Here is a 57,500-nt window from a genome sequence, read left to right as displayed (position 1 = left end):
AGAATTTTTATTTGTTTCACCTTAAAAAGAGAATAAAGGGGAGGTATATTTAAAATATAAACTAAAGGGTTTTACAGGTAAACTGATATGTTGTCTGTATTTTGTGATATACCTGAAATAAAATTTTAATTGAAACTGAATTTTTAATGGTATTTTCTTTACTAAATATTCAACTTTGTAGTAGTACATTTTTGCTTCAAACAAATGCTATAGCATTCCTAATGTTCTTCCTATACATTCTTAATAAACCTGTAATAATTTTAACATGGTACAGTGGCTGTTTTGTGCACCACTACAGAGCTTTAAGTGAAATTGATTTTAAAAGTTCAGAAATTTCAGCCCAAACTATTTGTTTGCAACCACTTTTTGTAAATCCAATAAATATTTTTTTCAGTGTAGAAGCCTACTCACTTCATCTTGAATTCTCAAAAAAAACATTTGACACAATATATGGAGGTTGTGTTGTTTAATGCATGAGTAACTAAACATTACAATGTGGTGCAAGAAAAAAATAAAACAAACCACATTAAAACTATTTCAATAAAACAATGTTATAAAATTGTTCGAATGTTTCACTTATGGCCTGTATGAAAGGTTAACAATAATGCAATAGTTCACCCAAAAATGAAAATTGTCAATTTCCTCACTCTTGTTTTTTTCTTCTGTTGAATACAAAAGAAGATTGTTTGAAGAAAGCTGAAAACCTGTAACCACTGACTTTCAACTATCTTCTTTTGTATTCAACAGAAGAAATAAATCCATAGAGGCTTGTTTAACACTTGAGGAGTGAGTAAATAGTGAGTAAATTTTCATTTTTTAGTGAACTATCTCTTTAGAAATACATTTTAATCGTTAAGACGTTCATCTCAGGGTAGATGCAACTTGTACATTTAATTAAATAATTAAATGTAAACAGTTGTTTGTAACAATGAAGAAAACTTTCACTATTTAAGGGCAACATTCAGTGAACAATTAAAGCGATCGTTTTACTTTATGTACTTGTCAAATAATTGTACAGTGTGTACATGTATGAAAAATGAACCATTTGAACAGTTCCAAAACTATTTGACTGAACAGTTGAAATGAACAATTTGATGATTTAATGCAAACATTTGGTTGCACCAAAAAATGTATCAAATCTCAATCATCCAAAAAAAACGCAATCATCAAAAATAATAAAGGTTGGTCTGCATTCAATGTAACCAGCAATATTTAAGTGCAAAACTGTATACAGTGTGAATTAACTGTATGAAGTGTAATAAGAATGACTGAAAACAATAGCTTGCATAGGAGCTGGCCACAACTCAGACTAAATCCACTAAACTATGTCCATGACCCAGACGTTGCTTTCAAGGACTTTGTTCATTTCAGATCTGAAATCAGGATAGTTGTCATAGTGCACTGAAAGTCTCAGAAAACAGCCACATGTGTGCGCCACTGGTCTTCTCTCAAACCCTTTAAGGTCTGTGAAATCAACTGTTATAGCTTTGCCTATAAACAAATCTGATCCAGTACAGAATCGAAGAAACAGAGACTGCCGTTTTGCATCACACTCCCTCAAGTAAGTTGTCAAGTGCTTTGAAATGTCCTTTTGCTGTACATTCATAGTTTCAGGAAATTTGAGAGATCGCACAATTTTCATCACTGTTGGTTGTAATGCACAGTACACATCTTCAATTTCCTCAAGGTCCTTCCTCAGAGGTCCAAGTATGCCTGCCTACTGTTCAAGAACATAAGCTGGCTCTTAAATGAGAGTTTTGTGAGCCAGTTCTTCCAAAATTTCATTGAAGTTTTCATTTGTTGGAATTTTTCAACAACTGTAGTTGTCTAAGGTCTTAAGCAATTCCTCCTGGTCTGCACTACAGAAGTCTGTTCTGCAGCTTTCTAACACAGCACACTCGTTTTCTGAGACATACTTCAAAAAGTTATCAATCAGATCACTTTTCACAGACCCCTGTATTGCTTGCTGGAGGATGACAGGTGCAAGTTTTATTGGGAGATATTTTTCTTTCTTCCAGCCGAACAAAATTATTCGGGCCACACTTTCCCACTTTTCTTTGCCAAAGTCATGTCTAAGAAAGGGAACTTTAAAATTGTTCCCCAATGTGCACTGATCATAAAACTCCTGCCAAAACTCTGATAGGAAATCCCGAAACACTCCACCAACATCATGGCCCATCTCAAACTGTCCATTTGGGAGGAGCAGCTTCACTTCTACTTCACTCTGTGTATGAGTAAGGGTTTCATCACAGAAATGGGCAATGAGCTCAGAAAATATTTGTCCACGATGAACAACAAGGATTTTTGTCTGTGGAGCAATGGGTTCTGGGCTCAGCGGCAAAGTGTCATCTAAGTTTTGTTCATCTATTCCAATGATTTCACCAGTGAGTACTGTCACTACATTGCTTAAATCCAAGTAATCTGGCAAGGTCACTAAAGAACTTTGAAAAGATACATTCAGGTCATCATCTGCAACATGACCGTCTGTGGAATGAAAGGGAGATGCAGTGTCATTAACCTGACTATCTACATAAATAACATCCATTTCTGAAGGAAAGAAGTCATTCATCCCACTGGAAGTAGAGGGAAGGCTTTGATCCTGGTTATTACTATGAAAGTCCTCCATTTGATCTGACATTTCCTCTTCACTTTCTGTTTCCACTTCTTTCTCCACCTTTTTTGTTGTCAAGTAGAACCTCATCATTGTGAGTTTGGATGCATTATACATTTCCCCCACTGTAGATTCTGCATCTAGTGACACTTCATGATAATTTGTTAGATTTAATTCAAACTCAGAAATACTCCCATGAGAATTTTTTCCATTTGGAAAAAACAGACAAATTGCCTCCTCAATCAGCTCTTTCCTTTTCCATTCTTTTGGAACACTCAACTTCCTTGTTCCCCCTCCTTTTTTTGCTCTCATTTGAACAAAGCCCTGCCGTTATGGTGCATCCACCCCATCTTAATTTTTCTTACAAAATGCTCAGAATGTTTTTTTGTAGTATTTTGGGTTTTAGTTTGTGAATTGTCAGGTTTTTGTCTTTTGGTCAGTTTTGATTTGAGGCGCTCAAACAGCGTTGACTTCCTGCAAGTTGGTTCTCTTTCTTGCCTCCTACAAAATCCCATCACGGCCAGTCTGTCTCCATATGAAGGAAAATAGCTTTTCATTTGATCATCAGTCATTAACAGTAGGACACTGACATCAATCTGCAAAATAAATAAATAAATACATAAATAAATACAGACACACAATGTATAGGTGGATCACACACACACACACACACACACACACACACACACACACACGTGTGTGTGTGTGTGTGTGTGTGTGTGTGTGTGTTACACATAAACACACGCACGCACGCCCACACACACGCACACACACACATACACACACACACACACACACACACACGTGTGTGTGTGTGTGTGTGTGTGTGTGTGTGTGTGTGTGTGTGTGTGTGTGCGGGCGTGCGGGCGTGCGGGCGTGCGTGCGTGTGTTTATGTGTAATCCACCTATGCAGTTTCCGGAATTACAAATGCAAGTGTTAATGAACATCTGATGAGTCGAAGAATAAAATAGAGTTGTGCATAAAGTAAATCAGACTAAATTTTGGGTACCAAAACTAGATAACAACAAATCTTAGTTGGCTGAATATATTTAGCAGCTTGTACAGTTAAATACAATAACTAAATGTAGTTAGTAAAATAAGTTACTAATGTATTCAAGTAAATTACTCTTAAAGTCTGTTGGTGTATGGGTTTCATTATTTACATTTAAATTACTCTCTGACTTCTTGTACTTTGTACTTCCTTTACTATATACTGTAATACAGTAAAAGTGCTATATTTGATGTCTTTTCATAAGAAATCCAAAAGAAAGACATTGAAACATCTGCGGAGTTGATACAGTAACTGAGCTAAATAAGTTAACCTCTGCTACCATCTACTGGTTATAAATGGCAAGTCCAGGTTATTTAAAGGCATGTAAAATATGGTCATGCAAAATATGGCATTAATATATGTTTTTTAAGTACCAATAAACAGCCAATCTGCTAGTATTATGCATGTCAACAAGCAACTAGTTAATATTAAGATTCAGTCAGTAAACTGAAGTATAATCGAAAGTGTTTAGGTAAAACTGGAGCTTTGTCAAAGTGTTTAGCTTAAGTTATTTATTGTAAAATAAACAGTATATAATCCTAAACAGTATAATAAAACTGCAAGTGACTTAAACATGGATTAAAATGTCCACTTCTTCCAAATTATGACTTTTAAAGTGTGTGTTAAATTGTTTGTTTCAGTATTACCTTGTCTTCCTCCAGTCTTTTGATAGTTGTTTCAGGAATGTTTCTCTCCCTCAGTAAAATTATTAATTCGTCCATCAATGACAGTTTTAACAGGAAAACATAGTGAGGCTAGAGGCCAATATAAAGCCTAGACCGAGTATATAAGCCAGAAAACAAAATGCATGTACTTTTGTGGTTAGTACACTGTACAAAACAAAGCAAGCTTTGAATCTAAACCTAATTTTACTCCCTTTTGGTGCAATGATAGTAAACTACCCTACTTAATTGTCCATAAAAGCAACAGGACTACGGACTACCATTCGAGGAAACCGCATAAGCACGCGCCAACTTTTGGATTTTACACTCGCCAAAGGCTTCTATTATAACACGTCATTTACTGTAACACTTCATATCGTAAATAATTATTATACCAAAAAGTTAATTTCACCATACTTTGACGTCGCAGAAACGTTCACTTGCTGGCGACAGGAACTCCTGTAACGTAATATGAAATGTCGTGGGAAAGTGTCAAAATTGAAAAGAATTGCGACTTTACATCTCAGAATTCTGACTTAATAACTCAGAATTGCGACTTTATAACTCAGAATTCTGACTTAATAACTCAGAATTGCGACTTTATAACTCAGAATTCTGACTTAATAACTCAGAATTGCGACTTTATAACTCCGAATTCTGACTTTATAACTCAGAATTGCGACTTTATAACTCAGAATTCTGACTTTATAACTCAGAATTGCGACTTTATAACTCCGAATTCTGACTTTATAACTCAGAATTGCGACTTTATAACTCAGAATTCTGACTTAATAACTCAGAATTGTGACTTTATAACTCAGAATTCTGACTTTATAACTCAGAATTGCGACTTTATAACTCCAAATTCTGACTTAATAACTCAGAATTGTGACTTTATAACTTAGAATTCTGACTTTATAACTCAGAATTGCGACTTTATAACTCCAAATTCTGACTTAATAACTCAGAATTGCGACTTTATAACTCCGAATTCTGACTTTATAACTCAGAATTGCGACTTTATAACTCAGAATTCTGACTTAATAACTGACAGAACTCCTGTAACGTAATATGAAATGTCTTGAGAAAGTGTCAAAATTCAAAAGAAATAAAAGTTAGAAATCTGACTTAATAACTCAGAATTGTGACTTTATAACTCCGAATTCTGACTTTATAACTCAGAATTCTGACTTTATAACTCAGATTTGCGACTTAATAACTCAAAATTCTGACTTAATTTTTATTTTTTTTTTCCAATTAATTTATTTTTTTAATTCAGTTCATAGTGATAGAGCTTTACTTCCGGGGTTTCTGCTTAGCAGCAAATAAAACAAATCCTTCTTTATACCTATACTTTATACTTATATTTTATAAAAAAAATATATATAATATTGTAGTAGTTAAACAAATAAATAGAAAAGAATAATTTAATTTTTATATGGAACTTAGTTTCAATTAATTATTAAGATTTTTTTTTTTTTTCAGAAAGATGAGTGTCCACCTTTTCTTCAGACAGCACAGATTTGCTTGATTTGACTGTCACCTGAAATATCCACTACCGATTAAGATCTCTCATATGCACAGCTATAAATGTACCGATCGCCTCTGTGATTTGTTTTGCCCTGTTCGAATCTGTAGGAATTGCTGTCTGAATGCTGTTCCAGTTCCATTTACTGATTCCGTGATGTCAGTGTAAATATGCTCAAATATTACCGCTACAATAGATTACTGTCATAGCAGGTGTCATTGTTTTTTTCCACCACTCTTGGTGGCGGTGATTTTGCGCGACATATCTGAAGAGCGGTGGAGGTGTGCGCGTGTGATGTACCTGAGCGGCGGGGGTGAGTTGTGCCTAACGTATGGCGTCCGGAATGGGTCAATTATGGCGAGTGGATAGTGCCACTTCTCAGCCTCACATGAGTACGCACCGTCCTGATATGGGGAGCACCGCTTACATGATGCTACCTAGTATGGCATCTTGGTCCCGCCTCTGTTCATTCAACACGTGAAAGGCAGAAGCCAATCATTTGCGTTTAGAGCTGGAAAGAGATTTGATCCGTTCATTTATTGAGTCCTCGGTCTGAGTCGTTCATCACATGAAAGACAAAAGCCAATCATATGCATTTAGAGGCGGAAAGAGATTTGATCCGTTTATTTATCAAGTCCTCGGTCTGAGTCATTTCTCTTTACATTCTGTCATGTGATAAATGAACGACTAAAGAACCAGACGACTCGAAAGGTGAACTAATAATGGCTCCTTTCGCCTCAGACAGTGTACATTGTGGATTATATGTGGCTCAGTGGCGCCCCCAGAATTTTTTTTAGGGGTTGCCAGAAGAGGCCACACCAAATCTTGGGGTGGCACACAAAAAATAATGAATTCAGTGTAATGTTATATTTTTTTTCTGGTAAATGAAATAATATGGTTTTAATTAATTTAATTAATTACTCTTGAAATGTTGCAGAGCAACGCAGTGGTGCAGTAGGTAGTGCTGTCGCCCCACAACAAGAAGGTCACTGGTTCGCGCCTCAGCTGGGTCAGTTGGCGTTTCTGTATGGAGTTTGCATGTTCTCCCCATGTTGGCGTGGGTTTCCTCCGGGTGCTCCGGTTTCCCCCACAGTCCAAAGACATGTGGTACAGGTGAATTGGGTAGGCTAAATTGTCCCTAGTGAATGAGTGTGTATGGATGTTTCCCAGAGATGGGTTGCAGCTGGAAGGGCATCCGCTGTGTAAAACAAATGCTGGATAAGTTGGCGATTCATTCAGCTGTGGCGACCCCAGATTAATAAAGGAACTACGCCAAAAAGAAAATGAATGAATGAAATATTACAATTTTTCCTTGAAATGATTTAGCAAGCACATGTGCAAACCAAATAAAAATCAATATTTTGTTTAAAAACACTTTTCATATATATAAATAACTTTTCAGTTATTTTTCACATACTTTTGTTGTACAGCATACAGTATATGCCATGTCTAAAATTAATGAAGATTAAATTAATTAATAAAACAAACAATTGAACAAACTGAACAAAAGGCATTACTATATACACACACACACTCACTATACAGACCCTAATAATATCATTTATCCATATCCCTTTTTGAGCCACAAAATTATTAATGCAGCTTCTTCTATTTATGTATCTTCAGGTAAATTAAATTGCCATTGCTGTCTATTAAAGGTGTGTGCCTGCTGTTAACGACGATCGGGTAGGGCAGTGGCGGTTCTAGTTTAAATGACACCCTGGGCGAATTTATTTATTTATTTATTAATTCATTAAAATATTGGCAATTTACAAAAGTACATTTAAATTAATAATGTCAACAGCAAAGTCATATTGGGGTGGCCAGAGTTTTCCCGGCCACTCCTTGGGGCGCCCCCGATGTGGCTGTCAGTGTGACATGAACGAACCACTGAAATAGGTGAGGTGAGCTGAGCAAAGAGCCAAAAATACCTTCATAGACAAAAGAGCATTTTCTCCTTCTTATAGAATATTCTATTTATGACTTGTTTGTAGTGTGATCAATCTTTTGGGCTCGTTGTAGATATGTTTGGAAGCAATTCGTAACATTTTAAATATATTTTGGCAAATTGAACCAAATGAACGAAATGATTCGTTTATCTCGATGAACGAGACTCAAAGATCCGAGTCAGTAAAATGATCCGAACTTCCCATCACTAATAACCTCATTCACATCACTCTGCGCCCTCTTATCTTAACAATAAAATGAAAACATCATATATGCCTATTTTCATTTTGATATTACAACTTAACAGACACCAAAAATGTTAAGGCATCATGTAGCTACATGTTAGTCATCTTCACTGTATGCTTATTTATAACAAAACAGATACAATTAGGGTTTCTGCAAATATCCTAATGTCAAATTTAAGACTTTAAGACCCTTTTAAGACCATTAAGTATTAAATTTAAGACCTATATCACAATATCAAAAGACGCATACACATAAAGAGAAAATTCAAAAATCACAAACTTAGTGGTAAAATAAATTTATTCAAATTTAAAAGTACAGAAGACAGGTTAGATGCACCATTGAACTACAGGAGAAAAAAAAAACATCCTAAGGCACCTCACGAAACAGACGAGGCTTTTATACTTGATGCGTTTGTCATTGAGATATTCTTTTAAATGACAGGGGGTGGGTGGGTGGTCAAAAGAAACAGACAATAAAATCAGACGGATAACCAGAGAAGTAGAAAGTTTCCGGAACGAGGTAATATCAATAGGTGCGTTCGACTTCATGCAGCGCTGCGCAGATCGACCGAAATCTGTCTTAAAGCTGTGCATGCTGGTTAGAAATGTCCGGATTGACGCTGCGCCGACGCAATGTGACTGTCGCATGTGGCATCAAAGTACCGCGACAGTGCTCCGAGATCAGACGTTTGATTTAGCCGATGCAGCATCTGAAGAGCGACTGCTGGAACTGCTTTGACGACACCAATATTACACATTGGCCGAGTTCACCTCATGACAACAACCACGTGTGTTTCAGGTTTATTATTGGACAACTTCCGATTCAAAAGTTTCTAAACAAACAATTAACTTTTCATACCTTCTCTATCTTGTACACATCATGCTTATTAAAAGACTACAAATATTTTACTGCAGTAATCATTTTTTGTTAAATAATCATATTTTAAAGGCTGGATTGTTTGCACAGGTTAATTTTCTACCTTTTTTTAATACAGACTATTTACTGCATTCAGCTCCATGAACGATTTAAATTATATATTTTAGTGAATAACCTAAATATTATCTCAAATAAGTCTTACAGTCTTGAAATAAAATAATTTTCATCATTGATCCTGCCACCCAAAGCTTTTTTAACAAATTAAGTTAAAGAACTATTTTAATAATTAATTTTCAAATGATTTATATGATTATAAAATATACAAGTTTTAAAGTGACATTGTTATATCCTGCTTTTTCTGGGAAACGTCTACTTAAAGTGTAGCTCATTTATTTTAGGAATGCCTTTTTTGTTCCATCTTTTTGGATTAAAGTGCTTTTTTGAAAATGCTTTTATTATCCGAAAATAATCTTAATCATTGTTTAAAACTTAAAACACCTTGTTTTGGGTTTTACACTAATATTTATTGGAAAGTTTTATATCTATAAATGTAAAGCCCTTTTAGCATATTCAAACAAGAAATAAAGAGTGATGTATAAACTCTGTATTTAATAGGTCTATTATGTATGTAATGTAATGTATGTAATAGGTCTGTATGTTAATATTACCCTCTCGTTTCCCCTTATTCATAATTACTCATAATTCCCTTATTGTTAAAAAATGAACTATAGTTTGTAAAGACTGTATTCTGTTTTATTTGTACTGTAAATCTTTTGTTGTTATAAATAAAAAAATGATGAGGAATCAGTGTGATCGGTCATCATACTGCTGCAACTTTGAGCCCCGAAGTGATCAGCTGTCCGGCTTCTTATTCGACTCCGCCCCCGCCCGTGCTCGGCTAATCTTGTTGATCACCGGCTGCAGCTGTGCTTCATGTTGAACGCACCTATTAATATCACTGAAGATTTTTAAACTAATTTCTTTATTTAGTTTTAAAATTCATTAAAATGATTATAAAGATTTTTACAACTATTCAAGATTTTTTAAAAGTTTAACGCTTAACTTGCTTTTGTTCATATCTCGGACAGTTCTACCTATTAAAGTTAAATATTAAAAGGCAACAGAACATTGGTTGCTCTACACTTATATTTTTTATCATGGCAAGAATAAAAGCAAAATAAAGTACACTTACTAAAAATACTGACTTTTTTTGCCCACTTAACAATTCACTCATTACTGTCTGGCTGGTTTCTGTCCTCTACTTATAATCTAAAAAGGCAATAATGGTCCAACAATCCTGACCATTATCATGGTTCAAATATTCCTTTCCAGTTATCAAAGACATAATTTGTTTCTTAATTTTAGTTTGTAACTTGTAAATTGTTTCAAATTCAAAATTGTAATATATACATCAGTGTAAAACCTATGAATGGTGGAAAAACATTCTGCAATATTAAAACCACCTGGGTCTCCACTTTCGCATGGCCTCTTTTTTGTTTTAACAAACTTATCCCACAGGTTTTTCCAAACATTTACAAAAACTTTCCTCCTTTCCCATGGCTGTTGCAATTATTAGCCAATAATTATTGGTCATCTGGGGCCTTATGTACGAAGAATTGCGTTGAATTCATACTAAAACATTGCGTACGCACAAAGCTGTAAATGTGCATATGCAGTAAAAAATTCAGATGTACGAAACACTGCATACGTGGAATCCCACGCATATTCTCTTTGTACATCTGAATTAACGTGAAACTGATCAGACGTGCATGAGCGCAAAACCCCTGCCTGCCTCGTCTTAATAAATATGGTAATGACTCTACTTTGGCAAAACCAAATGAAAAAGCAACGGCAAAAGCAAGCAAAAAGAGAAACTTTGAACAGAATGTGAATTGGAGGTACACCTTTCGGAGATAGACCGAAAAAAAACTGTGTTATTTGCAAGTTTGTCCTCCAGAATTAATAACAAAAGAAAAAAAATAGAGTGGGAGAGTTTAGCTGACGCAGTTATTGCAGTGGGGTCTGAACATCGCACTGTGAAAAAGAAATGGTCCGATGTAAAGGTGTAAAATTTTGTAGTGTCTATAGGCTAAGTGCAAATAGCACACCTCGTTGGAATGAGCTAGTTGAGTGAATCCCGCCCATCACCATTTGATTCACAGAGACAACAGAACTAGAGAGTGGCGTAGCTCGTAAAGCGCATGGCAACATGTTTTGACACAATCGATCATGAACCCGGTTCGAATCCAGCGTCTGATGAACTCATTCTTCTTTTTTCCCACACTACATATACATACACATTTTGCCTACTCTTCATCATGAGGAAGACAAGTAGGAATCATTAATAAGTGTGTGTGTGTGTGTGTGTATTGTGTTAAGCGTATTTGAGCATCACATATTATTTGCACATTTATTGAATGGAAATGTTTCCAATTCTCGTATACAAATTCATCTTCAGATGGCACCTTTATAGCAATGTGCGTGCAAATCACTCTGACTACAGTGGGAAAACCGGCAATCGCTGCAAATTGCAGTTTAATGTTTGGCTGGTCAACTGCATGGTATGCAAACCTTATATGCCTGCTAGACATGCGGATGATCCCGTCACATACAGCTGCCATTGCACGGTTCAAAGATATTTTGTAGTGTGCAATTTAACACAATTCCCTTTAGGAGTCGGCAATGGAAATAAAACAAACACACACAAGAAATGCACGTACGCCAGACATGAAGTTGGCATGGACCAACGCACATTCTCACGTTCATTTCATCATTAGTAAATCCAAACTTGAGCGTGAAATGTGGCGTATGCAAAGTTTTTGTGCGTACGCAGCGTTAATACATGAGGCCTCTGGTTCTCCCTATGATCACGCATGGACAGATCATAAAGATGTCTGTACAGTCGTATTGGTTTCAGAAAAAATCTCTTCAAAGTGTTTCATATTTAACTCAAATCAAAAGCAGCGCCCTGCGAACTGTTCACCCGAGTCTCAAAAAATTATGTGAGCTCCACCAGCTGAAATCATGTCGCACGCACTCAAAGCGAACCTCCGCAAACACATGGATGAAGTCACATGCGCGCACTGAGTTCAGTAACAGAAAGCTGATTGCTAATGCATGTTGGTCTAATTTGTAGTTGTAATACCACAAATTCCAACTGGACTAGTGAAATAAAGAACTACAACACTACAAAAACCTAGCAACAACAACAAAAAAGAATTTAAATGAACATTAGATTCGATTTGATTTTTAAATTTTAGACTTTTTTAGACACAGCTATAGTGAGATTAGATAAAGCAGTAGATTTTTGATGAACTGGCTGATGTGCACTGCTATCACCTGGGACCTCATGTACGAAGACTTGTATTGAAACCAAACTAAAACACTGCGTATATGCACAAAGCTGTAAATGTGCGTACACAGTAAAAAATTCAGATGCTTGAAACGCTGCGTATACAGAATCGCACGCATATTCTTTTTGTACATCAGAATAGAGTGGGGGAACTATGATGTCACCTTGTAGGCTAATCGGCTGCTAGCATAAAACTGGTTCCCTCAATAAAATCCCCATAGGATTTTCCCATAGGGTTTTCGAAGATTGCAAATAATAAGCTCTTTGTTCAAACACTGTTTATTACACTTACATGTTTTGTCCAGCCGGATAATCCTCACACGAAAATACAACTTTTAGCACTTTTGTATCTTAAATGCAAACGCAAGAACTGAAAACTAACATTAGGCTATAAACGGACTACATTGCTTACGGGGCGCTCGCCTGTGACGAAAGCACCACTGCTACGGACAACTTTTCTATCTTATTTTTTTAGAAATAATGTCCATGACAGAGTTAATCTTTATGTTTATTATATTATAATCCACGCTATATATTATCAACAAATAAATACGCAAATACACATAGACCCACGTGCCTTTTGGATCGTTTATACATGGGAAATACATCTGGTTTGCTTTACGGTTGTTGTAAAAGTTTTAAAACTGTATGTATAAATGTGCCTACATAGTATTATCATAAGACACATTTAAATAAGTGTATTGCTCGCGTGCACACAGCCCGCTTACCTTAACAGACGACAGAAATGAGACGTGAGGAGCAAGTCTATCAAATGCCTGCAAGTTCCATCATGGAACATTCCAACATTCAATTTTTTTTTGTCATGAAGTACAGCGAAAAGTTGCCCATACAGTCACATATGCTATACATTTTAAGGAGGACTGTAAATATTGCAGTTATGACAGAGTTAAATGTGTTCAGATGAAAAAAAAAAATTACGAAAAATCACTTGATCACGTTAAAATGACAGTTAATATGTATGTATTTTTGGCTGCACTGGTAAGCTGTATCCCCATATCTTTAGTTAAAATAAATGATCAACAAATTAATCTGTCTAGACAGTCTTTACAATGAATGCATTTTCTACACACAATATGAATTCCCCATTAGAAAAATACTACAAACTATAATATACTATTTAAGAAAATACTTAAATAACAAAGAAATCCAAATGCCCGAAACACAAGTGAGCTGCGCTCCAGACGAGTTTAGCTCGATGACGTATAATGCCTCTGACACCGCCTGTAGTCCCATTTAGCAACTTGATAGCAACAGTCTTTTTAAAGAAGCCTAACCGATTTAAAAACTCAAGAGTATGACATAACTGATGTGTTTTATGTCATAGAATAAATTGTGAAAGTATATTGAAGTTGTGTTTGCCACAAACCTTATTTAAGCGATTTAACTGAAATCCCATTGAAAAAACCCATTGACTTTGGGACGAGGGAACTGGAACTGCTAAAATACTAACTCGCTTCCGGGTTTTTGCATACAAATTGACATCATAGTTCTTTCACTCTATTAACGTGAAATTGAGTGCACGTGCACGAGCGCAAAACCCCTCCCTGCCTCCTCCCCCGTATGAATATGCTAATGACTTTACTTTGGCAAAACCAAATGAAAAAGCAATGGCAAAAGCAAGAAAACAGAGAAACTTTGAACAGAATGTGAATTGGAGGTGATCCTATCAGAGGTAGACCGGAGAAAAACGGTGTTATTTGCAAGTTTGTCGTCCGGAATTAATAACAAAAGAAAAAAAATAGAGTGGGAGAGTTGGGTCTGATCATCGCAGTTGTGTCTAATCATTGCACTATGAGTGAATCAAAAAAGATGGTCTGATGTAAAGGTGTAAAATTTTGTAGTGTCAATAGCAGCATGAGTGGCGTAGCTCATAAAGCGCATGGCAACATGTTTTGACACGTTCGATCATGGACTCGGTTCGAACCCAGCATCTGATGAACTCACTTTTTTCCCCACTACATATCAAATTTTGCCCACTCTTTATCATGAGGAAGACAAGTGAAAATCATTAATAAAATCATTAATAATTGTGTGTATTATGTTAAGTGCATTTGAGCGTCACATATTATTTGGACTTTTATTGAATGGAAATGTTTCTGATTCATCCAAATTCGTCTTCAGATGGCGCCTTTATTCCAATGTGCGTGCAGTCGATCGCTCAGATTACATTGGGAAAACCCGGTGATCGCTGCAAATTGCGGTTTAATGTTTGGCTGGTCAACTGCATGGTATGGAAACCTGATATACCTGCTAGACATGAGGATGATCCCGTCCCATACAGCTGCCATTGGGGTTTTGTGCTCAATGCACCTGCTGACTGCCTGGTTGCAGCGCATGACAGAGTGTGTGTGTGTGTGTGTGTGTTCACGTGTGGACGGAGAACTTTTTAGAAACGCTAGATGAAATTCCAGTGTTTCCCTCAATTTCTCTGACTCTCGACTATTTTGACAAATAAAGACTGATGTGTACGCTCACGAGCCCAAAATTGGAGTTTGTGATTGGGTCAGCCCAAATGTCCAATGGGCTGCAGATTATGTCACATAGACCAGTCTGTTCGAGGAAAAAAAAAAACTAATTTTCAGAGCATCACAGATCACATTATCATCAATTAATTAGGCAGAAAAAAAGATAGGGTGCAAAGCGTTTTATAGGCTGATCAGATCATAGGAAGATAATCAGCCCGGGTCAAAAAGTATGTCAGCCCAGCATGAAACTGCCCACTCTGCCAGATGGCCAGTCCGCCCTGAGCATGAACATAAAACAAAATGCATCACTTCCAAATCCTCTAAAGCAGGGATGTCAAACTCAATTCATGGAGGGCCGCAGCCCTGCACAGTTTAGTTCCACTCCTGCTTCAACACACTTACCTGTAGGTTTCAAACAAGACTGAAAGACTTAATTAGTTTGATCAGCTGTGTTTAATTAGAGTTGGAACTAAACTGTGCAGGGCTGCGGTCCTCCAGGAATTGAGTTTGACATCCCTGCTCTAAAGAATTGTTAGGCTGCATTAATTAGTGCAACCAGAGCTGGGAACACTTCCCAACAAAAAGACATTCTAATCTGAATAGCATCTACACTTATGTTAGTCTGTTTTTCCTTATCATGAAGTCTTTATAATCCTGGATCCGTCCCATATCCTGTGCAGATGCTGTGGTGGTCATGGATGAGTGGAGATTATAAGACTGACCTGCAGCCTCTCTATGACTGATGTCTGTCATTCTCAAGCATCCGACGCCCAGATTGCAGCTCAGCACAAGACGTTTGGCCAGACAAAAACTGGTTGAACCCAGCTGAGTCTGTTTTTTTCTTAAGGTTTTTTCCTTCACTTTTGTCAATTGATCAAGTTTGTTCCTTCACACCTGTCACCACTAGCTTGCTTGGTTTGGGACTTTTGGTTGGGTGGAGCTGTGCATCGTTGGATTTGCTCTTTACTGTTTTGGCTTATGGCAGTGATATTCAAGTTACACTGAACTGAACTAAACTGAACTTCAACTGTGAAAACTGAACTGAAGCAGTTTTAATTTACTAATATGTCATTATATTAAGCGGCTTTTATATATTGTAAAAGCACTATAGAAATAACAAAGAATTTAATTGAATTCCTTTGCTGGTTATACAAAAAAAGAACCCAGGATAATACATAGTAAAGTGCACTAAAAATAAGTCTCCTGAATAGGTTTCAGTAATTTTAGCATGTCTTGATTTTTACAACCTTAATAAAAAATCCACACAATGTGCATGTTAATGTCTGAAAGTCAGTACATGACAATTTACAGTGTAGGCAAAATAGCAGCAGAACAAAAGAAACACTGAGCCGCTGCAACTTCAATGTCAAACAGTTCCTTCTGTAAAACAGTGTTGGGATTATTTTATAGAATAATTACATTATTACAATTGATAAATTACACGATCACATTATTTTCTAGCAATAGCCAAATTGCTCCATAGCCAAACAATTTCTTCATTTGTAATTCTGAGGTACCACACGTGATAGAATTGTCTGATACTTTAATGCCAGTGCCACTACAGCACATTTTGAGTCTTCAATTTTTCAGTTCAAGCCAACTTCTGCCCTGATTTTGGAGTAGAAAAAAAAGTTAGATCAGTAAAGACTAACATGCTCACAAATGTTGAAGGTAGCAATACACTAGAAGAGACGAGATGGAGATTACAGATAAAGTGAAAAAACAAAAGCAAAAACTAATTAGCAGTGAAAGAGAAGGAGATTCTTAAAACTCTCACCAAGTTGAGAACCCTCACTTTTAAAGCTACCTGTAACAGCTTTACAAATGATCAAAACTGTGAAAGGTTTTGATTTTTTTTTTTTTTATAACAAATGAACAGGACCTGTTCTATTATTTCATCCTTACAGAACCACATGAAATGATATGCTAGACTATGCCATTCATTAACTAAATTATTTTAAAATAGAGGACTTGGGTGTGGTGCATTACTCATTTTCATAACTCTTTTAGGCAGATGATCTTTAAACAGATTACGTTAAAAAAAACATGCATCTATCTCTTTCACCATCTCTCAATTATTCTCCCTTCACACACACACACACTCACAAACTAACCTGCAATGTACTTTGCTCCAATTAACATAAACATGCTACCCAGAATGTAAAAGCCCAAGGGTACACTACTGAAGATATTAGTGTCCTCTGTTGGTTGTCCAGAACACAGGTCCATGTTACACAAGAGTGGAAAGAGAGAGAAAACAAGCGGAATAATTGAGTAACTACTGATTTTGTTTAAAAAAAAAACAAGTCCTGGAAGTTTACCCTGAATTAGGTAATAAATAACAGAAAAATACATCTACAGGAGGACTTTGTACCCCTGTCAAAAATAAAAATGCTGTGTTCTTGCAAAAATCTGGTTATTGATTACTACAAACCATACATTAATCCTTGACTGCTGGTGTTCAGTTAGTTGGAATTTTGGTTCTTTTGTAAATAACATTGCTGAGCAAATGATAAGATTATTCACCAGAATTTCAAAAAATTGTCATGCAGGTAATTTTTGTTCATTTAAATCCAAACCATCTTGCATTTTACTGTTTTTATATTCCATGTTTGTCATTTACTTAATCTGTATATGGTGTTTCACAGCTAAGTTTGTTGATTAGTCAAACAAGTTCATACCATTTCCATTGTTGACTGGTTCTATCGTTTCCCAGTTCATGGCCCTTTGAACAGCTTTCTTCCAACGAGCATATCGCAGTTCACTTTCTGCTGGAAGAAAAAAAACAAAAAACTGCATTTCATATGATAACAAGAGTGCTAAGCAATGAATATGATGTGCCAGGATACAAAATGTGGGATATACAAATTCTAAATTTATTCAACTCCACCCCGAGGAGGAATTTTGTGAAAATTGTGAAATTTGCTGCGTATGTTTTTAATGAATCAATAAACATATAGACTGCTGAATATAAGTGTATGCTTAGTATAAATTGCGTGTTTAATAATGGTGTAATATAACAGCATTTAATGTCTTTTTTTAGGTGATAGAACAGCAAAACATATTATTAACTTCATCTGTTTATGCAGAGGTTGTTATTAATTCCTGGCTGTGTTCTCATTTATATTATTGCATCAAAATAAAACACATCTCTGTCAGTCTCTTTTGTCGAGTTTCTTTATAATTTAGCCTATCCACAACACAACTCAGAAAAATATGTGACTGATGGGTTATGATTAGATACCTCACTCACACCAGGTAGGAAAAATAAAATAAACCTCCATTACTTAAATTAAAAAGCTAAAAAAATTGTTACTATATTTGTTCAAATATTTTATTGAGAAATGAAGTATTAGTATTTTACATATGCTTATTTCAGAGTACATCTTGCTGTGTAAGTGAGATAAAGGGAGAGAGAGCACTGAGAGTTCTAAATATGTTCAATACAGAGCTTCTGATAATATGGGCAGTTTATGAAGTAATAAATAAGCATAAAAAGAGTTCAGATGCAAAACCCTCTAAATCCATCAGACCTCTTTTTTTGTAAATGAGCATTTTCTATCAGTAAATAAAATAACTTTTTTCAAAAATCTCACTTTAGACAATTTTCAGGTTTTTAACAGGGTAGATGTTCTTTCGCCTCAAAACCAGCTAAAACCACTTGTGCTTTTTTTGCAAAAACCTCTACCACCTACTGGGATGATACATTGTAATTAGCTGAAAAATCACTAAAGATGCAATTTTAAACAATTTTACCAAACAAAAATCACATTACACAAACCACCTAAAATTAAAAATGCATAAATCGAGTAACTCAAGTCAAGTAAATTCTGCAGTTCATTCTGCTGTGGTGACCCCTGATAAACCAGGGACAAAGCAAAAGGAAATTGAATGAATGAAATCTGTCAAGTAAGTACATTAATAATAACATTAAAATTGACATTAATTAAATATTAACAATCTGTTGTCATTTCTGATATTTGGGATTTAGATTTAATGTAAATAGAACAATGTATACATTGTAAACTAAGCTTGTTAGATTCAAATAATGTAGTGTAAAAACATTGTGAAACATCAATTTCTGTGTATTATCCATTTATATAAAAAGCTTGTCAGATGTATAGGTACATTAGCAAATAAAACAAGGTAAGGACTGGGCAAAAAGGGGATGCCTCTCAGACAAATTTAGAAGCTGTCATTCATTCATTCTCACCATACTCACAGTCTTTGTCTCTTTTTTTGTCTCTTGTTTATCCTCATAGCCTCCATGTGGGATAAGAGTACGGCATCTTAAATTCTTCCTTTTAAAGACTATCGTGAAATGGAGTTGCCGTTTAATGTATAGTAAATCGGACTCATTCACAGTAGCGTCACTGCGCAAAAAAAACCGTTATGAATGCATGTTACACTTCTGACTGTACAGTGTGTTCTTATAACGCACAGAGTTTTGACGCAAGGGACGTTTTCATTTGCCATCCACTGACAGTGGACAGGCTCATCCATCTTATAAAATCTAAATCGGAAGCGGAATAACACAGTCTCCTCAAAAAAGCCGGCATATCAGCGCACCGTTACATTGAAAACATAATTCAATTTGTGCCTTCTGATTGGTTCTCGGGACACTTCGGCTTTTGCTGTTTTAAAAGTAACTGGCGTTTAGAGGCTTTTGCGAACAAACTGTTAGTTCTGAATGCACTGATGCTGGGATTTGGATGATTTGAATAAAAAATATTTGTTGAACGTACTACGTGCTTAAAGCATTGGCTCAGTGTCATTAGCTAATTTTTGGTGGAAGTGGTGTTTAGCGGCTTTTGCATCTGAACTCTTCATATACTTTAAAACCGCTGGAGATTTTTTAAACTTACTTAAAAGTGCAGTAAGTGTAGTCTTCAGAAACATTTTTTGTTGTGCTGGTTTTTTCACATTCCAATAGTAATGATTAAAGTAAATGATCTAAATGCATTTATATGTATTTTTATATTCTGGGTAAGGCATGTAACAAATGGAGGAAGATCAAACAGACACATTTCATTATTACATAAACATTTTAGCAGGCCTCAGAAACTCACCCCACCGGGAGGTCACATCACATACCTAAGCACGAGTTACCATGGTAACAATCTTGATAGGCAAGCTTTAAAGACTTTTTCACTTACACGTGAAAAGAACTGGGCATTTCTTTTAAATAGCTATTTCTATATTCTAGAATGTATGTAATGTTGTCATGTATGTTCATGTTATTGTTCACAGGTAGACTGCTATGTCTGTACTAAATAGTGTTTATCAATGATTTACTGGTGGTATATCTTTGTACTAAAACCCTTAGAAGTATTGCTTAATTGCTTAACACTCAAAGAACATCACAGAGGTGTTTGGTATGTACTAATGTGGTTTAGAGAACAACTGCATGCATTGTATTTTGGTACTTGTAACACATGTTGAGATTCTAAAATCTTTAACACTTCTCTATTAAAACTACTCACCAAGCATATGTAAATCACAAGTCTTAGACAAAGAGCCTTAAAACAGGCTAGAAGTCAACATCCCATTGGCTAACTCAACCCCTAAGTTCATGACATTATCAATTCTATTTAGGGACCTGAACAATAAGTTCACATCCTCTTACGTACCCTCTCTCTTGCCTCTCTTAGCCCTAACACCCATCTCTTTAAGCTCTGATCCTTACTCTTCTTCAACTCTTCAGTTGTCACCAGCCAAAATGTAACCTAGGGCTTTAGGCCTCACCCAAGTTGAGGCCTGGCTTCAGCCTTCTTACTCTTCAGAGACTTTCAGCATCAAGCCAAATCTCTATTCTGGACAATTTCAACTCATAACTTCGCTGGAATGCTGATCAGCCAATCAGAATGGAGAAGGACCAGCAACCACTCTTTAGAAAGTTCCAGGCCAGCACACTGCTTAAGCCACAATCAAAGAACTATGCAAGTTTGATTTAGTTATCAGATATGCTAGTTTATTGTGTCTTTTGTTTAAACAAAGTGATTCAGTTTTCTTTGAAGATTGGTTGTAGGTTATTGATGTTGAATTTGCATCTCTCTCTCTCTCTCTCTCTCTCTCTCTCTCTCTCTCTCTCTCTCTCCCTCCCTCCTCATGGGGCCTTGTCTTCATTGTCTCACCCACGCGCTCCCTCTCTCTTTCTCTCGAATACATGTCTGTAAATAGATGTGTTGTCTATACCTTTTTGTTACCATTATTAAACGTTTCATGCAGATCGCTCGCTACACACAGAACAAGTTACTTGGATTCAAAGATAAAGCAACAGGTTGTACTAATCCGGTAATGTAGTAAGATTAACTATTCTTCCAGACCAGAAAATTCATTCATTTTCTTTTCGGCTCAGTCCCTTTATTAATCTGGGGTCGCCACAGTGGATTGAACCGCCAACTTATTCAGCACATGTTTTACGCGGCAGATGCCCTTTCAGCTGCAACCCATCACTGGGAACACCCACACACTCTCATTCACACACATACACTACAGACAATTTAGCTTACCTAAGTCACCTGTACCGCATGTTTTTGGCCTGTGGGGGAAACCAGAGCACCTGAAGGAAACCCACGCGAATGCGGTGAGAACATGCAAACTCCACACAGAAACACCAACTGACCCAGCCGAGGTTCAAACCAGCTACCATCTTCTCGCACTACCTACTGCGCACCGCATTACCACAAGCAGTAATTTTAGTTCAGCTACTATTAACAATTAAGTCAACCTAAATACTCATAATCAAATAATAACTTATTATTAATATTGATAACTTAATTAGCTTACTTAGCTACAGGCATAAGACTAAAAAATGTTCATTTAATTTAAAATTTTTTTAGGTCGGCAATTACCATAATTCTGATAAGTAGTCCAAACTGTCTGTTAACAAATGTAGATTTGTAGCCGTTCATGCAGATTTGCTGTTTGTGCATTCATGTGCACACGAGAGAGAGTGGCCGGTCAAAACAAATGCTCAACTTTAAAATCCTGAATGAATATTAGAGATACTTTTGCATGCTGAAGAAAAGATGACACCAGGGCTGAAGTATTTCTTTTAGACAGGTAATGTTATGTTTTAAAACGTTTTTTAGTCATGCAAAGCTTATGTAGATTTTGTTGTATTATAAATGGGCTGCACAGAAGTGTTGTTTAGCCACTGAAATGTTCCGGCAAAAGATTGATGTGACTATTTTCAGTTTCATAAGGTACCTTTTACAGAATCGATAATGTAGATTTTTATTTAGTTTAACAACAAAACATAAGTAAATGGCGCTATTCTGCCTAGCCTGCTTTACTGAGCTGAAGGTTTTATATTCACAGTGGTTCATTTTTAAACAATGACAACCTGTGACGTGCTCCCTATAGTGTTTACCATGCTACTTTGAATATTTGGTCTAAAAATAGCATGCAAGTATGGCTTATGTAAGTGTAATTCCTGCATGCCGCCAGCCAACCACTAAGCATAGTAGTCGCTTTAGCACAGCGTGTAAGACTTAGTCCAGCGATCTTTGCATGCATGATATATTGCACATTATGACAAGTTTTGCTTGCTAACTACATAACTGAATACGTACAAGATATAATACAGTTTTTCGTTCAGAATTGTAGTATTATAAAGTGCTGTAAAATTTTCTGACTGGCAAATGACATGATTTAGTGGGTCTCTGTCATCTTTAATGTGTGCATTCGCGATTTCAAAAGGCATGGCTTTGGACGGAAGGGGAGGAATTGTATTTTAAATATATTGTTACCAGTTAGCATTTAGGCAGATCACCTACTGCACCTTTAAGAAATAATACTTTTCACTTAATAACTTAAATGCAAACACACTTTCATTAAGTTTATAAGATCATCTGTTAAAGTGGTGTAAAGTAACAAATAGTAGTTTTAAAAGCATGTACTTTTACTTTCCCTTGAGTAGATTTTAGTGGTGTATCGGTACTTTTACTCCACTACTATCCTTCAACCTGCAGTCACTACTTAATTTTCTTTCATGTCTAAGGGGATTAGAAAAATCAGTCCTGTGATTCCTGTCCAATCAGATCGCACACAGAAGGTAAGTCGCATCATAATGAACTACCTCAAGACATGGGCTATTTATAAATGCAGCAAACAGTTTGGAAACATTAAAAGTGTCCAAGAAGATGCCCAAAATCTTTACACGCCAATGACTGAAATAGCCTTAAACACCCAGCAGGCACAAGAAGTCAATATGACGTCAGATTTACATTGTACCCCAACGTTGTTGCAGTTTGTTTGGAAATGAAAATCCGGTTGAAGTTAGAACCCAACGTCAGGCTGACATCAATGTCCAACGTTCAACCTAAAATCAAGCAAATATCAACATCTAATGATGTTACAGCTTGACGTTGTGTGGACGTTACCACTATGACGTCGATCAGATGTTTACTTTCCAACACAACCTAAAATCAACCAAATATAAATGTCATTTGACGTTGTTATTGAACATCAAAATAACACTGTCTGTAAATGCTGGCTAGTCAATACATTTTTGTCACCTGAGATCACAACCTAAATGTAACCTAATATTACCGTCTTAAGACATTGTTTGCCTGCTGGGCAATAACTAAATGCACTACAGAATGTTATGTTAAACACATACACAAATTACTTGTACATGCATCAGAATTTGGCCAAAAGCTGTCTTTTACATAGTAGATTTTTGCTATATCTCATCCTGATAAGATTTAGAGTTTTTGAATAAAAAACTGTAAACATTACATTTTAATATTAAAATATTTTTTATTAGCATATATAAAAAATATACAATCCCCAATTTGGCCAAAAGATGTGTTGCAGATTATTACTATATTTATTTAGAGTAATCATAAATAACTTTAGTTATATAAATAACTATAAATAGCTATAGTTTTTATAAAAATATATATTTTTTATATTAAATATGGCTCTGGAAAGTGATATAAAGTATGAGTGTCCAAGAGAGGACAGTATAGGAACACAAATGAAGCAAGCTATCCATGTTAGGTTTTGGTTTTAGTGGAGGAGGAGCCGTGTACTCTTAAGAGCTGTTTTACTTTCACACGCTTTGTCGAGATAAAAAAAAAATTCTAGCGACTTTAAAACATTGCAGTTAGTGATAAGATGTGAAAACTAATTTTTATGAATGAGGTGCACTTTTTGTCTGAATTAAAATACAGCCAGTGTCAGTGACTGACGACATCAGAGTCTGCCAGCTGATAAAGAGACGATAAACGAGCTCAATATATAACACAAATGAGTGTTTGCAAATTTCATGGAGTGTTACACTGTACCGCGTCTGACAGTCAACTAACGTCGTGTTATACATGTTGTTCCCCTTCGGGAGAGAAACTTCAATGCTATGTGGAAACTTCCACAATGGGGATTTCGTCAGAATCCAATCATCTGAAAGAGTATTTAAATGGGCCGATTAAAAATGCCAATGAGTTGACCACGTCAGCATGCACAGCTGGCGCTATTTACAATCAATTTGGAATATAAGTGCAGCGCGTGCCAAACGAAGGGATCCTTTTCGCTTCAGATCCTTTCACGAAGCTTCTAAGAGATTTGATGAGGGTTTTCTCCGACTGTTACGACAGAGAGAGAGAGAGAACGAGAAAGCGGACTGCTTCTCCCGGTCCAGAGTGTGTGATACGTGGCGGCAGACAGTCGAGCTGGGTTTCTCCCTTGCCTGGCATTCTTTGGTTGGTGACTGCATTTCTGGATGTCGTGTTTTCCTGTACTCAGATGATGGGCACGAGCACTGTATTTCATGTCTGGGGGTCCAGCATGTTGATGCGGTGCTCGCGGGCAGTGCTAGCCATAACTGCTGTGACATGTCTCTTGCAAAAGATCCACCCACCCCAGTTGTCCCCTGCTCTGCGGTTGGCACTCGAGTAGATCTGAGGGTTACAGTGGGAGTAAATCCGCTGACCTCTCGCTCCTCCATGCGCTCCATCCAAGCTCCGTCCTCGGATGATCGACCCTCTCCCTTGATGACACAGAGGTTCAGATGTCCATTGCTGCATCGGAGGATGGGCTGTCATTGTCTGATGAGGATTCGAACCCGCTCCCTCCCTCCAGGGTAGCGAGCGCAGCGTCGGATCTTGAATCAGACATGATAACAGTGCTTTCGCGGGCTGCTTCGGCCGTGGGCCTGGAGATTTATCCCCCAGCCCCGCAGCCGGACCAACTAGATGGGTGTTATGTGGAAGATGTAAAGGCAAGACCTTCTAAGCCTCCTGTCCCCTTTCTACCCAGAAGTGCACAGATGGCTTGCGAGGTGTGGGAGGATGGTCTAACTTCTCTCACACTTCCAGCCCCTCCTCTGGAGCCTGGGTGCGAGGTGAGAGTGAGCCTCCTCCTCCTCCGTGGGACTCTAGTGCTTGCTGGATCAGCCCTTCCACTCCGCGCTGCCCCACCGCTAGTATGTCAGCAATTGTGCTGATGAAGCCATTAGCGAGGGCTCTGCCTGCCTGGTTAGCGTGGCCAGCCCGTCGCGGTGGCTGATTTAGCGCTCACGGGATCAATTGATTACGCACAGAGACAGGGTGCTTCGGCACCGCAACTAATTGGGGCTTCAGGTCAACCGAGAAAAGCTTGCCCCCGTGCAGAGCATCTCTTTTTTCGGGTTGGAGCTGGATCACCATTACGGCGCATCTCCCCCATGAGCACACCCAGCTGATACTGACCTGTCTGAGACAGTTCGACAGATAGACTGTTGTCCCACTGATACTATTTCAGAGGCTCCAGGAGCATATGGCATCTGCAGCCACTGTCTTGCCGCTCAGGTGCTTCATATGAGACCGCTTCAGCATTGGTTTCATGATCGGGCCCCAAGATAGGTCCCCCACATGGCACGCGAGCACCTTGCGTGCACCTTGTAACTGTCATTCCACTGTGTCGCCACGCCCTCAGCCTCTGGACAGAGTCTGCATTTCTACAGGCCTGTGTGCCTCTAGAACAAATGTCCGGTCATGTCATCATTTCAATGGATGCTTCCTGTTGTGCTGGGGGGCCGTGTGGTGCGGGCATGCAGCTGTGGGTCCCTAGTAGGAACCTGGTTGCATTGGCATTTTAACCGCCTGGAGCTGTTGGCAGTGTATCTTGCGCGCTGCCGTTTTTACCGGTGCTAGAGGGGAAACACGTGCTGGTCAGGACGGACAGCGCGGCGACGTTGGCATATATCAACCGCACGCGAGGTTTCCGCTTTCTCTTTTTGTCTCAGCTCGCTCGCCATTTGCTCCCCCAGAGTCATACGCCGGGGAATTGCTGCATCCCATTCATCCCTGCCAAGCTCAACCGTGCAGATGCGCTCTCACTGCAGTTTCGCCTGGGAGAATGGAGACTCCACCCCCGACTGTCCAGCTGTTATGGGCAGCGCCCTTCTCTCTAACAGAGATACATGCACTTTCTCGCTTTGTCAGTTGAGTTCCCCACTAGGCGAACCCTGCAGAGCTTCACTGGCTACACAGCTGGCCCCGGGGCATGCATAATACGCATTTCTCCAGTGAGCTTACTCATACAGATACAGTCAGGGAGGACGAGGAACAGGTCTGTTATTGCCCCTCTTTTTTTATTTCAACTCTCCTCATAATGACCCCTCCCTGGCACATACACTGGAAGAAGCTTCTTCTCTGGGACAGGCACCGTTTGGAACCCGCACCCAGATCTATGATATGGTCCATAGATGGACACGAAGGACTCTACTGGCTACTGGTTAGGTGGTTATCGCTGTTAAGGGCATGCCTATGCCCTTAAGTGGAGTCTATTCGATGTGTGGTATACTTTTCCCCGAGAAGGACCCCGAACATGCCAGATCAGTGTGATGCTATCGTCCTTCAGTTGGCTGAAGCTAAGGCTGTCCCCTCCGCACTGCAGGGTGGGCATTATGATCATTGCCGCTCTGAGGATGCATCGCCTCATCATCCAGTTCCTAGAGGTGCGAGATATGGATATTAATTCTATCCTGTTCCCCTCTCATACCCACTTGGAGATCTCTCTTAGGTGAGCAAGCGCTGCCCATGGAGGAGGCAGACCCAACTCCTTTATTGCCGTGTCCTGTTCGCGCTTTGCTTATTATACGGACTGTACTCAGAGCTACATACCCTCTGAGCAGCTCTTTATCGGTGATCGCAGAAGAGAAGTGCCATATCCAAACAGAGGTTGGAACAAACCCAGTGGATGGGATTAGTGGATGCCATCTCCCTCGCTTATCAGTGTCGGGGCGAGCTGTGTCCCCCTGGAGTGAGAGCGCGCTCCACTCGGAGCGTGCATCCTCTTGGGCGTTAGCACGCGGCGCCTCTCTAACAGACATTGTAGAGCTGCGGGCTGGGCGACACCTAATACATTTGTGAGATTTTTTTAATCTTTGCGGGGAGCCGATTTCCTCACATGTGCTGGGAAACCTCGCTGAATGAGGAAATTCAGTTAGGAATTGCAAAACGCTTGCTGCGTCTTTCTCTCTAGCGCTTTCCCGCTTTGTCAGTTGAGTTCACCACTTGGCAAACCCTGCAGAGTTCCTCTGAGGCCCCCAGCATCTGACTCAGTGGAGGAGTCAGGTGTTGGCCAGTTACATTATTGGCATGCCCGCTGGTCAGCCCGCGTTCTGGGTAAAGGTGCCTGCTATGTGCGATCCCCACTGGTGATCCCATATGCTCACTCAGCCATGATGTAGTCACCCCTCTTAGGCGGGCTTGCGTCTTCCCTCCCCGCTAACCATCTCTTTCTCATATGAAGTTCTCTCCCTTCTCAGGGCTAGTCCATATGTCTTTTCGCCACCATTGATGCAGGTGCGCTCACGCTCTCGGCTTGGCATAACCTCTCATCAGGGGTGAAGTAAGGTTCAATCATTGTGGCATTTTCCATAGATTTTCTCATAGTGGAAGTTTACACATATCATTAAAGTTCCCCTCTCGAAGAGGAACGCTCCGGTTACTAAGGTAACCCTCGTTCCCCGAGGGGGGGAGGGTGCTTGGTGGGCGTTAGGGGTACAAAAATGCTATGTTCCTTCTCCACAATGATTGCCTCTTAGCTGTTGGGCATGAAAGGCTCTTCAGCTAGAAAAGGATGCCTCAGCTTGGCACGCACTGTGCTTACAGTATATTTCAAATTGATTGTAAGTAGCGCCAGCTGTGCATGCTCATGCTGCCAACTCATTGGCATTTCATTGGCCTCTTGATATCCTCTTTCAGATGATTGGATTCTGACGAAATCCCCATAGTGGAAGTTTCCACATAGCATTTCCATTGCCCCCTCCAGGAACGAGGGTTACCTTTGTAACTGGATCGTTTTCTATGCAATAACCAAATCAATCCATGTGAATGCAACAATTTAATCTAAACAGACAGTTCATAACAGACAGCTTGCAGCTCAATCTTTCATGATTTCTGAAGAGATACAGAGATTTTATAGCGGCTCGTGCATCAGTGTAACCTATGCTGCCACCAGATTTCTATTTCCACCTCAAACACTGGACAAAACTAAAATGTAATTGTATATTAATAATATATTTTGACTAAATTGGGTTCCTGTAAATAGAATGTATTTGTATGAAGCAGATGAAAGAGAAGAGTCAGGATCGAGACTACATTCCAGTTAAGTAGCTTTAGTTAGAATTAGACTATTTAGGTATATTTAACTTATACAATTAAAAATGTATGCATAAAATAATAAAGAATTGTATGCATTATATATACATTTCGACCTGTTTAAATTTTTGCTATTTAATACCTTTGGAATAAAACACACATATAAAATATGTTTAGGAAAAAAATGACTTTTCCTAAATATGATTATTCTTTCTAACAAATGCATGCTTCCATTGTAAAAAACAACAAACATGCTAATTCAACACCTCAGATATCCCAAGCAACACCTTAGCAACCATTCAGAACCCCCCAGTAACACCTTAGCAACTGTCTAGCAACCACTTAGAACACCCTAGCAATTGCTTAGCAACACTTTAGCAACCTCTCAAAAAAACCCTAGCAACAACTCAGAACACCCAAGCAACCACCTAGCACCCACTCAGAACACCATAGCAACGCCTTAGCAACCACTCAGAACATCCAAGCAACTACCTAGCAACACCTTAACAACCACCAAGAACACCCTAGCAATGCCTTAGCAACCCCACAGAACACCCTAGCAACTGCTAAGCAAGAAGCATGCCAATACATACTAGAAACATGCTAACATGTGTGGTTATCCATCTATGCCAACTGTTTCAAACTTAGAAAGTACTTCTATTATTTGAACTTTAAAACTACTTCAACCTTTCAGACTAGGCTTTCTCAAGCCACCATTTGTTTACAAACTTACATTTGTTTACAAACTTTACTTTTTTAGTTTTAAAGTGCCACAGATACCTTGGGGACTAATTTCAACAATGCTATGTCAAATCAATAAACTGAAAATAAAATCTGCAGTTTGCTGTACTTTAGATTCCTTTACCCTCTGGATTGATCTGAGGTTCAAATTTCTCTGAAGTGACCTCTGTGAGATCTTCTGGGTTCAGGCTCCACACACTAACCCCTTCAGCTGCTCCTGCTGCCATGGCAGCACCCAGAGCCGTGGTCTCAGGCATGGACGGCTTTACTGTAGACAAATACAAATTTACATTCCATATACATTTTTAATACAAATATACCAGTAAATTGAAAATCCAATAAATCAAAAACTCAAGAACTTCATCCTTCAAATGACTTTTGGTAAAAATGTGTAATTTACCAACTGGGATACACAGTATGTCAGCTTGCAGCTGCATCAGTAATCGGTTGGATGTCATGCCTCCATCAACCTGGAGCTGAGAGAGATTAATTCCACTGTCCTGGTTCATTGCATCAAGAATCTGAAATAAATATTAGTATCTATAAGCTGTTTATATGTGATATGGTACAAAAAATCCCATTTATCCCTAAAACTCTAAAAATAGGCAAAGGGTACATTAAAACAGACCATACAAATTAATGGACGGATACCTCTCGTGTCTGGAAGCAGACAGCTTCAAGGGCTGCAAAAGCCAAATGACTCCTATTGGTGAACTGTGTTAGACCACAAATTATTCTGTAGAAACAGTATAAAGAGGTTCAATAATACAAAAGATTGCAAATAGATTTAAAGCTTTATTATACTGCAATGCTTATTCTCCTCATGTTGCAGTGTTTTATATCAATACATTTAAAATAAGCCCAAAAGGAAATTTTAAATAAATGGATCAGTTACTAACCCTCTGGCACTTGGTTCCCAGTATGGAGCATATAACCCAGAAAATGCAGGAACAAAATAACAACCATATGATGTGCCAACATCAGCAGCTAGTTTCTCTGAGTTAAAAAGAGAAAAGTTTAAAATAAAATACTAATAACGGTGTAAAATATTTTACTAGAGATCTCTTTTATCTCTTTTATTCAGACATACCCAATTCTGTAGAGGTCTGGATAATCCCAAGGTTATCCTTTAGCCAACGCACAACTGCTCCTGCAATGGCAACAGAACCCTAGAAAAGAGCAAAATGACTAAGTAAGGAATAACTGACAGTGTGCCATCAAATTATTAGAAATGTGCTGCATACATGATGTGGAAATGTGGCCACAACAAGAAGTGGAGTGGCTTTTACACCTTGGGTGTACTTTTTTTTTCTTCTAATTATTCAAACAAACTGGACTCAATTATTTAGCTTTCACTATGGTCTCAAATAACTTCTGTGTACAGTACTACTTTTTTATGCATCATTCAAAGACTTCTGTTTTGTTTTGATTTGATTTTTGACAGTTGACTGTGAAATAAATAAAAAAATTTAAGCGTAGTGAGACAGAACTATAATACAGTCGAGACATGAACCCCTTTAGATATGCAAGTCCTTAAAAATGGTCATGAGCCAAATAGAATCAAGCACTCAAGAGCCTCAAGGTATAAGAGTGAATAATTAAGTATATCATCAAAATGTGATTATGAGAAATATAATGAATTTAATAAAAAATTTGAGACAAAATAACTGTCATAGAAACAATACAGGATTTTCATTTGGTAAGACATAGACAAGGAGCATAGTATGAAATGTAAAACAATGCCAACATTTAACAACACTACCTCTAGCGCATAGCAGGCTGGCTTGTCACGCCCTAGTTTATATGCGACCGTGGTCAGAAGTCCATGGTCTGACATAACAGGCTTCAGAAAATAAAACAAAACAAAAGCAGATTAAATAAATACAGAAACAATATACATTAGATATATGCATGTTCAATACCTTTGTTCCTACATTCTTAAGCAAGAAACAACCAGTCCCATAACTGCAAAAAAAAAAAAAAAAAAGATAAGCAAAAAGATAAGCAAAAATAAAATAATTCAAATTCAAATAAAAAAATAACATCAGTCTTAAAGGGACAGTTCACCAAAAAATGAAAATTCTGACATTTACTCACCCTTATGACTTTGCAAACCCCTGAGACCTTTAATCATCTTAAATTAATAATTTACTGAACCTCTGTATAATTACATAAAAAAAAACAGCATTCAAAGTCTCCAAAAATGTTATCAACAACAGAAAAATAAGCAAAAACATACATTTTAGGACTTATTTTTTTAGAAACAATATTTATACAATAGTACAAACCTCTCGCCAGTATGTTTATTTTTCAGTAGCACCCATTGCTTCTCATTAAAAGTAATTTCATCATTCTAAGTTCATATAATAGTCCAAAAGTCAATGATAATAAAAAAAATCTGATGCATATGGCACACTTTTTTGGAAACATTTTAGCAGATCTGATTGGTTACAGAATAGTATACAGAATTTCCAGGAGTCGCTTGTGCAGCCATGCTAATCAGCCCTTTTTAAAAACATCTGAGCTGATTAAAAAATAAACTGCTATATTTATATTGATAAACATTAGTTTATCCATAAGCCAGAAGTCTGACTATACTCAAAGCAGTCACTTTTGGCACCATTCTGTTGTGCAAGGTATTCTATGGAAAGGGTGGCAAAAAGTGGTATGATATAGTTAGCTGTTTTGGTACCTTTGACAGTGGAAATGGACATAAATTCATACTGTACCAAACTGTGAAAATGGGCCATAAAATGTGCCATTTATGTTGGACAATGTAACTGACGGTTTTACACCACAATAATCCATTAGTATGGTATAATTCCTCCTTTTGCAGCCAATACAGTATCAATTAGTCTTGAAAATACAAGTACTGCACAGAGGCCAGAGGGATTTTGAACCATTCTTCATGCAGAATAGTGGTCAGGTTATGCAGTAGTCTTGTGGTACATTTCTTTAGGGCTTCTCCACAATGTAACTTCGCCAGATGTGGGAGGCAGTGAAGGTGCTCTCCTCAAAGTACAATACATTTTTTACATTGTCCACAGCCCTAGATTTTCACTGCTGGCACCATTAAAAAATGTTTAGCATTGGCATGAGTGACCAAAGGTTTGGCTTTAGCAGCCTGACCTTGTATATTTACCCTGTGACGCTCGCAATGAACAGTTTTGGTGAAAATAGGAGAGTTCAGGTGAACATTTAATTCTATAGTGAGTTGGGCAGCTGTGGTTTTAATGTTTTTTCCAAACAATCTGGTTTAGCACCCGGACACCCTTTCAGACAGCTTACTCTTGCATCCACAGTTACTCCTGTTGGATGTTGATCATTCTTCTTGGCGGGATGGTGACATTACCCTGAAAACTAGGGCTCTTGATACATCACAAAGACTTGCTGTTTTGGTCACACGCACCAAGAGTTTGTCCTCTTTTCATTCATTCATTCATTTATTCATTTTCTTTTTGGCTAAGTCCCTTTATTAATCTGGGGTCGCCACAGCGGAATGAACCGCCAACTTATCCAACATTTGTTTTACGCAGCGGATGCCCTTCCAGCCGCAACCCATCTCTGGGAAACATCCACACACACACTCATTCACACATACACTCCGGACAATTTAGCCTACCCAATTCACCTGTACCGCATGTCTTTGGACTGTGGGGGAACCCGGAGCACCCAGAGGAAACCCATGTAAACGCAGGGACAACATGCAAACACAGAAACGCCAACTGACCTTCTTGCTGTGAGGCGACAGCACTACCTACTGCGTCACTGCGTTGCCTTGTCCTCTTTTGAACAATTTAAATTATTGAATCAATGCAGTATATGGCAACTTTAAGACTTTCAAAGTCAGGCAAGGAACCAAAAACACAGTCAAAACCCAAACAAATTCTCTTTAATGATAGAATTTTCTTTTTTAGGTGAACCATCCGTTTAATACCTGCATGTTGACACAATTAGGTTTTTAAAGACAACAACAGATTGTTTTCAGTAATACTGTTGCATTTTAAATACAGATTAACAAAACTAAATCATACGTATTTTTAGCTTGTCCATCTTTAAAGCACATCTGTCCAACCAGAGCAGCAGATTGGTCACCAAGACACTGGAAATAGAAAATAAGGTCTGTAAAGGACTACAGAAAGTATTTCATTTCTGTGCTATATCTTAAGGATCTGACTATTCAAATAACATAATAACAATGCAATAGTCAATCACTGAAAAAAATGGGAGTGTTAAATTAAAAATAATTATTTAATAAACTTACCCCTGATATGGGGACACCAGTTAAAGGGCCAGATTTCTGAAAAAAAAAAAAAAAAAAACTGAATATTAAACACCAAAACAAAGTAAATAATTAAATGATAAACTCTTTATTTTGCATTGTTCTTGTCACACATAAAAGTGTAGACAATAAAAACTGTCCATTGGTAATAAAATAATGTTATTCAGGGCAGTTAACAAATTTGTTATAGGTCAAACTGGCCACTGCTGAATCAACATAAGTTTATTATTTGCCTTTTATTTACCTTAACTCTATACCAATTGCAAGCTGTTTATTAGTGGCACTCACTGATTTAATATATAAGTACACTGAAACATGGACACGGTAAAATAAAGTGTAACTAATTATATAATACATATTTGTAATAATTTACATGCATTCTACCGCCCCTCTGCTTAAAAGGATAGTTCATCCAAAATTAAAATAACCTCATCATTAGCCTGATGTGGTTATAAACCTCTGTGAGTTTCTTTCTTCAGTTGAACACACACACAAAAAAAAGATATTTTGAAGATGGTGCTTACTGGGATCCACTGACTTCCAAACAAGCCAAAAATATAACGGAAGTCAATGGGTCCAAGCACCCAGCATTTTCCAAATATCATCTTTTGAGTTCAACATAAGAAAGAAACTTTACAAGAGATAAAGTAGTGTGATTAAATAATGACAGAATTAACATTTTGGGGTAAACTATTTATTTTATGCTTAATTCATAGCTTTCTGGTTGATATAAGCATCTTTTGTAAGTCTAAATCACCAACTGTGTGCTGTAAAGTACCTGAACTAAACAGAAGCCAAAAAGAGAAATAAGTAAGAGAATGACAGAGACAGAATGTGTGTTTAAAAACAGTAAACTAGCAACTTCCTTTTCAAGTATCATATGTACAATAAATTGAAAAGAATTATTGGAAAAGACAGGTATAATGCATCAATCATTAATAAAGTCAAAACGAAATTACCACCATTCAGTCCAAAATTTCCAAAAAGACTCAACATAGAAAAATACAGCATGCACTTAAAAGCACAACATGTATTATTATTTTTTCTTTAAAATATCAACAAACCCCTAGAACATGTCATATTATTCGTTGACTTAGGCACAACATGTTTCAATAATGTTTAAATGTTATTTTCAATTTTCACCAGTGACACTCTTGCATCATCTCAGTTATGTCATAACCAGTTTCATTGGGATGTCTGTTTTTTACTTGGAATCATTATGTAACAGGTAAATCGATGAATCATATTAGGGGGTCTTGCCTCACCATTACAACTAGTGTGCAGCACCAGGGGTCGGTTTCAGTAGGGAGGTTTAACCAGTCTTACTGAGAGATTGAAAACTCAGAATTTTTCGATTTCAGGACAGCTGATCTGAGTTAGGTTAATCAAGTCTAAGAAGACTAATTCAGTGTTAATCGCGCACACTGAGACTATAAAAAGACATTATCAATGGAGTGCAGATATTATAAGTCACCATGGCAACATCTGAAAAAAATAGATTAGCATTTTTTTCTCCAAGTTACAGCAAATATGACCATATATATATATATATATATATATATATATATATATATATATATATATATATATATATATATATATATATATATATATATATATATATATATATATATATATATATATATATATAAATAAAAAGCAGCACCACTGCATCTGTGAAACAGATACAGTTAACATGGGAAAACTTGCTCAAGTTAATGCGCATTAAAGTATTTAAATATAATAAAAAACAAGTAATGTAATGTGTGAGATTTATTGATTTTTTTACTTGAAAAAGTGAGGAATTGGTCATAATTTTGAAGTTATTTAAGATGTAATTGCATTAAACTACATAAAATAGGCTACTGCATAGTTTCTACAACATATCTGACAAAACAAGAATCCATATAACTTTAACTTAATGTTCAGTGGAAATGTTTAAGATAAAATTTGTAAATTTGAGTTTTTAGAAGTTTTAAAAGTGTGTCTGCCTTTTTTATTGATCAAGTGGTAGAGGTTGATATGACATTTAGAATGTAAGTAGTACTAAAAAAAAAATAAAATAAAAATAGTAACAATTTCATGAATTTAGTTATAGTACATGTCCCTGTCGAAGGTCAGTGAATTTAAAGGGGTGGTCCACTATGATATCATATTTTAAACTTTAGTTCATGTGTAATGTAGCTGTGTGAACATAAACAACATCTCAGAATGTAATATGCTCAAAGTTCAATGCAAAGGGAGACATTGGCTTTTACAGTTAGCTTAGCAAAGCCTACAGTGAACTAATTTGGGGACTACAAAAAAATTCATCCAGGCTATTGAGATCACAAGGGTTTCTGGTTACACACATTTACCACATGCACACATTCTTCTTTGATTTTGGAGGTAATTATTAATATAATAACACTAATACTGAGATGGGTACGGAGTTTTAGAATGACCAAAACAACATTTCAGATGTTTTACAGTGTGCTCACCCTGCTGGTTTATCCATTGACACACACTTTCATCATCATATGAGGTCTTATAACAAAATCACATGACCTTTTTTAATGCACATTCTGGAATTTGTTCGGTAAAAATGTTTCCATCGTAGTTCATGCGCATCTTTTCTTATCAAATAAAACATTTATCCTACTCAGTTATGCGCATTTTCAAAAGTTATGTGCATCTTGGCGTTTCCATCAATTTTTATGCCTATCTAAAAAATGTGAATAAAAATAGGTGGATTGAAACGAAAGCCTAAAGCATGAAATACCACTTAGTCTTTAAAAAAGGGGAGGAGACTGACAAACTTTAGAGAATTAAACCTGCTCCTGACCAGGTTAGGTTCACAGAGTAAGTTACCACGGTAACTGACTAAGTAAAAGTTACCTCTCTTTCAGACTTGACTTACCCTGCTTTGAGTTGACTAACCTGCAATTTTGTAACAAAAATCCAGTTTCTCTCATTTTAGGGTTAACCACACTGTGAGTTTTCACTTAACCTCCTTTCTAAAACCGGGTCCAGAAGAAAATTGGGCAAGGACATGGGTTGATTTGAATGTTGATTCTAATAAATAGGAGCAGTTTTCATATATTTTTTTTTATTTTGGTTATGTATGCATTGTGTATTTACAATGGTATGTGGTTTTCTGTAATTTCAATACTTTCACTTTCTACCACACTTTTCAAATAGTACATGTTGGTAAAGTAGGACATTACTTGCGTGTGTGTGTGTGTGTGTCAATATACAAAAAAAAAATACATGTTGGCTATATATATATATATATATATATATATATATATATATATATATATATATATATATATATATATATATATATATATATATATATTAAAAAATACTGGTCACATTAGCAATGTTGCAAATTAAATGGGCCAAGATGAGAGCAATGAGTCATAAAATATTCTAATATCAATCAAGCTAAATTTAATGTCGTTGTTGTCTCATGCCAGCCAGCACATAGAAAAAGTGCTTTTATGTTTTATGTTTGTAGAAATATAACAATAATACAAGTTTAAATGATTACTGATAAATTAAACAAATTGCATAGTTTATAAAATTCATTCTCATCCGTGAATACGATTTGTGCCTTAGTCAAGTTTGCTTTATGTCCATGTGTATATGAATACAAGAACTCCCATGATTCCACACTCATTGACGGCATCAAATGCATTTTTGTTATGGTTGGAAATATGTGCCAAAATGTACATATTGTGCCTTTAAACCAAAATAGTAAAAAAAAAATTGTTCTACGTTGAAAAAGCACCTATTACACTGACAATGTTGCAAAGTTTTTTTTCCAGACATGTCAGTGTGTGAACATCTCCAGAATACTCACCAGCTTAGAGCTGATTTTCTATCAGTCAGCCCAAAGAGATCAAAGAATACAAAATATAACCATGAAGAACAACAAAACAAATTCTACAAAGAGTGAAATGACTGCACCACAGATTCAAGCTAAATTGAATGAGAAAAACAACAACAATCATGGGGCTTGTGGTTCCTCTATATGTACAAAGTACAAATAAACAGTTACTGTTTGACAGACACTGCTCTTGAGCAAAGAACATTTCTCTCTTGCTCTGCATTCAAAAATGGTGCTGTGATTTACAGTGGTGTGACAGTGTTTGTCCCCTTACTGAAGTTTATGTTTTTGCATTTTCAGATCATCTAACTAACTTAAATATTAGTCAAATATAACAAGTAAACGCATCATGCAGTTTGGAAATGAAGGTTTATATTATTAAGCAAAACAAAATCCAAAACTGCATTGCCCTGTGTGGAAAAAGTGTTTGCCCCTAAACCTGATGACTCATTGGACCACCCTTAGACCAGCAAAAAAAATAGAATCAAGGGTTTTTGATAAATTTAGTCTTTTACAGTGCTGTGGAGGAATTGTGGCCAACTCATCTTTGCAGCAGAATTGTTGTAATTCGGTCATATTGAAGGGTTTTTTCAGGCATTACTGCCTTTTCAAGGTCATGTCACATTCAGCCATTCAGAAGTGAACTTGCTGGTGTGCTTTGGATCATTGTCCAGCTAAAGAAGTTTGCTTCAGCTTAAGGTACCCAACAGATGGCTGGACATTGTTGGTACACAGTAGAATTCATGATTCCCTTCATCACAGCAAGTCTTCCAGGGGTACATTCTTCATACCTTGCTTAAATGATCTAAGATGATTTGGCAAATTCTGCATCTTTTATTCCTGATAACAGATCTCTGGCTAATTTTGTTCTTCAAACAAGTGTGTCAATCAGATTAAAATGTCTGGATGAACTGATTTGAGATCACTGTGTGTTCTGAAGGACAGATCTATCGATCCTTGAAATCAAGTTCAGCAATGCAACGATCAGCTGATGGCACAGCAGCGTAATGACATCATTTGATTAATATTCAATTATCCATGTGAGCAAAATTACACAAAATTCTTAGTCAATGGTTTATTAAATATGATACCCAATAAATTTCCAGATTTGTTGTTGGCTGCAGAGTGTTTAGCAATTTATTTAGTTTTATTTAGTTTTTAGAGCGTTTTTTTTTTTTTCATAGTAGGCCAATTCAAGTTTCTTAATCATGTGGCATAATGCAAAACCAGCTGTTTAATTTAATTTTGCATCAAAAAAATCATTTTGATTTTTCCTATATTTTTCACTCTTTGTTATATTGCAGCCAATTGCTAAAATCATTTAAGTTTATTTTTTCCTCAATGTACACACAACAACCCATTATGACAGAAAAATACATAACTGTTGATACTTTTGCAGATTTGTTAAAAAAAAACTGAACACACATGGTTTTAAGTATTCAGACCTTTTGCTCAATATTTAGTAGAAGCACACATTTATTCTAATATAACCATGAGTCTTTTTGGGAAAGATGCAACAAGTTTTTCACACTTTGATTTGGGGATCCTCTAGCATTCCTCATTGCAGATCCTCTCCAGGGGTTCATTCTTCGTACAAGGATTACTCAATAAGCTGGATTTGGTTATTGATGATTTGATACCATCCAGGATTGTTTTATTCTTCAAAACTTATCCGAGAGTTGTTGTCATAATTGAATAACAGTTCTGGGAGCTCAAACCTGCTCGGGAGCAGGCTTATTTCATGTAAACAGGATTAGATCGGGTCATTCAAGCTAAAATAATACTGAAAGATAGTACAGAATTCTGATATTTTCTTACAGTATAAAGTTGTATACACTTTTGAAAATAGTAAAACTTATGCAATCTGCACTTCAATATAAAAGTACAAGACTGTCACGGGGTGGTTCTCCCCAAGGGGTTCAAAGAGAACATTTATTAATATGGACGTTTTAGATACAAACAACAACTATTTTAAAAGTACCAGCTTTAGTACAATCTGTGTATGATAATAGACATGCACAATATTCGATCTATTTATTTTTTAAAGGAATAATAACTTATGCAGTTATGCACATGTTTTGACAGCTATGACGGTGATAGCCGTTTTAAATTAATTTAAACAGCCAGTTATTGGTATTGGGCCGTAGACTAAATTGTTAATTATTTCAGTTTTATTTATTATCTGAGTCTGAATGATTTTTTATTTTGAAAAGTTTTTTTTTTTTTAAATGACCGTATTCTCTCGGTTACATTTCGGGCACTTGAGCACCCAAATTTAACCCACAAACAGCAAAATGAGTAAGAAACAGACGTCTTTGGAAAGTTTTTTTGCTAAGGGGAAAAGACCTAGTGAAGGACCCACAAACTACCAAGGAATGGCATTTGAAAACAATCAGGTGAATCCACATGGCTGTGCAAGAAGATCAACTGCTGGAGATCAAAAATGACAGTGGCCTTATTTCCAATGGAGGTGCGTGGCTTGTGCGCACAAGCGGCGTGACAAGCGTCAAGAATTGACCGATCAGCTTCAGCTTATATGGAATATACACATTTCAGTAGAACACCCAAACACTGCAGTGCTTTGTAATTTTTCCATAAATACAATCAGAGTGACAGCAATGTTTTGTCAGCTTGTCATCCTCTGAAAAAAATTCTAAATTTCTATATAAACGTTAGTAAAATGTGGCACAACAAACCCATGCAATTTAAACTTGCCAAGAAGCTGTTAAAATTCATCTTTTTAAAAGTAATTACTTGGACTCTTGATTAGTATCCCACTGAATTGTGTTGTACTGTGATTGTTTTATGATTTATAATTTCTCTGCATTGAACCTCAGTATTTTATTTTTTGTTTCATTTTTGGTTTTGTTGTAGTGCTTTCGGGTTTAGAAAAGGGCATTAAAAATAAAATGTATTAAAAAGACATCTCTCTAAACATTTATGGAACATCTGACAGAAGATGTCTAATATTGTCTTAAATATTTAAAAAAATCTTAGCAAAAAATGTATTTAGTAATATTTCATTCTGTACAAATAATCAAATTCATCCAGAATCATCAGGTAACACATCAAATAAATGACCTCAGCAATGTACGTCGGGTACAAGCTGCACTGTAAAAAAGGGCCATGATTTCAACTGTAAAAAAAAAAAACTGTAAAAATGCTACGGTAAAAATTCGTAACCTGCTATGGTAAAAATCCGTAACCTGGTTAACAGTAATATATAATTCCTTAATATATATGATACAAACAAATCTACTTTCAAACGTTCTGTCTCTCGAGCATCTGCCTGTTGTTTGTAGCTTTAGCCTGCTAGCACCGCTGGTCAGCTTAAGCTACCGCCTCTTTCATTCACTTATTTTCTCACTTACTGGCTTTGCTCTTCACCTTGTACAATGTCGCTTGTGTGTCTGTCCTTGAGTGCAGGAGAAGCATCGATGGAGGCGGTGGACCTGGAAGCAGTGGAGTCCGAGATTCGCTCCCTCGAGACTAAGCAAGCACGGCTCCAGGAACAACGGGCTTTGCTTGAACTTCCTGCTACTCGCTCATCTGAGGTAAGTGTACAATACAATCACAATATTCCGTCTTCCTTAACCCCGCGTGTTTCTCTGTCCAGGCCCAGCGCACCGAGGGCGCGGCTCTCCCAGGCGTCGTTCACGCCGACACCCAGCTACCACGGCCCTTAAGTGCAGCCGCGTAAGGTGCTTGCCGGGTCCCGGGGCAGAACGTCTCCTCCTCCGGTGTTCGAGATCCCCACGGAGAACCGCTTCGCCTCTCTCCGCGAGATGGGTTACGATGTGGCTATCATCGGTGACTCCATCGTGCACCACGTCCGCTCCGCTTCCTCCAAAGGTAACAAAGTACGCACTTTCTGCTTCCTTGGTGCCCGAGTTAAGGATATTTCTGCACAGATACCTACTATCCTGAGCGCTGCCGAGAGCCTCGGTGCCGTCGTCCTCCACATGGGGACGAACGACACCGGGCTCTGGCAGACGGAGATCCTGAAGAAGGACTTCAGGAGCCTGATCGAGACTGTTCGACCTCACCTCGCCCGCCACGCAGATCATCGTTTCTGGACCGCTGCCTACCTACCGCCGAGGAAATGAAAGGTTCAGTAGACTTTTTGCTCTGAATGAATAGCTATTAACATGGTGTAAAGAACAGAAATTGCTCTTTGCCAATAACTGGAATCTTTTCTGGGAGCGTACTAGGCTTTTCCACGCTGACGGGCTGCACCCCAGTCGAGCTGGAGCTGAACTCCTGTCGGACAACATCTCCAGAATACTTCGCTCTATCTGACTAGTAAGTAAAAATTCAGAAATAATCTATTAAGAATTAAACCAGAAAAACCACTAAAAAGTGAAAATACAAATTTCATAAAGCTTGGTCTCCTAAACATCAGGTCACTAGCACCTAAAGCACTTATCATAAATAAAATAATAACAGATAACAATCTTAATGCACTCTGTCTCACTGAAACCTGGCTGAAACAAAATGCCTATATTAGTTTCAATGAAGCAACTCCTCCAGGATTCTTATATAAACATGAGACACGACAAACTGGTCGTGGTGGTGGAGTTGCATCAATCTTTAGTGATACTCTTAATGTTAATCAGAAAAACAGACTTATGTTTACCTCCTTTGAAGTATTAGCACTTAATGTTATGCTTCCGAACACTATGCAAAAACCTATGTTATCTCTCGCTCTAATCACCATATATAGACCCCCAGGACCCTATGTCAATTTTCTAAAAGAGTTTTCTGATTTTATCTCTGACTTACTAGTTAAAACTGATAAAATACTAATTGTAGGAGACTTTACCATCCACAAAGATGACACTAACGACACATTAGGGCTTGCGTTTATGGATTTACTACATTCACTAGGGATAAAGCAAAACGTTATTGGCCCAACCCATCGCTTAAAGCATACACTAGATCCAATTCTGTTTTATGGAATTGAGGTCATTAATGTAGACATTATACCACAAACTTACTATATAAGTTGTGTTTATCTGAAATTAGCAGATCCGCCCTGATATATCACCCTAGTAGAACTATTGTTCCATCCAAAGATGAATTTATAAATAACTTACCTGATCTTTCTCTATTTCGAAATGCAAACGCAAATGACCTTGATGTAGTAACCAGCAGTATGGATGCCATCTTTACTAGCACTCTAAATACTGTTGCACCCATCAAACTAAAAAAGGCAAGAGAGAATAAAACTACTCCATGGTTTAACAGTCATACCGCGCTCTCAAAACAGCAACCTGTGCCCTGGAACGTAAATGGAAAAAAACTAATTTAGAAGTTTTTAGAATTGCGTACAAAGACAGTATGTCCAGCTATAGGAGGGCTCTAAAATCTGCCAGGGTCGAGCACCTCCGCAAACTGATAGAAAATAATCATAACAATCCTAGATTCTTATTTAACACCATTGCTAAATTAACAAATAATCGACCATCTTTGGAACAAAATGTTCCACCGCAAATTAGTAGTGATGACTTCATGAATTTTTCAGTGATAAAATAGAAGGCTTTAAACAGAAAATAGGAGACATTAAACTTTCTGCACCGTCTTATACTTCAGATCCAGTAAACATCCCACCGATTCAAAATAACCTACAGTGCTTCAAAATCATAGAACAGGAAGAGCTAGATAAAATTATAAATAGTTCTAAACCAGCTACGTGTATGTTGGATCCAATTCCAACAAAATTACTGAAAGAATTGCTACCTGTTATAGGAGAACCTCTTCTTAACGTTATCAACTCTTCTTTATCTTTAGGCCATGTTCCAAATCCTACAAGTTAGCTGTTATTAAGCCTATTATTAAGAAACCACAACTGGACCCCAGCAACTTAGCTAATTATAGGCCTATTTCAAATCTTCCATTTGTGTCTAAAACGCTAGAAAAAGTTGTTTCTGCTCAATTATGCTCCTTTCTGCAGACGAACAATGTTTTTGAAGTGTTTCAGTCAGGTTTCAGAGCTCATCACAGTACAGAAACTGCATTAGTAAAAATAACCAACGATTTACTCTTAGCTGCTGACCAAGGGTGCATCTCGCGATTAGTTTTACTCGATCTTAGTGCAGCATTTGACACCATTGACCACAGTATCCTCATAAATCGCTTAAATTCTACAGTTGTCCACGGACAGGCTCTACAATGGCTTAAGTCATTCTTACCTGACCGTTACCAGTTTGTGAAAATTAATGGACAGCCTTCACAAGTCAGCCCAGTAAAGTATGGGGTGCCTCAAGGATCAGTTTTAGGCCCTTTGCTGTTTACAATATACATGCTACCCCTGGGAGACATTATTAGAAGACATGGCATCAGCTTTCACTAAAACTGACGAGAAGTCTGAACTGTCTAAGCTAACTGAGTGTATTAAAGATGTTTAAGACTGGATGACCAACAATTATCTTCTCTTAAACAAAACAGAATTGTCACTTATTAGGCCTAAATTCTGTACACAGCAGATCTCACAACTCGATCTACTATTAGAGGGATAAAAAGTTAGCGTTAGCTCTACTATAAAAGATCTGGGTGTCATACTAGACAGCAATTCAACTTTTAAAAATCATATATACCATGTCACAAAAACTGCTTTCTTTCAGCTGAGAAATATTGCTAAGTTACGAAGTATGCTATCCATCTCAGATGCTGAAAAGCTAGTCCATGCTTTTATGACTTCTAGGCTGGACTACTGTAATGCTCTGTTTGCTGGCTGCCCAGCATCCTCTATTAACAAATTTCAATTAGTACAAAATGCAGCTGCCAGAGTTCTTACCAGGTCTAGAAAATTTGATCACATCTCCCCAATTTTATCCTTCCAACACTGGCTGCCTGTTAAGTTTTATATTAAATTTAAAATATTGCTTCTTACCTACAAAGCTTTAAATAATCTAGCTCCTGTTTATCTAACCAACATTCTGTCTCGCTACAATCCAACTCACTGTTTAAGATCTCAAAACTCACGGCTTCTGGTAGTACCTAGAATAGCAAAGTCGAGTAAAGGAGGTCGAGCCTTCACATTTATAGCTCCTAAACTCTGCAATAGCCTTCCTGATAACGTCCGAGGCTCAGACACACTCTCCCAATTCAAAACTAGATTAAAGACCTATCTGTTTAGTAAAGCATACACTCAGTGCACCACTTAGTGAGTTTCCACACAGGTTTCTGCATCTTGTTTATATACACTATGAACAGCAACTACGCTAATTATTCTCTTTATTCTCCATTTCCACCTGGGGATACTCTCCCCGAGGCCCTCAGACTATGCAAAGTCACTGATTCGATCCAAGACCAACGATGAGATGATCCCAAGGTTTCCATATCCTGGACCAGGCCGTATCCTGAGCAGCTACTGTGGTGGTCATGGAGGAGTGGAGAACATGAGACTGATTCCTGTGACGCTCCAGGGACAGACGAGTCTTAGCTGAGGCCAGCTTCCAGTCTCCGCCGACTGCAGCTCTGCACAAGACGTTTTGGCCAGCGGAGAATTAAAATGGTCATGCCCAACTGAGTCTTGTTTCTCTCAAGGATTTTTTTTCTTCACTTTCGCCAATTAGTGAAGTTTTTTCCCTCTCCGCTGTTGCCACTGGCTTGCATGGTTCAGGATCTGTAGAGCTGCGCATTGTTGGATTTGCTCTTCAGTGTTTGGACTTTCAGTAGGGATTTTTAAACCACACTAAACTGAGCTAAACTGAACTGAACTTAAACACTAAAAACTGAACTACACTGTTCCAATTTACTATGACCTTTTATGTGAAGCTGCTTTGACACAATCTACATTTTTAAAGCGCTATACAAATAAAGGTGAATTGAATTGAATTGAATATACGGCGAATAACAGTAAATTGACTTTCCCAAAATTCCCTGCATGGCACATCACTTTTTATGCTTTTTGTTGACATTACCATAGATCAGGGCTATTCAATTGGTGGCCCACGGGCCACATGTGGCCCAGAGTCAACCTCCAAGCGTCCCAGCCAGTGGTTCCGCCCATAGATAATAAATTAATATATATTATTCATAAATTCTTATTTAATATAATTTAATATATTATATTAATGTAAATATAAAGTATTTATTATGTCTATGGTCCTGCCAAAAACGCAAATTCCTACGTAAATTACGTAGCCTGCAACACGCAAACAATGCAGAGCGTGCCCGAGGTGTGCCTGAGCACGGTTCACTTGGGCTCAGGCACGGTACGCTTGTAGGGTGCAAAGCATGCCTGAGCCCAAAACTGAAGACGAGACATGACTTTTAAGGGTCTGTTTCATATGAATTTATCAATCACTCTTACTGTTTAATGAACATAAACTGTCGTAGAATATTAAAGACGCAAACTCCTCACTGCACCACAGCTGCACCTTTAGCAAACCTCCTTATTCCAGCAGTATGAGGATTTTATGATAGTTTATGAGCGTCAAAAGTGGCTGATCTGTTCAACGAAATATTCGACTGCGTGTCACTGCATGTCAAACCACTAAAACAATTTAAAGAAATCTCGACTGTCCTGAGCGAGAGCGCTGTCTCCGAACAGCGCATCAGATGACGTAAGCGTGCTCAGGCCTGAATGCAATGTGAGTGAGGGCCATCCGGGGAGACAGGAGGGAGGACAAGCGTGCTTCAGCCCGGTTCAAGGCAACTGTAGTGTGCTACGCCCTCAGATTCTGTTAATTCAGCTCTTTTTGTATGTACATTTTGCTCTGCAAACTGACCAATGTTAAAAGAGAAACAATGAATAAACCTTATGTTTTTCAATAAATTTGTTTGTGTTGGTTTTAAAATTTCTCATTACGAGCTGCTTTGCCGCAAAAATTACTGGCCCAGCTAACCTTCTTGGTTTGACAATCTGGCCCAACTGAATTTGTAACGGAGTAGCCCTGCCATAGATCTTTTTAGTTGTTTCCTCATCAGTTATGTACATTAGAGATTTATGTTACATCTAATCTTGATAAGCAATGTTTATTTCATGACTTTAATTTTATGTGTGTTACCATACTGGTGTTTAGTAGCTGTGTGAATGACACTGAGCACCTTATATACACTGATATGCTTTTCTGCTTGTGGGAAAACTTGTATGTCTGCATATATCTGTGCTAACGTGTCTATCTGTGTAACAAAAGATGTGTAGATGTTGTTAATTCAAAATACAGACATATTACATCTATAAATTATTGAAATACAGTAGTTTACTGTAAAAATGAGGAATTACTTTTACGGTTTTACCATATTTTTAACGGTAAATACAGGCAACCACAACTGCCGTTTTTTTACCATAAATCTTAAGGATTTATTTTTTACAGTGTGGAGCATCTCTCAGAGATAAAAAAAAAAAAGATAAATAAAAAGAAATAGATATAAATAAATAAAATTAATAGTATGATTACTCAAACGGTTTCGCATAAATTTTATCATGCAAGTGAAATATTTCCAGGAGAGAAAGGACATAGCAGTAACCACAGAGTCTCTGTGTGCACTTGGCCTATCTGTAACAGACCCAGCAATGCCTACTTTTAAAGTGTAAGTGTACTGCATGAGGAAAAAATTATTTCATTGCGTAGTAATAGTAGTGCATTAAACTACAGTATACAGTCAGGTCCATAAGTATTGGGACATCGACACAATTCAACACAATGGATTTGACTAGATGGGTTTCAACTGCAGACTGTCAGCTTTAATTTAAGGGGATTTACATCCAAAACAGGTGAACTGTGTAGGAATTACAACAGTTTGCATTTGTGCCACCCACAAAAACATCAGGTGTGGCCAAAACAACTGTTTGGAAATTCTTAAAAAGAAAGAAAACACCAGTGAGCTCAGCAACACCATAAGACCCAGAAGACAGTGGAAATAACTGTGGTTGATGACCAAAGATTTCTTTCTCTGGTGAAGAAAAAACCCTTTACAACAGTTAGTCACAACACTCTCTTGGAGGTAGGCGTATGTGTGTCAAAGTCAACAATTGAGAGAAGACTTCACCAGAGTGAATACAGAGGGTTCACCACAAGACGTGAACCATTGGTGAGACTAAGGCCCAGTTTACATTAATGCATGAATGGCCAAAAACTGAGCTTTTTGAAAACGCTTAAGATGCCGTTTTAATTTGTAAAGTGCTGTTGCTCCGTGTCAGTGTGGATGGGGGGAAACAAAAGACATCTGAAAACAGGCGGGGCTGATTGGGGCTTTTTCCTCAATATTAAGTAGTCTACAAAAAGTTCAGTCCTGCATCCTCTTCTTATAAATTAAGACTTCACAAGTTTGATATGGAAAACAAACTCCTGAGGACACGTCAGGTAAATCTTCAAAGGAAACAGTGTACTTTATAACCTCATTCACATCACCCTGGCTGCGTTGTTTCACTTAATAAAATGAACACATGATTTAAGGAACTGCTTATTTTCAGTTTGCAATTTAACAGACACCAAAAATGTTAAGGCGTCGTGTAGCTACATATTTATATGACGTCATCTTCACTGCTTGCATAACAAAACGGAGCCTATAACATAACAGCCTCCTTTCATTTTCATTGAAAATACGAAACATACCCTCTCTTTTGCTGAATATAAGTTTTAATAATCAATAATGGTCATTATAACAGTATAACGTGCAATACGTTTACACATTATAGGAAATAAATGCAAGCAATCAGTCAAATGTGCACAAGAACGGTGACGAGTCTGCATACAGACAGGAAGTGGAGCGGCTGGCGTTATGGTGCAGAACAACCTGGAGCTGAACACGCTCAAAACAGTGGAGATGATAGTGGACTTCAGGGGAAACCACCCTGCACTCCCCCCAATCACCATCATGAACAGCACTGTGGCTGTAGTAGAGTCATTCAGGTTCCTGGGCACCCACCATCTCACAGTTCTACTCAGCTGTCATCCAATCCATCCTCTGCACTTCAATTACCGTCTGGTTCGGCTCAGCTGCCAAAACCGACCTCCGTAGACTACAGCGAATAGTCCGGACTGCTGAACGTATCACTGGCACAACCCTTCCTACACTTCAAGAACTGTACTCTTCCAGAGTGAGTAAAAGGGCTCGCAAAATCACTCTGGACCCCTCACACCCAGCACACTACCTGTTCGAACTGTTACCGTCTGGTCGGCGCTTCAGAGCACCAAGCACAAAAACAGCCAGACACAGGAAAAGTCTTTCCTCAGGCTGTCTACCTTATGAACAGTTAAATATTCCCCTACTGTGCAATAAATATGTGTAATACTTTCTCATACGCACTTGTACACAGCACCTTATATCAATATACAATGCAATACCTTCTACATTCACACTTGTACACTTATAACCTGTATATTTATAACAATCTGTACATACAACTCAACATCCAGGTTTCTTGACTAACCGCATCTGTTTAATGTTTATCTTTTTTATTTTTCATATTTATTTTTTGTTGTCACTTGTCACTTTATGTACACTGGAAGCTTCTGTAGCCAAAACAAATTCCTTGTGTGTGTGAAGCACACTTGGCAATAAAACTGATTCTGATTCTGATCAGTGTACGCGATTACATTAATTAATATATTAACTTCTTTGCACTCAGCTAAAATACATTATCTCAGAACAAGTAATAGATTCAGAAGAGTGAAGTCGGGAATATGTCATTAGATATAGAAAACAAGATAATTAAATATTACATTTAACAACTATAGTGAGATTAGATCGGTAGATCTTTGATGAAAAGTCCAGCATGCTCATTTGGGTAGTTATGCTGCAGTGGATTCCAGTTTGTGTGTGTGTGTGTGGTCACGTGATGTGTGTTTTCAGAGGTGTAGTGTGGACGGAGAGTTGTTCAGAACCGCTAGGTAAAACACCAGTGTGAATGCGCATCGTTTTCATTCAAAAACGCTGTTTTAAAACTAAAATGTATTAGTGTAAATGGGGCCTAAAAAAACTGAAAGGCCAGATTACAGTTCTAAAAAAAACTCCTATAGACAGATGAGACCAAGATCAACGTGTACCAGAGTGATGGGAAGCGAAGAGTATGGAGAAGGAAAGGAACTGCTCATGATCCTAAGCAGTGGTGGTGGTAGTGCCATAGCGTGAGTATGTATGGCTGCCAATGGAACTGGTTCTCTTGTACTGATTGATAATGTGACTGCTGACAGAAGCAGCAGGATGAATTTTGAAGTGTTTCGGGGAATATTATCTGCTCATATTCAGCCAAATGCTTTGGACCTCATTGGACGGCACTTCATAGAGCAGATGGACAATGACTAAAAGCATACCAAAGAGTTTTTGGGAAAGAAGTGGAATGTTATGCAATGGCCAAGTCAATCCCCTAACCTGAATCCAATTGAGCATACATTCCACTTGTTGAAGACAAAACTGATGGAAAAATCCCCCAAGAACAAGCAGGAACTAAAAGCAGTTGAAGTAGAGGCCTGGCAGAGCACCACGAGTAATAAAACCCACTTTTTGGTGATGTCTATGCCTTTCAGACTTCAGGTTGTAATTGACTGCAAAGGATTTGCAACCAGTTTGAAAGTTTGATTTATGATTACTATTCTGTCCAATTACTTTTGGTCCCTTTACAAGTGGGAGGTGCATATGCAAACTGTTGTAATTCCTTTACCGTTCACCTGATTTGGATGTAAATAAATACTTAAATTAAAGCTGACAGTTTGCAGTTAAAGCACATATTGTTTAATTTCAAATGCATTGTGTTGGTGTATAGAGCCAAAAATGTTAGAATTGTGATGATGTCCCAATATTTATGGACCTGACTGTATATTTACAAAGTACACAGTCCATAACATTGAACATTATGTGTAATTTTGTAAGTGGTTATCTGATAATGCTAAATCTCTGATTTCAACAATAAAAATGTTCCAATTTATATGTAGTCAGTTGCAGAGTACAGAAATACCAGTCTTAAATAATATTGTAGTTTCAACTTCAAAACCTTGCTTATTTGCATGCTGTTGTTACCATTGCCTTGCATTTGAGAAACAGCGGCAAGTATCTTCAAGACTACAACCCAAAGTCAATACCAAATTAAGCATTTTTTTTAAATCACAGGTCTTTGAATAGTTATAATAGTAATAAAAACTCTCTTTACTTTATTTTACTCGCTTAAAATATCATGATGTATCAGAGCATCTGCTTAGTACTGAGATTTTTATCTAATTAACTTGAGTCTCCCACACCTATGTAACATAAATACAGAAATCAAACTTACCATTAAACCATAAATCTCCGAAGAACTTCTCACTTTTGGTAAAATCTCCATTGGTATATCAAAATATCTGTTTAAAAAAAACAAACAAACATTGGGATCACTTTCTTTTGATGGTCCTTTTTGCATCTTTTGTTGACTGTAGGCTACAATGCAACTACATGAAAACTATTCTTCAATAAAATATTATCAAACTGTTTGCTTAATAATTGCTGACACTGCTCCATCAACAGACTTTCTCGTGACTACAAGAAAGTTTCCAAGAACATGTCAACTTACACTAAACCAAAGACTATAAAATACCCAAGACATGTCACTCGTATAGTTTTAATGGGGAAAAGTGTAATGGTCAATATGGCGAATGAAGCCCCACCAACTAGTACAGGAGCAAATCATCAATCGATATAGACTGATGTTTCTCTGAAGGGAGGGTAGGATCAGAAGTGTGCTTTTAAGACAGTTTGGTGCTCAACAAAATCACTGGAATACTTGTCAATACTTCCTTCACAGACATAAGAGATATATCCACAGAAAGCCTGAAATCGGTACTTTTAAATGAACGATAACAAACGTTTCTGGTTGAACACGAGAAACAATCAGTCCTGTCAAATGCAAGTCACATGACAGTAACTACTCAAACACCCACAAACAAAGAGTCGCTGTCAAGACCAAGTTGTGGATTACTTCAGAAGAGCAGCGCAATCAGGCAAAGCATTATTCAGAGAATGATAATGTGTAGAACGGCCATAAATGAAATTGATGTCGTTATTTTGTTCCTTTCAAGTGTGCATGCGCATTAGCTCGAGCAACCTGAAAATATGCTGATTTTGTTTTATTCTGACGTTTAGAAACAAAGCTTATGAGATGGTTGTTGTTTAACTTTATTGGTGATTCCAAATATGTAATGTAATCGAAAGCTTGGCAAACAGTTTTGGAGAATTTGATGTTTCCTTATTTAAACAGAATGCCTGAGTATGCTGTCCAAGAAGTGTATCAAAAATGGCTGCTGAGTGAAATTACTTTCCTTAAAGCCCCGTTTCCACTAAGTGGTATGGTACGGTTCAGTTTGGTATGCTTTTATGGCCGTTTCCACTGTCAAAAGGCGTACCGAACCGAACTACTTTTTCGGCACCCTTTCAAAAGGGTACCAAATACGAGAAAGAGTACCAAAAGGCGAACCTAGACGCGCAGCTGAACGCTATTGGTTTACAGAGCTATGTCATTCGCTTGCGTAACAAGCCAGAATGAAAACAAAACACCCGCCATGTTTAAAATACACAGCGAGAGATTACAGCGGAATTAAATATACATATAATAACGAGCCATTGTCGATCCAGGCTCAAACAAACCTTGTCATCGTCAGCCACAAAACCATGAAGTAGAGCAGAATCTACCCTGTGCCTCGTAGTTTTTTACGAGGCAGTCTGAAGTGCGAGCGGTTTCGCTTTCTTCCTTGAGTTCGCCGCGCGTCTGAAATAACAAATTTCTTGAGCTGATGATAATAACCTGCGCTTGATTATTGACGTGCTTTTGAAACCTGATCCTGTCAGACACTGACAATTGTGAGAGTGGAGTGCGAAAAAGCAAAGAGAAGCCAGAAAAAAGGAGCACATTATTTTTCAGCAAACATGAACAAAATGCCATGTATAACTATTATCTTCACCTTTTGGACTAATATGAACTGGGAATGATGGAATTACTTTCTAACAGTGGTTACATGTGCTGCCGAAAACTACAGACACAGACGAGAGGTTTTCACTGTAGGCTATATTTTTTGTTGTTTTGGAACCTAAATACAGACGAAATGTCTGCTGTGTGTAGTTCTTCTGTAGTTTGTAACATATCGGAGACTGTAAGGTATGTGTTTATATATGTTCATTTATTTATTTATTTTTTGTAATTGCAGACGTTACAGTAGGCTGTTTCGCACTGTCATTGATCTGCAGTTATAATCAACACATATTCATAGAAAAGTTAGTAATAAAAATTTCTACACAAGTATTTATGTGAATAAAGTATCTGGTTTGTGAGAGGTGCTTCTCATATGATATGTGTACAGCTTTATTGTAGACATTTCCTTGAGCGAGAATGACATCGACTGAAACTTTCTGTCATACACCATGCCCACCAAAAGGGTACCCTTGGTAGTGGAAACGCAAGCCTGATAAAGGTGACCCGTACCGACCCGAATCGTACCAGTCAGTGGAAACGACTGGGGGACTTTGACTAAACCTAATACCAACCCTAACCTTAAAGTCTACTTATACTCTAATTAGAAATAAATTGCATGTAGCCGCAATGTAACTTATAATCAACAAAATGTGTTTAAAACAAAAAGTACTTTAAAAATAAACTGACACCTAAATATTTTATAAACATACATTAAGAAAAAGTAAATGCAGGAACACACAACACAATTTTTGCCTCGGTTTACAGTCTAGACAAATTACATACAATTGCAAAAGACAGTACATTTTGGTTGTTGAAGTTGATAGAAATTGTAAAAAAAACAAAAACAAAAAAAACACTGTGGTCACAGACTCCTATAATTTTAGAAATGTATAACCTAATGTATAAACCAATGTTTTTTATTCTTTTGAAGAAAAAAAAAATCTTCTGAAACCATATACAAATAGGTATAAAATGTAAAGTTATTTTTTTATAATATGTTTTATGGTGTAGTGTAGTGTATTCCAGTCTTAAAAAGATACCTTTTCCAAAACTTACAATCCTCACATAATTTTCTTAATAAACACAAGGAAATAATTTGAAAACTTGCATTACACTAGGGGTGTAGTAGTACAAAAATATATAAATAAAAAAAGACATTGTTACATATGCAACTTGTTTTTAAAGTAATGGTCTGGTTCAATTTAACTCCGGTTAGGGAGAAAAATGCAAAAGAAATAAAACTAAACTCTGACTTAATTATTTTTTATATACCAGCTTGGTTTAGATAAAATAATAAACAGAAATAAAATGCTAAAAAAAAATCTTAAATTAAACAAAACATAAGTGTAAATGAATAGTATATATTTATTATATATATATACACATTTATTATAAAACATGACTTATCACACTGGAGATTAATGCCACACTTGTTTGTAATCAAGAATTCACTTAAATCATTATGCGTCATGCCAAGATTTTTAGGAACATTCATTCCTAAACCACCATTATCTACAAGTGGCAAAAAAATAAAACAGTAGAGAACCTTCCCAGGAGTGGCCGGCCGACCCAAACTACCCCAAAAGAGAAGCCACAACTCAACCAAGAGATTACAAAAGACCCCAAACAGCCAAAGAACTACAGGCCTCACTTGCCTAAGTTAAGGTGAGTGTTCATGACTCAAAGCACACCAGCAAGTCCAATTCTAAATTTCTGAAGAAAAACAAAATAAGATGTTGGAGTGGCCTAGTCAAAATCCTGACCTGAATCAAACGGAGATGCTTTGGCATTACCTTAAACAGCTATTCATGCTCAAAAACCCTCCAATGTGGCTGAAAAAACACAATTATGCAAATTGAATGGGCCAAAATTCCTCCACTGTGCTGTAACAGACTCATTGCAAGTTATCGAAAATGTTTCATTGCAGTTGTTGCTACAAAAAGTGGCCCATAAATTATTAGGTTTAGGAGGTAAATACTTTTTTTTTCCACACAGGGCTATGCAGTTTTGGATTTTGTTTTCCCTTAATAATAAAAATGTTTATGTTAAAACTGTATGGTGCGTTTTCTGACAATTTTTTTGTTTGTTTGATTGTTTGGCAATCTGAAAGATTCAATTGTCACAAAAATAACAAATCAATAAGGGGGCAAACACTTTTCCACAACACTGTATGTATATATGATGTGGTGGACATGCCAGTCTGGTGTCCCTCACTGTAATCAAGCCTGGGACAGCTGAGGACCGTTAGGAAAGGGGAATAAAAAAGCTGCAATGCTGAAAGAAATAGGCAGAGCATGTTTTAGACTAAAGGCTTTCAGTGTTCCCCTCTCCAGCTACCCACGATCAGCACTCCACTCCCCACTACGGTCACTTCACCCTTCACACCCTGCAATGTAAATAAACAGGCCTTCTGGGATTTCACTGTATCTCTGTGTCAGTGTGATCTCTTTTTTAGAGAGATTCTACATGATACAATTACTTTGTATGATTACAATTGTTTTCCCTATAGGATGCCTCTCTCTCGCTCCCTCTCTTTCCATTCTACATCAATGAACGAAGATGGAGGGGATTCTGCAGTTTCTCCAAGAGGTTGACTGGAGACAGCAACACCTCCTGGGCCAGGTAGCAGAGTTTTTAGAGGAAAATACAGGCAGTCAATCTTCACCCAGATCCCCAGCCCTCCCCAAGCACTCAATGCCTATCTATCTCCTGCCCAAGCTCGGTGACCTGGAAGAGGTCAAGGCATACCTGCAGAGCTCTTAGGTGCTGGCAGCTAAAGAGGAATGGGAAAAGAACCAGTGGTGCCAGCTACTCGCCACATTCCTGACAGTGAAGGTCCAGCTGGCCACTCACTCCAGCCCTAGCATTAAGAGGATTAAGATGTGCTGAATAGGAAGATGCTGGTTCGTTTAGGCCAAACCTCAGGATGCGAGTTCCAGCAGTGAACATGTGATGAGTGCTGCCCTGCTAGGATGCAAGTGCCGGACCTGCTGTATCAAGCCCCATCAAGCTGGATGCTGGACTATGGGCCATTCAGGTTGCATAGAGAATGGCTATTGACTGCCTGCTGCGGGTGCAGACTTCCCAATGACATCATCTGTTCATGCTCCAAAGCACCTCCTCCAGCCTCGTGTACAATGATCAAAAATCTGTCACTCAGCAGTGGGAAGGAGGAAGCACAGCTGGTGGTTTCCAGATGAGGCCGGTGATCAAGGAGGTTCATTCGGCCCTCAGGGAAGAGAGACATCATAGGGTGGACAACACAGTCCAGTAAGTCCAAGAGAAATACTACTGGCCAAGACTTGAAGAAGAGGTGTGTCGAACTTGTAAGCTATATAAATGGGCAGAGCATGTTTTGGACTGAAGGCTTGCAGTGTGTTTCTCTTTCCAGCTACTTTTTATAGGCACTCCACTCCCCACACAGAACTGCACAAGCTGGGATATTGGCTGCATTCCAAACACCAAACCTCATTTGCCTTCACACTACGCACTGTAAATAAACAGCCCTTCAGGGAGTTCACTGTGTCTGTGTGATCTCTCTCCTGCAACAATAGACCCCAATCAGAAAAAGTAGAGACAGTATGTAAAACGCAAATATAAAATGAAAAAAGTGAATTCTAAATTTACTTTGACTTGTATTTCACCGCAGACAATAAAGCATTATTTATTGTGCTCCTAATGATCTATTTTTTTTTTTTTTTATAAACACATATTCCAATTTAGTTTCTTGCAACACATTTCAAAAAAGTTAACCACTTTGTAATGTTGCCATTCCTTTTCAAAACACTTTCACAAATATTTAAGGACTGAAGACGCCAAGTGATGAAGTGTTTTAGGTGTAATTTTGTCCCATTTTTCCTGCAAACAAGTCGTAAGGTGTGGAACAGTACAAGGTCTTCATTGTCGCATTTTGTGATTCAAAATGTGCCACCCATTGGTGATGGGAAGTTAGGATCATTTTACTGACTCAGACCTTTGAGTCTCGTTCAGTGAGAAGAATAAATCTTTTTTCGAGTCATTTCGTTCATTTTGTTCAATTTGCCAATATATTATTAAAATGATACGAGTTGCTTCCAAACTCATCTACAACTACACCAAACGTTGATCACAGGTCATAACTTGAATGCTATAAGAAACAGAAAATAATCATTTATTTTTTACCTGGTCTTTTGTCTATGATTATGTCAGCTCACCTCTTCTGACAGGTCTTAAAATTTCAGTGGTTCAATCACGTCACACAGACAGTCCCATATAAGTTTGACCAATGCACACAGTAAGAGCCGAAAGGAGCCATGATTAGTTCATCTTTCGAGTCTTCTTGTCTTTGAGTTGTTTGTTCATCACGTGACAGCATGTAAAGAGAGAAGACTCAAACCTGAAGACTTGAGAAATTAACGGATCAAATCTTTTTCTGGCTCTAAATGCATATGATTGGCTTCAGTCTTTCACATGATGAACAAATGACTCAAACACAATAAAGGACTTGAAAAAGGAAGTAAACTTCTCCTGCTACACAAATGTGTGTATGTGCAAATGAAAGAATCACTCCCTGAGAGGACTCATCATTCTCGAAAAGATTTGTTCAAAATGAATGAATCGTTCAAGAACAACCCATCCCTATCACCCATTTTTTATTGGATTCAGGTCGGGACTGGGACTGCAGGCAGGCCAGTCAAGTAACTGTTTTTTCTTTCTCCGCAGCCAGGACTTTGTAATGTGCACAAAATATGGTTTTGCGTTGTCTTGTTGAAATATGCATGGGCGTCTCTGGAAAATATGTAATCTTGAAGGGAACATACTGTGCTCCAAAATGTCTATGTACTTTTGTACTTCTCTGGACTTTGCAGCCAGGACTTTGTAATGTGCACAAAACATAGTTTTGGGTTGTCTTGTTGAAATATACATGGGCGTCTCTGGAAAATATGTCATCTTGAAGGGAACATACTGTGCTCCAAAATGTCTATGTACTTTTGTACTTCTCTGCACCTCTCAGGCAGAGAAGTCGACGGTGCTTCTGAACACTGTTAACATAGGGCTTCCTTTTGGCACAGTACAGTTTTCACTGGCATTTGTGGATGCAACTATGCATTGTAGTACTTGACAATGGTTTGCCAAAGTAGTCCTGAGCCCATATGGTGATATCCTTATAGATGAATGACGATTCTTGATGCAGTGCCACCTAAGGGATCGGAGATCAAGGTAGTTCAGCTTAACCTTGCACCCTTGTCTTTTACTTACTGAAAATCCTCCAAATTCCTTGAAGCTTTTAATTGTGTTATGCGCCATTGAAGGTGAAATTTCCAAATGTCTTCCTATTTTCTTTGAGAAACATTGTTTTTAAACATTTCAATAATTTTCTCACAT

General features: G+C 37.6%; 1 protein-coding gene across 2 annotated transcripts; it reads right to left on the bottom strand.

Moving 5' to 3' along the window:
* Nucleotides 1–8,325: 8,325 nt before the first annotated feature.
* gk (glycerol kinase) lies at nucleotides 8,326–50,555 on the bottom strand. 2 transcript variants are annotated; one of them, XM_056458944.1, is made up of 13 exons: nucleotides 50,469–50,555; nucleotides 33,358–33,393; nucleotides 33,128–33,195; nucleotides 31,016–31,058; nucleotides 30,856–30,936; nucleotides 30,184–30,262; nucleotides 29,993–30,089; nucleotides 29,745–29,829; nucleotides 29,494–29,614; nucleotides 29,218–29,361; nucleotides 17,442–17,531; nucleotides 16,875–16,961; nucleotides 8,326–16,368 (listed from the first exon to the last, which is right to left on the bottom strand). In XM_056458944.1, the coding sequence occupies exons 1-13, from the start codon at nucleotides 50,517–50,519 to the stop codon at nucleotides 16,352–16,354; spliced, it is 999 nt and encodes a 332-aa protein (XP_056314919.1). In that variant the 5' UTR covers nucleotides 50,520–50,555; the 3' UTR covers nucleotides 8,326–16,351. The 2 variants fall into 2 exon arrangements, with proteins under 2 accessions (XP_056314919.1, XP_056314920.1); XM_056458945.1 differs by lacking the exon at nucleotides 16,875–16,961.
* Nucleotides 50,556–57,500: the final 6,945 nt, after the last annotated feature.

This window comes from Danio aesculapii, chromosome 1, assembly GCF_903798145.1.
Source record: "Danio aesculapii chromosome 1, fDanAes4.1, whole genome shotgun sequence".
In the NCBI taxonomy this organism is placed as follows: Eukaryota; Metazoa; Chordata; class Actinopteri; order Cypriniformes; family Danionidae; genus Danio; species Danio aesculapii.
The sequence above is the reverse complement of the archived record's forward strand: the minus strand, read 5'-3'. Positions and strand labels throughout refer to the sequence as shown.

Coding starts and splice junctions, on each gene's coding strand:
- gk (XM_056458944.1), bottom strand. CDS start 50,519: ATGGAGATTTTACCAAAAGTGAGAAGTTCTTCGGAGATTTATGGTTTA. Junction 30,263..30,855: donor CAGCCTGCTATGCGCTAGAG/GTAGTGTTGTTA, acceptor GCTCTTTTCTAG/GGTTCTGTTGCCATTGCAGG. Junction 29,830..29,992: donor TGGGAACCAAGTGCCAGAGG/GTTAGTAACTGA, acceptor CTGTTTCTACAG/AATAATTTGTGGTCTAACAC.